Source organism: Limanda limanda, chromosome 19 (assembly GCF_963576545.1).
Source record: "Limanda limanda chromosome 19, fLimLim1.1, whole genome shotgun sequence".
Taxonomy (NCBI): domain Eukaryota; kingdom Metazoa; phylum Chordata; class Actinopteri; order Pleuronectiformes; family Pleuronectidae; genus Limanda; species Limanda limanda.
The window spans coordinates 19,274,183-19,339,124 of record NC_083654.1 but is presented as its reverse complement, the minus strand read 5'-3'; the positions used below and the strand labels follow the sequence as shown (position 1 = coordinate 19,339,124).

General features: G+C 42.3%; 2 protein-coding genes across 2 annotated transcripts; both read right to left on the bottom strand.

Moving 5' to 3' along the window:
* Positions 1-5,539: 5,539 nt before the first annotated feature.
* Positions 5,540-38,337, bottom strand: atp9b (ATPase phospholipid transporting 9B). The gene is made up of 29 exons (XM_061093154.1): positions 38,258-38,337; positions 36,488-36,661; positions 32,892-33,042; positions 31,320-31,433; positions 30,913-31,021; positions 30,235-30,293; positions 29,762-29,813; positions 27,944-28,038; positions 26,690-26,770; positions 25,006-25,081; positions 23,274-23,350; positions 19,892-20,052; positions 19,329-19,471; positions 18,075-18,187; positions 16,434-16,694; positions 12,960-13,121; positions 12,535-12,627; positions 11,230-11,313; positions 10,971-11,141; positions 10,785-10,883; positions 10,574-10,663; positions 10,087-10,231; positions 9,672-9,736; positions 9,230-9,385; positions 8,947-9,011; positions 8,749-8,857; positions 8,604-8,661; positions 7,049-7,252; positions 5,540-6,185 (listed from the first exon to the last, which is right to left on the bottom strand). Exons 1-29 carry the CDS (start codon positions 38,335-38,337, stop codon positions 6,049-6,051), a joined length of 3,384 nt encoding a protein of 1,127 aa, XP_060949137.1. The 3' UTR covers positions 5,540-6,048.
* Positions 38,338-40,443: 2,106 nt separating this feature from the next.
* Positions 40,444-49,700, bottom strand: sall3b (spalt-like transcription factor 3b). Its single transcript, XM_061093391.1, has 4 exons — positions 49,637-49,700; positions 42,277-45,198; positions 41,837-42,174; positions 40,444-40,824 (listed from the first exon to the last, which is right to left on the bottom strand). The coding sequence occupies exons 1-4, from the start codon at positions 49,698-49,700 to the stop codon at positions 40,444-40,446; spliced, it is 3,705 nt and encodes a 1,234-aa protein (XP_060949374.1).
* Between the last annotated feature and the right edge of the window lie 15,242 nt (positions 49,701-64,942).

The following is a 64,942-nucleotide window of genomic DNA, read 5'->3' as shown; positions in this document are numbered from 1 at the left end:
TGGTGCCATCTCTCCGGCCGACGGCAAATTGAATCAGACTGCAGCTCATCGGGAAATGATTAAAAACGATTTGACCTCCGAGGCCTCAACGAGATCCGAGGGGTCCACGCTGTCACCAACCCACACAGTTGTCATCTGCCATGTGGCCACAAGGGGGTCGGTGAAGTTCCCTCTCTGGTGTGACGTGGTTTGGCGTCAGCGAGGTGGAAAAGGTCTCGACTCGCTCTTCTTTCCACGGCTCGAACCCTCGGAATCCAGAGCCTGGTTTTATAAACGTGTCTGAACAAAAACAAGATGGAACATTGGACGCAAGTTATTCACACACCGAGAAACAACCGGCACCAACTCTCTGGCTCCCGGTGCTGAACCACCTGCTTGTTTTGGAAAAATGAATTGGACAAAGAAGTGGAAGAAGTGCTCCGTTGTGTTTGTGGAGCCTCGTCACACGTGTGCTCTCAGATCTGATGATTCATCGGTTGTGTCTCTTAGATACGGAGAAAAGGAAGAATTAAAAATAGCCTCAGTGAACCACAAACTGAGTCCGGACCAAACCTGAGCGATCTGCTACCGAGACATGAAGCTTCACCAGAGAACCAGTGAAATGTTCCGGCGGTGAAACATCATGTCCCACGAATGAAACGTCTTTTGTCCCGATGAGTCACAGCAGAAACAACCCAGTGGTTTTCATTTTGCTCACTTTGAGGTTTTGACTTAGTAAATAGGATTTTTGTGTTCTGTGTTTATTAGGTATGTTGGAGGATCCCCCCCCCCCCCCCCCCGTCTCCATAACAACACACTGCCACACCCCACCCCTCTTCCAGTCAGACTTCCTGTCTCCCATCAATGTTCTCCTTCTTGCCCCGGCGCTGTGACGGAATCCCCTGCTCTGTTTCCTGTTGTGAGGGCCCGTTGCTTGGCTGCGGCCGTGGGAGGAGTCTCCAGAGCCCGGGGGGGGGCGTTTTCACACGAGGCCAGGAGGTTCACTTTCACGAGGTTCACGGCTGCTCAGGCTCCACGTGCCCAAGGTCCTTTACATACATGACAGAAAGGAGCCAGTGTGAGAGAAGGGAACTGGGTTCACTGGGAACTGTGGTGCACAGACAGAGGCACAGCCGGGAAGTGGCCCGGTGACACCAGGAAGTTTCTATCCACGTCATTCTGGTCCTAAAAAAAACATCCTCAACACAAAGAGTAAAGAGTACTTCATTATTCAGGTTGAAAAAACGAGTTTATATTAGTGAGAAGAACAAAATAGATGACAAACACCTTGATGTATATTCCTCCATCACAGAGGTTGTCACTACTCAAAGAAGCTGTTTAATATTCCTGTGGATCCAGTAATTCTTTATTAATTTGCACAAATTGAACTATTATTGCTCTATTTTTCTTTTCATCTGTAAATATATATATTTAGATATATATATTTTATTTTCTATTTTAAATTTTTGATATTCTATTTAATTGTTATTCTATTTTGTTCTTTTTTATTCTATTTTATACTATTTCTATTTTTATTTTATTTTTTTGGGTTGAAATTACTGAGCATTGCTTAAAGAGAGCCTGTGACCCAAGTATTTCATTGACAGTGACTGCTTCATGTTATCTCTGTGCATTTGACAATAAAAATCTTGAATCTTGAATCCACGGGTAATCGTTCAAATCGATAAGAGAGTGTGGAACATGTGGCAGCTTGATTCTGTCTCTTACGCAGATATGAAATTGGAAAGTATTGTAAAGTAAAGCATCCTAAAATGTGAACTGTTTGCACGTGAGATAAATAAAAAAAAATCTCCCAAACCTCTAATATCCAGTGAAATCACTACAAGCTATTCTGCAAACTAACAGCAAATTGAATCATTACATCAGGTGATAGTTATAGAACAATAACAGGAATTCAAAAATCAGGTTCTCTCCTGTGATGCGTTTTGTGACGTTTGTTTAAATACAAATTAAAAGCAAGATGTGACGTCAACAGGAAATATCAGAGCCCTTCTCTTGTCTATCACCTGGAGAACAACGGGTGAAAACTACACCTCTGCCACCGTTACCCAGAAGCCACTGTGGCAAAACAAATCTGCAGCTTAAATAAACAATTAACTGATTATGATTTTTGTCTGAAGCTGATTTAAACCTCCTCATTCAGTCTCCACTCAAACCCTCAGAAACACGACTCTATGAGCTTAAATCCATAGATTGAGTTGTTGTGCATTTTGCGTTTGAATAAATAATTAAACGTTGGAAAGATTTTTCCTCGTCTTCTTTGAGATTCCTAACCTCTCCTCCCTCGTCCAGCCAGTCGGGGAATATCATTACCGGTAACCTAATCTCTGCGGGTCGATGTTTCTTAATTCAAACAGGGTGCTGTGGAATTTTAGAACAAGCCCAGTCAGATGGAATATGGCTGCAGAAGCCACTTAGCCGCTTAGTAACAAGATAGCATAATGGCATAATGGTAGGTCTCCCTCCAGAAGACACGTACATATATAAAAAAGCAGGAGAAAATGTGAAAAAATATACTAATTTGACAAAACGCTCCGTGCATCTGAACATTTCTGCTGCGTAAGTGTTTTGTTTCCCACTCACGGCTCCGATCAAATCCAGTTTGGTTCAGAGGTGTTTTGCTGTTATGCTTTAAATTAAGTTATGGACGACGGGATGATAAGTTGTTTATTAACCTCGAGTCAGACGATGCAGCGGCTCCACCGGCGTGTTTCTGCTCTCACACAGTTTCATCTGAAGCTTTCTGAGAAGCTTGTCCCACAGAGAATGTGAATGAGATATAAGATCTGTGCTTTTCACTGATCTTTTTGTCCGGAGGTCAGAGTTCATGGGGCTTTAGGGCATGAAATCAAAGGTCCTGGTTCGATCCCCAGCTCCTCAGAGTGCTGAAGTGTCCTCGAGCAAAGACACTGAACCTCTAACTGATCCTGATGAAGCGCCATCAGCATAAAGACAATATTGTAGATCTGAATAATGTGAAGAATGTGTAAATTGAAACAGAAGCTACATGAAATCATTTAGTTCATCTTATCTCTTATTTCTGTGGCTGTGTGGTATTAAACGCCTCTAGATGTCTCACTAGTACTGAACAAAACCTGTGTAACCTCTATACTCTTTCTTTAAGTGTCTCTTAAACACACAATCACACGTACAACTGAATAAAAACACAATCAGTCAAATACAACCAGCTGCTGTGCAGACTGAGCAAAATGATCCAGTCTCATCCATTTATTTTCTAATAGTTCTTTATAACACTGAAGCTCCTAGATGGACTGGATATTATTATATTATAATTATTATCATTTCTGTATTTACACACTCTAATAAATTTGTTCCGGTTAATATTTATTCATCTTTTAATGTAAGTTAATATTTTGGCAGTGTGGCAAACTGTCAAATTATAAAATCTGAAGATCTGAAATGTGCTGAACCTGAATTAGATTTTAAGTCTTTTATAAACCATCAAAACTTTCATTTCTCTAATTTTGTTGGATTGTTACTATTTAAAATGTTTCCTATTTTAAAACAATCTCTTTTGCGAGAGAGAGAGAGAGAGAGAGCGAGAGCGAGAGCGAGAGCGAGAGCGAGAGCGAGAGCGAGAGCGAGAGCGAGAGCGAGAGAGAGAGAGAGCACCTCTGAACATGGTGGAGCCATCAGACCATCACATTCATCACTGGGTCACAAACTACTTCCTGCTCCGAGGGGAGAAATTGATAACACATTGTGCGTTTGCTTGCGTTAGATTACATAGTAAAAGATGTTGTGTGTTTTTATTTTTTTTTACAGTATCCTCTGCACTGCTTACATTTGAACACACAACCTGTAATTACTATCACTATGTGCTTATTTAAAGAAATGATTCTCTTAACTGTGGTTCTCTCTACAAACAGTTGAGGCTTCGTTATAGAATGTGTAACTGAAATAATGAACATTTGGATTTAGAAACAGTTATAAATATGAACAAGTCGTTTTTGTGTGTGTTGTCGGTCTTGTGTAATTTGTCTGTAACCCATAGTTAAGGTTGTGAATCTTATTCTGGATCCACGTGCTTGAAAAAGAGATTTCTCATCTCCCAAGGCGTTTTTTTGTTCTTACAAAACCAAATGTTCTTTCTCAAATTAACTCTTTCTTGTATCTTTAAAATTTAAGTTCACAGGAATGAGAAGTTTCGGTTCGATTGGTAGTTTATTGTTTTGCAGGATTGTGCAGAAGCTACTGGAACGTGGTGGGAGGATGTGGTGGAGCCGGGGAACTGATGTGAAGTCTGGGCAGATCCAGGTTGTTTTCCTGTCTTTAACATTGCTACACAGGGCGTTTTTAAACATTTTCCTTGATTTCTAACAGAATAATTCAGGGATGTTGATGTGAAAAACCATTTAGAGGCATTTAGAGTGTACACGTGTGTGTTTGTTGAACTCTGTGCAGTAAACTTCATGTTTTCTCATCATCTAAACCTCGAGTATCTGGTCTCTACCTCCACCTAGTGGCCGTGTGAAGACTTTCAACATTGGCAGAAAAAGAAATAACCCTCTTGAATTTGTGACAGAAAACAGGAAGTGAAAACCATTTCAAATCTGTAGCTTCTTGTTTTGATTTACCCTTTAATCAATAACAATATTATAAATAACAGACACAGTTAGAAATCGCAGTGCGGGACATGAAAACAACAAACACACAACATGTCGACAAAAACACACAGAGCAGGAATGAACACGTGGAATTTATTCTTGTAAAAAGTAAAGTTGTATTAAAGTGAGCGACTCATTCTTTAATAACCGCATCCATATTTTGTCTTTTGTCTCGAGCTACAGCTTCATGTTCCAGTGATTGTGTTCAGGAACGATTCAACTCAAATAAAGACTGACTGAACTACAAGGAACACATCACATTTAAACTCTCTCCCAGCTGGTTTCTCTTACTGTGCTTCAGAGAACATGGAGTGAATGATAAAACTCATTCCCTCCTGAATGTCAACGGCCGAACAAAGTCACACAGACGCCCAGGAGGGGAGGGGGGGGCTCGTTTTATCAATAAAGGCCTAAAAATATCCAGCCATCAGTGTGTTTTTCAGGCTCCTTCTTGTGACTTTAACTCGACCCTCAGAAGAAACACGTCAGAGCAGAGCAGCGAGTTTGTTGCTGAATCAGCAGATAAAAACAAACATGGACCGAAAAGTCTGATTGTTTTACATCCGATCAGCATGTGGAGATATAACGAGGCACAGAGCGAGCGGCCGCAGCGTGGTGGGGGGGGCGACGGACGACATCAAGGCTGGAATACGCAGAGGACACAAGGCTTCATGTTGCTTTGGAGTGTGCTGGTTGTGTTCTGCAGAGGTGAGAGCCCGACGAGGTCGTTCGGCGTCTTAACGACAAAAGCAGCAAATGCACGGAGAACGCTGTTTGGCGCCCGGGGGGGGGGGGGGGGGTTTTAGACCCGGGACAAACACTCCTCGGTTTCTCTTAATGATCCTGTTTGGTCGGTGAAGCTTTACATCGACGGCAGTGGTCATCAAAAGCTATTTACAGAAACACAGGGAAACTCTTCGTCCCCTTTATACAGCAACTGGACATTGTTCAAAGATGCAGGCAAACAACTGCAATCATAGTAAAAAATAATACTTAAAAAAATCTGAACTCCACGTGTATAAAAAGTCAAACATCCGTGGTGATGCAGCCAAAGTGACACTTGAAGCAGATTTGATTTTAAATACTTTAAAACGGAGGAAGGCAGGTTGACCCTCTTTGTCCAGAAAGGCTCGAGTGATTCTGGCCTTTCAGTGATTCACTCTTCTGTGGAAAAACTCCTTCAGTCCGTCCTCTTTCATTATGTGCTCAAACTTTTCAAGTAGTCCCACATCTCAGGTAAGAAAAGAAAAATCCAAAGAGCAAGTTCCAGTGATTCCTCGACCGCCTCGGGTCACACGTCCCCCAGTGAGGATCCACAAGGGTTAAAAAGAAAAAGTGCTGGAGATACAAAGCTTGTGGAAGCACTGAACTACGACAGGAACACAGCTGGTCCCAGTTGGTCCCAGTTGATCCCAGTTGATCAGGAGGAGAGCTTGGAGTAGCTCGGCGGTGAGAACTTGCGCTTCAGGTACTTGATGATGTAGAGAGGAAGACAGCTGACCAGCGTGATGGCCGACACCTTCCACAGGAAAGGCCAAGTGGTGATGAAGGACAAGTCTGGAAGAAGAAAGCGAGAGAGAGAGAGAGAGACACATGATCACTAAGTCAGGATTGTAGTTTCATCCCTGAAGCTGCTTTCAGACGAGTTACCTCCCGAAAATATGAGCAGGTTTGAGAATACAGCTAGAAAATGTCTGAAAACAGCTTTGATTACAAGAGATAAGAAAAACAGATAAGAAGTCAGGATGTGTTGAAGTTTGTGTGTTTTTACCACGACACAAAAATGAGATGACACAACTAGCATGAGACAACAAAGACGAGCAGTGCGGGTGACTTGAACATGAACATGAAATCCAACCACAACAGACAGATGGATGGGGGGGGGGGTGAATTTAATTGACAGGCTTGCCAACCTACCAAGAAAAGATCCCAAGGAAACCCGGCCTATGCCTGTTAGCGACGTACAGAAGCAAGAGAAGTGAGCAGCAGAGACAGTGAGTGACACATCAGCAGTGAGCAGAGGAACACAAGGGGGGGGGGCGGTGACATCATCACGTCACAGGTGGCAGGAAGCTGAGGGAGACTGAGGCGCCAGGAAGTGCTCAGTGCGTTTTATTCTGAACTTAACAAATCAAAACTTTTTCCTTCCACTGAACAGGAAGATCAGTCGTTAGTAAAATACGAGAATACGTCTGAAACTATGAAATACGCGATGTATTCATGATTCATTCAAATTAAGATAAAACGTCTATTTCATAGTTTCAGCTTCTTATTCTTTATCACGATAGTAAAACAAATTTCTTCAGGTTTTCGGACGATTGTTGGGTCTAAATAAGAAACGAGAAGAAGAACAAACACTGGGAGAAACACCTGGAACTCACCGAAGTTCTTGTGAAGAAGTACAAATACTCAGTACTCACCGAAGTACTCGTTGAGGAAGGCGAGGGACGCCAGGTAGCAGCCGAGACTCGAGAACTCGGCCACGACCATGAGCCAGTGCCAGGTTCGGATGGTGAGCGCCACCATCAGCAGCTCGGTGAGGACGAGCGCCGTGAAGGAGATGGCGACCACGTGCACGAACTCCGACTCGAACAGCACCAGGGCGCCATACATGAGGATACCACCTGATGGCGCCAAAGGTAACAGTTAGTCTGATTTCGATCAATGTTCACAGGTCGTGTTCCAGTATTTTCACTTTTTCCCAGGATCTTTGTCCCGATGGCGTTGAACCAAACTGTTACCGACGCCAAGGTCGTGTTTTCATCCATGTCTGTTTGTTTGTTTGTTTATTTGTCGGCAGGATTAAACAGAATTACTGAACCGATTTGAGCCAAACTCGGTGGAGGAGTGGAGCCTGGGCCGGAGGAAGAACCCGGAACATTCTGGTTTGGATCCAAGAAATGTTTATTATCTTTTCTCAACATTTCAAAGTAAGGTACATTTTGTCCATTTCCAGATATTAGGACTTTGACATGTTTATGATATTGAGATTTATGGGATTATGCAACTTGATGCACTTATATTTATATTAATAAATCCCAGGAACTAGAATTGTAGAGATTGTGCTGCTCTAGTTGATCTGTTTTTATCTGTTAAACCTAATGATTCAATAAAACCACATTTATATTCACTACCACCAGATTCTTATTTCTAGTTTTTCTTTTATTTCTATAGTCCTTCACTCAAGTAGTTTCTGAGAAATCCAACAAACTTCCTTTATACACTTTGGTCCAAATCACTTCTACTCTGAACATTGAGTTGCTCTGTTTGACGGAGACACTGAGTGAAGGATTGTGTGTCTGGAGCTCAGCTCTGATATCATCTTCTATGAGAGTAGAAGCAGCTCAGTGTGTTTCAGTCTTTAATTGTCCAGTCGCTCACTCATCTCTCGGTTCCTTCTCTATCTTTGCGGCTTTTTCATTTTAACATTAAACTACATAAATTGGGCTTAATGGCCGATAAGTGATCTCATAATTACTCTCACACACAGTTTCTCTTCAGCGCATTCCAGCGAGTCAAACGCTGTAATAAATTAGGTTGAGATTGGGGCCCTAATATTGTCCTCCTGTGTCTGTTGTCCTCTCATATCGTCCACACAGTATCCCCCCCCGCCAGCAGACCTGGTATTGGCCTTTAATTAAAAACCCAGAGCTGTCAGGAAGTCACGCTCCAGCAGGAACATAGATCTTTCTCACACGCTGCATGGCTTAGCGATTACAGAAATATCGATTTACTGGACGGACAAAAGCCCGCATGTAAAAGTGGACGCTGGGTGGAAACCTAAGATACTGAGAAACGGACTATCTGAGAGTTCTGAGAGGCCCGGGGACCGCGGCATTAGACACAGGAGGAATGATGAAATGGTGGATGAGGAGTTTCTCTGACAGTTGGCCAAGACAGAGTGGCTGTGCCTTAAAGACATGAGAGTCATGATGTAACCGTATTACAGTGTGACTCAGAGTTTGTGCACCTTACCCTGATAAACACTGATCAGAACCCAGATGAGGAAAGTCTTGAAAGACAACGAACGCCCCTGAAAGAGAGAAACACCAACAACTGTAATTTCACATTATACTGAAGAAGGAAATGAGGATAAAAGAGTTTGAAGAGGTTATTTTACCTTGGTGAGGTCTTTGTAAAGCTCCGGGTAGAGCAGAGCCATCTCCGGCTTCACGTCCTGGTCCAGAACCAGAGAGAACACTGGGAACATGGTGTAAATAGTGGCATACCTGCAGAGAGGGATCCTCATTTATCAGTGGTTGTGTAACTGCGATAATACTGGACACAAGTTTAAGTGATATTTGGCGAAGGCACCTACCCGACCATGAGGAAACCCTGGTACAAGGGCACGGAGGCAAAGAAGAAGACTGAGGAGAAAACGGCCTGAGGACAGAAAACGTATGAATAATGTTGTAAAGTTTGTGGGTTTTCCAAATTATACTATGTGGAAAAAATGTGTTTGGCGTCACCACACAGCAAAAAGTACAAAAAGAAACTTAATTAAGAGCAGATATCAGGAACAAAACTTCAAACAAGTACGACTTTAGAAGTATTAGTGATAAAACATGGAAATAAACTCTGTGTGGTGAAGCTTCCTGTACCTGCATGGCGGAGATGATCATCCCTCTGTGCATCACAAACTGCCCCAGCGCCGCAGAACGCTTGTAGCTGTTCCTGCCGTGAACCATGAGCAGGCGCCCGATGTGCTTGAACTGAGTGATGGAGAAGTCCGCGGCCAGAGACGCTTGTTTTCCTTCCTGTTGGAGAAACAACAAGAGGAGAGACATGGTGATTCTGACAGGTTGTAACAGCGCCACCTTGTAAAAAGAACAGAATAAAGGTGTAAATTGAGTTTTAAAGGAAGCGTGGACAGTTTGTGGCTTTTAAATACTGCTTTGTTTGTATTAAGAGGTTTATTATGTTTATTTAAAACAGATCAGAGTTGCTGTGACGGGATCAGGTGACAGGTTCTAACCCAGGAAAACATCTGAGGTCATACTGAAAAGGCTCTCTGGTAACGTGTGTGTTTGGGGAAGCTTTTACCTTTCCTTCAATCCCGATCCCACAGTGGGCCGCCTGGATCATGCTCACATCATTTCCTCCGTCACCTGTTAGGAAACAGAGAAATTCAACATTATCAAGAAAGCTACACATGGTTTAATGCAACTTTCATGGCTTCTCATACTGAGCTTTGACTGCCATCTTGTGGATGAAGAAGGTAATACAAGTAATATAAGACATGCACTATATGTTGTTTTATTATGTGTGTCTGTGCCTGTGTGTTAAATACACAACTGGAGCTAGAATGTGTTTTTAAGCATCTTACTAAACATTCATTGATTCATTCATCTGTCCAGTTGACTCTTTAACACAGAGTCTAATGACGTCCTCCCTTGTAGACTGAGCTGAATCCACAAAGACATTATTTCCCAGGACACCAACCGTCCTCAGCTCTCACCTATGGCGCAGGTTCTGTTGTCCGTGTGCTGCGCCAGGAGCCGGACGATCTGGGCCTTCTGGGTCGGGGAGCAGCGGCAGCAGACCACGGCTGGACACTGACACGCCAGCTCCACAAACTCATGCTCGTAGTAACTCAAACACACCTGCAGTGACACAAAATACACTGTTTACATGAAAGAACAAGCTACTGATGCATCTGCGTGGTTTCTTACTACAAATATGAATCACTTGGACTTGTAAACCATATTATAGGCCAATAGAAATACAAAATCTGATCAGTTTCCCCTTAAACACAAACATAAAACTCCTTAAAACTCCTTATAAAAGGAAATTATGTCTCAACTTGCTCCTTAAGGCTTTCATTGAACTCTGAAGTTTTGGCTGAGAAATGTTTTCTATTCTCTCCTCGCCTATTTGGCTGCGTCCTCAGCATCATGTGTTGCACAGAGAAATGTGTCTGTGTGTGAAGTGTTGTGTTGTAGCACCTCTAAGGAGTCTCCAGAGATCACCAGAGCACAGTCATGTTTCCTTCTGAAGGCGTTGAGCTCCAGATGGGCCTCTCCTCTGCTGGAGATCTGCTCGAGGGCCACACAATACAATTAGCCACGAGAATATTTTACGGGCGTCCTCGTCTCCTGGATCTCCAGAAACCGGCCACGAGGAAAAAGAGGGAAAGAGAAAAGTAAAGCAGCGTACTGGTCTGAAGACGTGGATGTCTTGGCTCCTGGAGACCAGATGGGAGCTTTTGGCGATGCATGTGGCCGTCTCCAGCTTGTCCCCCGTCAACATCCAGATCTAACAAGGAAACAACATCAGTATACAGGACAGGAGAAGTGGCGTTCCCAGTCTTTCTCCATCATCATCATCATCTTCCTCGCTGACCTTGATGCCAGCGTTTCTGAGCAGCTCCAGCGTGGGCCTGACGTCGGCCTGCAGCTGGTCCTCCACACCCGTCAGACACAGAAGCTCCATCTCCCTCTCCAGACTCTCCACCACCGCTGCAACCTTCAGGCCTCGGTCGTGGATGCTGAGCTTCGCCTGGTTGTAGCGATTCTGCACAAAGTAGAGACACAACTAGTGCAAAAGAAATCGTTGGGACAGTACAGAGAGAACAGGAAGTACATCAGGGTTCCTTCCATACCTCGAAGTCCTGATACTGCTCCTCGGAAAGAGACTTCTTGGACACCACCAGCGTCCTCAGGCCTTCTCTGGCCATGTTCCCACACTGAGGGAAACCAGAGGAGCGAGTTAGACGTTCAACTTCAAGCACTTTTGGAAACACTTGACTGAATCAGAGGATTTGGGTTATTTAAAATAAATGTTTTTGTGTGTTTAATTATGTCCTTTCCCCCCCCCCCCAAGACAAACTTAAATCAAATATAGGGCAAATCATGTATTCTATCAGAGCAGCTGCTGTATAAGTACACCATGTACAGTAAAGTCAATAGCAGCATATTGTTACCAACACCAAAAAGAAATCAATATTGAATAACATAGCCCGTGGTGAGATTCAGAGGACACAGTAAAACAAAAGGATGGCGGTTTATTTTTGATATGAAACACCGATGGGGCGAATCCGTCCTGTTGATTGGTTATTGACAAGCGGCGCCGGCTGATTTGACAGTGGGATATTACAGCCAACACACATCGTTAGCGCCATTGTTCGGGAATATGACAAACTGTAATTACCTCAACTTTATCTAGGTCACTAATTAAATCAAAAGCCGCCCCCGGTGCTAAATGACTCAATAATGCCAATATAATTATGAACATATGCGCACAAGACCTTCGACCACTAAACTGGTGCAGACTCGGCCGGTTGATCAACTCGATGCATGTCCTCATTAAAAGAGGTTATTGAATCAAACATCAACGCGTCTGTTCACGGATTTATACGTTGTTATGATACGTTGAATATCTTGTTATTTTGTTGACAGCTTCCTCCGCAGTGGCTCGTTTTATGTGAGAAAAATATTGATTCAAATTTATGAAGTGTAAGATTTGAATGAAACCAAACCCCCGTTTAGCAAATACATATTCCCGCAATGGGCATTCTCTGTATTTACATTGTGTGATTATGTCGATGTCGTAGTTCTCAATGTTCCACGTGATTCCTCCCGTGGTGATCGATGTGCTCGAGGGATTCCTGTTTCCATTTCTAAATTAATTTTCATAATTTCCTGTTCTCTCTCTCTCTCTCGCTAACAGCTGTGAAAGTCACTGCTCGTGCAAACCAAACACTTCCTGCTGTTGCTCCACATTAAAAGCATTCATCTGGAAAACAAACACGGTGCGTTTTATTGTGAAGCTATTAAATGAGTTTGTGCTGCTGCTCTGCTTCTCCATCGTATTTCTGACTTATTAAATCACATAAACAACGACTTACAATGTACGTCCACAAATCAGTCTAAAAACAATCTGACTGGTTTCAAAGTGGAGCCTTTACCTCTTCTTCCAACCAGTCGTTATACTGGACGATGCTCGCCATGGCAACATCAGCTCCCTTCATGTAGAACGTGATGTCTCCGGTTGACTCCTCCTACATCAAATCAGAAATGACAACTTACAACATTTCCTGTCCCATTGATTTAATGATTTAAACAGTCGCACATATTCGTCTGTGGCCTTTTTGAAGGGAATTAATTCTGAGCCACTGGTAATGTGACTTAAAAAAGTATTTTGTAGTTTAAATTCTATTCTACGGCTTCAGGTTTGATTAAGTTGAAAATAAATCAACATTCAAACCAGTTAAAACCATTAAAACCTTATTAAAAGGACAAAAGGTTGGTAAATAAAGGGCCTGATCAAAATGGTCTCTATAAAGACCACACAGAAATCCACTCATAATAATATAAAACATTCGGTCCACACCCTGAGGATGATGCCCATCCTTTTACTCTCCGAGGTGAAGGGGAAGATCTGCAGGATGTAGTAGGAGAGGATCTGTCCGGACGGAGTCCTCAGCTGCAGCGAGGCCAGGTCTCTGTTGACCAGGGTCAGGCCGACGCTCTCCGTCCACCGGACCAGCGCCACCTGGGGGACACAGACAGATACAAGAGGCTCACATGACTGGAGACGAACAGGAACTAAGACATGTTGACCCCAGGTTGGACATTTTCAATCAGTTTTCTATGAATGTGAGACATAAGCTGCAGATTCAAGTGGAAATCTGGATCTGGTTGATTTCAATATGGTTTCATTCTGAGTTAGGTGTTTTTCTGCTGCTGTACATATAAAAAAGGGCAAATCTATAACTACCACCAATGTGTAGCTGAGACAAAGTGGATTCAGACTTTTCCATGACTTTTCAACAACTTTAAACCAAATTTCCATGTCCAAACATTTGTGAAATCTCGGTGTATACATGAGAACGTGACAAAATGTAGTATTTAAACTAGCAATGAGAATTCTAAGGCATACAGTATACCTTACGCATACGCTCTCACACTAACTCAGTTAGTTTAGAGCGTATGCCTGCTTATATTTTGAGCGTATTTCTTTAAAAGCATGTGAATTTTTTAAAACTCAGCGTAAATGAACGACACAAAATATGAATATAACAAATTTCTATGACTTTTCCAAAACTTTTGGGATTTTATTTTTTCCAGGACTTTTCCAGGCCTGGAAATACACATTTTACAATTCCATGACTATTCCAGGTTTTTCATGATCATAGGAATCCTGTTATACACATCTTTAATAGTTTTAGAATAATGTCTAAACGCCATTTTAGTCACTATAGCATTTTAACAAGAGAAATTACATTTTTTGTGGTTTGGTTTAAGAAAATACAAACAAAAATTAACTCTAAAAATGAAGTGTACTTCTTAATGAATGATGCAGAAATTAGTCTCCTCCATAACAAAAAGATTAATGAAACAGACAACATGTATTACGCAGAGATACAATAAACTGATTGAGTTTCGTTATGTCTCCAGAGCTGCTGCTCTCGGCTCATTCAGCTCCAGATAAAGTGTTTTTCTGTTTCTCTTTCCTCCTTCTCTCCTCAGCAGGAACTGCGGCCCCCAAGTGAGCGTTCAGCTGCACACGACTCAATCCTCAATGGGTTCATTTTCAATTTGCTCACTCAAAGGTTGTTATTATACTCTGACCTACAAATTGGAACTTCCTGGTAATACCCTATCATTTCTCCCGCTCCCCCTTTGAGCTCCATAAAGGGCTGCCTATATTTACTTAACACACATCTGCGTGTCATTATCCTGGTGGGTGTGCGTAGGTGCATAGGTACACACACACACACACACACACACACACACACACACACACACACACACACACACACACACACACACACACACACACACACACACACACACACACACACACACACACACACACACACACACACACACACACACACACACACACACACACACACACACACACACACACACACACACACACACACAGCATGTGCTGAGGATCCTAAAACGAGCTCTTTCATGTACTTTATCAGCTCCACTGAAACTATTTAAAGCCTTGTCAACTTTGATACAAGCTGCACATGAATCACGTGTCACGGCCGTAATAGAAAAGACTGCTGCGAACGACTTTACGACAACGTCCGAGTGGCTTAAACAACACAATCAATCATTTCAACTGTGGTCACAGCGTCCTAGTGATCATGTAAATCACATCGGCAGCACTGCCTCGAAAAACAGAAGCTAGAGCTCGTCAAAATGGAGCCTTAACAGTTATAATAAAAAGCAACACACTCAATAATTGAAGTTTAACATCATTCTACAGTAGATTTTGAAGCGGTAACATTATACCTGATACTTTAATCTTTGTATTGCATTTCTGCTTGAAGCTCAGGGATCGATGGTGACATATCTTTTTGGTAACTACTAAAAAAGAACTGGATTGGCTCTGAGCAGAGTTCATTCAACCACAGTCCCCTAATGAAACCACATTCAAATACACTAGATCCAGATTTAATTTGGATCTGCACCAAATTTCACACACTTTGAAAATATCAAATTAAATAATTAAATAGCCAAATCAAAAGGAATGAACGCAGCCGGTTCTGTCCAATTGGGTTTGATGAAGCACCCGCTCATTAAACGCCACAGTGAAGCGCTCTTGTCTGATATTACGAGGGTCAAAGGTCACAGTAGGACTCTGCTGTCGGATGACCCCTGTTCTGACCTCAGCGGCCGGCCCACTTCATCTCCTTAACGACGGCTCATTACATTAGAGAGGCTGAGGAGAGAGAGAGCCAGGGCCAAAGCAAACGATCAGAGGCGCTGTGTCCGAGATCTGAGGCAGCAGTCGATTAGACCGAGGAGAGCGAGTGATGAGGAGGGAAACGAGAGGAGAGAGAAAGAACAAAGAATATAGTGGAAGGGAAGAGGAGCGCTCCACCAACAATCGCAGACCTCCACCTCTCATTGTCTCGGGGAGAAAATTAAATATTGATCAATCCGAGCAGTGGGAGACAATGGAGAGGGGAGAGAGGAGAGATGGAGCCGGGCGAGCAGAGATATAAATAAATATATACATCAACCCCAGACAAGGCAAAATGAAAGAAAAACCACACAGATTTATCTTTCAACATCTTTTTATCTTTGGTTTTGACGGCTCCACTTGGCTGGAGTTTGACAAAAAGTCTGTAATTCTCCCCGGGGCTTAACGGTGCCTCACACGAAACGGGTGATAAACATGTCAACGCTCCATAGAACTGAGTGTGTGTGAGACGCTGGACTCTCCTTCAATATACATTTAACCAATCTTTAAAAAGAAAAACCTTTCCCTGATTAAAATCTATCCCCGTGTCCACAGCTCACAATTATAAGCATTCTCCTTGGATTTCTTTATTGATTCTTTAGATCCATTAGAAACAGAAAGTCTCGGGGACCCTCAGTCATAAAATACTTTCTGTGCTGAATTCTTCCCCTCAGCCGATGCAGTGAATTAACAAGAGGCAAACACGGACGATTAAATACGTCCACCTCCTCCAAGAGGAATTCATGACCTCTGACATTGGGCCCGTGAAATGAGCATAATGACAAACCAGGGTTATTTAGGACCAACGATAAAACAGCAAGACAGAGAGGAAGCGGCTGCTCCTGATGAACCTCCATGTTGCTTCTTAAGATTTGATTTGAGGCAAAAGCTGAATCGTTGGTCAACATTTTACAGCCCACGTGGAAAAATGTGAGCTCCACATAAATCATGGTTGTTTCTGGTTTGATAACAAATTCATAGCAAAAAAAACAATGGCAAAAAAAGAAGATCTTTGTCCATAAATTCTCAACAAAACTAATGTGAAATTTCTTGAAACTCGTCACATTTAATGTATAAAAATCGAGTCTGAATCTCTACCTCATCGGGGCTGGAGGCCTGGTAGGTGCGGTTATCATCACTGAAGTCCTGGTCGGCCTCGGCGGTCTCGGGCTCGCCGTTCACGCTGGCGTGCGTCTCGTAGACCGGCGTCACGTTGTGGCACAGGGCGATGGCCTTCACCGCCTCGTGGACCCGACTGCTGACGCTCTTGCGGACCTTCGGGCCGGACTGCTGGGTCTTTCTCAAAGGAGTCGTGCCACTGGTGCCACTGGTGCCACTGGTGGACGTCTGGGAAGTCACCTGAAATATCAAGAGAGTCAGCACTGGGTTCTCTAGATATTGACCTACACCTTGAGTACAGTACATCTTAACCCAGACTCACTCGGACGCAGCGAGGGGAAGTTTTGCATCACCAGCTCTATCGTGTCATATCTGGTTCGAGGGCTTTTTCTGTGTTCCGCCGTTTTGACATCAACCATCAATTTGACTGGGTGGTGATCAGCGAGCGGGCAGACTGCCCACTGTGCCGGCTGCGTTTGACCGGGGCGATGCGCTCTACTGGTGCATTTTATTTTGGCTTATGATTAACCTTCAGATCCTGCCAGGCAGAGAGAGAAGGAACGGCGATGTAGAACGCAGCGAGGACACAAGATGACAACCTTCACGCAGAGCGATTCATAGAGAGATCGTCGGGTTATTTTTGGGAGAGATATTTAGTTCATACCCATGAGGAGAGGAAGGTGGAATTATACAAAAAGAAGGTTTTACAGGGACAGGAGCTAAAAACACGTGTTTCAGACAGTGGCTGAAAAGAGGAGCTGCAGCAATACGAGGAAATTGAACATTTCATCATCTTTAAATCAAATATAAATATCTAAATAAATCCTCAAGGTTAGCTCCGATATCCAACTTCTAATTTTACATTTCACCGTGACAGTTCAATACAGAAAAACCTGCGCATGTCTGTGCAGTATTAAAAGGGACTAGTCATTTTTAATTTGCTGAGCTCACACATCAGGGTGTGAGGCAGATGGTTTTCGCTGTCGACCAGCTGTTCCGGAGCTGAGAGCGAACAATATCATTCTGTCAAGACTCCAACCAGATCTGAGCCACCCAGTCAGGAAAACACTTACAGCCGCTCGGGGGACGCCGCGTGATGAATGAACAATATGGTTCTTTTCCTGGAAAACTCATCCTTAGCTAAATATAAAAATTGATTTAACTGATCTACGGGGAGGGACGGGAACAAACAGGGGAAACAGGGGAGTGATGGATCATGCTTGTTTTCATTTCAACAGCTACGCTCCTGTATGGAATCCAGGTTTATGTCCTGGATGATCAACATCTTGCATTATTAATGCAGATTTATTTAAATTTGTATTATTAAAGGATTGAAAAAATGCATTTTCACGGTTTTAATCCTGTTTCCCTGCGTTCGTTATTTGTTTATTCTTTGCTATGTGTCAGATATATGTCAAAAAATGATATCATAGTATTTTCATTTCTCAATCCATGACCTTCCTTGACTATAAATCCTTTAGTTACCGACTGGTGCACAGGAAACTGATCAGTCATATTCATCAGTTAATTCCCCCCCCTGGAGGTGAAAGTGGTGGCAGGAGGGCTTCAACCACAGAAACCAGCCTGTCACTGGTTGTACTGGTTCATGAGACAACTCACCGGTGCATACGACTGGACGATCAGGCTCTGTATCTCATCCATGGTGTCCGTGCCGTAGGAAACTGTTCCCAGGTGCAGCCGCTTGAAGATCATCTCATTCTGTGTCAGAGTTCCTGCATTCACAAAAAACAAGTTATCCTTTACAAACCAAAATCATAAAGTGAAGAAAAGGCCTCACCTGTTTTCTACTATTAGAATATTTACAGTCTAATGTTTAAAACCCATTCAAAGTAAAGCCAAAATTTAGAAAATTACTATTTCAGTTCCTCTTAAAGACTTAATGACTAAAAATGTAAGTTTTGGATCACATGGAGTAATTCTATAAATAAATCCACTGTTTAATATTGTTCACATCCGATTTGTTTAAAAAAATTCTGCTACTACTTCATAGTAAAAGATAACACAAATACTAATTTATCACTGGCAGCACGTATGCACACACAGAAAGCCCAGCATTTGTCCCCAGAGGACTGGCCCCAATGCATCATGGGACCTGCAGGGGTGGTGGGACTGCCTTCTCACTGACCTAATCTCATTACCAGTATGGACTGCGTGTCCCCTGTAATTAACAGACAAGACACAACATCGCATCCATAAAGGCTGAGTGAATGTTTAGACACTATGAAAAAAGGAACACGTTGAAAATTAGGGCAATGGCTTTTGTTTAATGGATGCCAGTTGCCAGGATGTGTGCTGATAGAGCGTAAAGCTGATTAGAGGGCATCTAACATCCAAAACCATCAGAGCCACGGGGTTAAACCAATTCTAATGGATTGATTGTTTGCTCTTCTTTCCATGTGCTTTAACTATCAACCTGGATGAATTGGCTGCATGGCTAATCTATTCCTACCTCAGATCAGTGAAGTAAGACAAAGACGCATGTCAGGGCCACCACAGGAGTTTATCACACTGACACACCGGCCAGCATTAGTGAGGAGCAGCTATTTGTTATTGGGAGAATCAGGCCCTGATAGTGAAGTGATATTTAAAGAGGCCTAAATAGAACCTGGAGAATGAAGTCCTTTGTTTGTTTGTTTTTTTTCGGAATTATGCGTATTATCTATTTAAATGTTAGATAATAATGTGTCTTTATATTAAACTTTGTACAGAGTAAAATGTTGTGAATGAATGATAAACAAAAGGGCAACATCTGATGGAGGATTCAAGTGGTTTTGTCATTTGTATAAATTATACAGTTTATTTAAGAACCAACAATATTGCGTGAATGTTTCTTCACTGTGTTTGGACTCGTACCCGTCTTGTCTGTGAGAAGGTAAACCACTCGGCCCAGTTCTTCAGGGATGGTGCTGGTCCTCACAACGGTGCCGGGGATGTTTTCGTCTTTCATGATCATCCAGCCGTAGGCCGACTTCCCCATGTCCAGATTCACACGCAGGCTGCGAACGAGGGGAGAGAAACAAACTGTAACACTGAAGAGAAAACACATTTCTACTTTTTTAAATGCTATGCTGAGCATTTAAGTCTGAAATCATGGCGTCATTAACGCAAACCAACTTGAACCTTTGCATTTTTCTTCTCTTTTATGTGTTTTATAGGAGGTAGGCCCCCACAATAGCTCTTGAAATGGGCCCCCAGATGCTTAAGGCTGCCTCTGACAATATGTCCACATAAAAGAGCTCATTGTACAATTTAATAGACTGAAAACAAAGACAGCCGACTTTTTTTTCCAAAGCTGGAATAGTAGATTTTCAAATGAATTTGTTGCATTTCCAATAAAATGACTGCTTAACTTAACTTTTTGTTTGTTGTCACAGAAAAACAGAATACAATCCATCTCACAGAAAGAAGAGTTGTACCTGATGGGGATGATGTAGGAGAAAAGCACGATGAATCGGAAGAGGTTACGGAACCACGGACCCACAAACCCCTGCAGCGCTATCATGACAACGGACAGAACCACCTGGGCCAGGAACAGGGCCTTGGTGAGGCGGTTCAGCTCCAGGTCCAGCAGGCCGACCTTTGGGGGCGAGAGGTCAGAGGTCACAGCAAGAAGACATTACAGAGTAAAATGTCCTACAAACTGTTTAGAGATTTTAGTTTCATTCTTTAATTGTAAGTAATAAAATCTGTGGGAGGCGTTTATTATAAGTGAGACACTCTGTAGCTCACATACAACTGTGTTTGTTTAAAACCACTTCAACAATAAATAAACTTAAGAAATTAAGTCCAGACTGGAGATCAAGTGGAAACATTTAATTTCTTTTTTTGACAACCTTTTCTAGAGGCGTCTTTTTGTAACTTTCCCATCTGCTCCAAAAACCTTACCACATGCTACACAGGGAGAAAAAAAAACACAAAGCCAATGAAAGACATTCTTAGCTTCAGGCTTTTATCATGCAAACTGTGTGTGTTCAGCTATGAAGAAGTTTATTTGTTGCACTATTGTGTGGAAAACTACAAACATGTCAGGCTGAAGTATTATTCCTGAAAGCAACAGACAGTCAAAGGGCCTCAGAAACAGAGAAAGTTCCCATATTGAGCTGTTCTCTGGAAAAAAAAAAAGAAAAGGAGGGGGTCAGAGTTGTCTTATTTTTTCGAGTGTATCTTCCAGCCAATGGAGCATGTGGGAAAAAGATGTCAAATAAAGAAGCGCCCTTCCCCTTTCTGGCAGCGCTCACAGCAGAGCCCTGTACACAGAGGGCTTTCATCTGACGCACCACGCTTACAAAAACAGCAGAACATAACATCTCTCCTCCCTCAAATAAAAGGAACCTCGCTGAAAAGGAGGGGAGGGGAGAAGCACATATAAAAAAAAAGCAGCAAAATTCCTCCACTGCCTAAACCCCCACCAAGCCCATTCCCCTGAGGACTGGGAGAGCTGGGAGCCCAGTGTGACTGATTTATCAGTTGCTGTTAATGTCCCAGTAGCGGAGTGCGGAAAAAGGGAAAAGGGTGAGGAGAGAGGGAGAGGGTGGTATCTCCCCACCCCAGTGCCTCCCTACATGGTTCATGGTTGAGCAATTGAGAAAAATAGGGGGTCTGGGTGGATTAAAACCAAGAAAAATTAAGACAGTGCATGCCTGAAAAGCAAGAGATCCCCTTCTGCTTGAACAATGGCTGGTCTAAATTTTTCCAGGCTTTGCCCGGGATCAGATGAAGTCATTACTCATTCAGTCAAGGAGGGGGGGGTGGGGGGGGGAGGACTCAATTACCTCAACCTAAAGATGCTATCAATGAATAAAAAGTGCATATTTTACTCCATTCATCTCTTGAAAGGAATGATTCAATCTGCCTGTGTGGCTGGTATTTTATCAAGTGTGTGAAATCTGATGAAGAATTGCAGCGAACATGAATAACCATGAGTTAAAACCTAAAGAAGAATATCGGGCAACAGTCCGGCAGCAGTTTGTTGTTTGGAGCTTGTGACGCTGGCAAATGGAGGAAGTCAAGAAAATAAACTGAAATTGATTTTGGCCGTAAACAGCTTTAAGTTTCAACGTGTTTTTTCCCCGAGCAGGACAGTTTGAGAGAGAGAGAGAGGTGAAGTGGAGCGAAGCGCTGGGACTCGGAGACGCAACAAACAAAACAATCTTTATGAAGAGCAGCCGCTTGTCTCTTTACTCAGAGAGAGAGAGATCTGTCCAACGACTCTGACACACAGAGTGAGTCCGTCCCGTGTCCTGTCAGATTGATCAAGTGCAGGCATTGTCCTGGCCGGTGTCACAACAGATTATATGAGGCCAAAACGTTCCCGGGACTTCAGCCGCACTGTATCGACTTTCTCCCGCAATCTCCAGTCTCCATATTGGCACTTCTGACATCATCTCCTTGAAATATTGAATTCCTCTCAGCTGGCGGGCTTACACAAAACACCGGCCCCCTGCGGTTCGACCGGCCACATCAGCGTTCCTTATAGAAGAAGCTGGAGTCAAAACAGCGCTGCAGCAGGAAGGGCTGTGTGTTGTTGTGCCAGGAGGAGATGGAGGTGTTAACTTTGTGTGTTAAAGTCACACACTGCCTCCCAGATGCTTTAAAACACCGCTTCTTTTAACTGAGCTGTGTCTATTCCAGGTAAAATCTTATATTCAGAGTCAAATTATCATCAATCTCCTCAATCTGGAGGACAAAAACACTCGATGGGGATTCAGTGGGATTAACGTCCTGCTGCAAAATGTCATTTAAATCCTCGGTTAGTTAATTTGCCTTTTGGTTAATTAGCAACCGGCTCTGACCTTTAGCACGGACAGGTCCAACTTTATCTGGAAAGTCAAGGTTAGAAAAGCACCTTGCCACAGTGATTGATTAGTGATTAGAGGCGGGGGAACGAAGATGGCATGAGGGGAACTTGGAGCAGATGTTACTTTGTGTGTTTCAATGACTCGCTGCAGCTTTGACAAAACATTTGTGTTCACGCTGGCCTCACCTCACAGGGCTTTAGCACTTTTATCATCTGTTAGAACTTTAAAGTTTACACATGAACACTGACTCTGACTCTGCCCCCCCCTCGCACATAATTTATCTCAATTCTTACTGTATATATTATTGTTCTTACTATATATATTGTTGGGTTTTTTTACGTACAGTGGCAATTTCAAATATTTCCAATATATGCAACTGTTCAGTTTACTAAGAGGTTAACTTAATTTAACCTCAGTTGACAAGTCACCAGAGTTAGTTTTACACACAACACACACACACACAGCTGTTTTCCTTGTAAATGAATATCAACGGTCACCGCCTATTCCAGAAAATCTCTGCACCTTAGCACTGTACGTGCCCATAACTCTCTCACTGTATATATTGTTTTGTTTTATATTGTTTTAATATCTGATTGTTATTTATGTGCACCAACCACACCAAAGCAATTTCCTGTATGTGAATATATACTTGGCAATTAAAAGAATTCTGATTCTGATTCTGATTTTAATTTCCCAGGTTTGTCTAGGATGTGTAAGCAAGATATCCCATTAAAGTTGTTAAGGTCTGTTATCCTCAAAATCAAGTAAAATCTTTCAAAGTGCGGTCACCTCCTTTCTGCAATTTAATGATATTTTACAAACCAAACTATGGATTGGATGTGAAATAAAGCAGATAAACTCAAAATGAAAATAATCATAGTATATAATCATAACACCCTCGTAATGCCATTATTTCTTAAGGCATCGGCAATTTAAAAAACTCTCAAACTTAAATCTGAGAACTTGCTGGTTTTCCTGCCGAGATCTCAGTGGTGTTCACCTTGTTTTTGGCGAAGGACGTGTTCAGAACGCTTCTGGTCTCCTTGCCGGTGTAGATCACAACCCCTATCACCGTGCCTGCCAAGAGGAGAGAGACAAAGAAAGTAATGCTGCTCATTAACTGAACCTCACCCCCCACCATCTCGCTCTCACACACACACACACACACACACACACAAACATACATGCACACACACACACACAGACACACAAACATACATGCACACACACACTCATCTTGGTCAAGTAAGATGAACGGCAGGAGAGGAAACACAATAAGGCTGAGCTGAGGCGGTTTTGTCTCATTGCCAATCAAGCCAACAGACAGGAGTTTAATACGTTTAGACTCTCGAGGCCTTCAGCCGCCCGATACTGAAGCTCATAAAACCTGATCAATATGCTTCCATCTTTATTTGCCAATTCATTACAGTGGCTTTATTACAAAGGATTAATGGATCATTAATATTAAATGAGCTTAATGGGAGAGCAAAGGCGCTAATAAACCTAAATACTAGCCCGGAAATCCCTGAACTGTAATAAATGGGAAGAAAGTAAAAATGAGCAGAAAACAGAAGAAAGGAAAGTGTGAAGACAACAAGAGGAAGAGAGAAGCAACCAGTGGTTTGAGAGAAAGCTGATGAATCGCTCTGAGATATTAAGCGAGGTGACAAACGGTGAGTGGCTCAGCGTGCGGCCCGGGCTTCAATTTGAATATGCGAGCAACTAATTCCCTCATCACAGCTGGACTGGGGCCTGTGAGAGTGTGAACACAAGGAGATCTGGGTTGGTTCAAGTGCTCAGAACGGCAATGGAAGTGTCTGTCAAGGAGACGCTTGTGAGGAACAATGACATTCCCAAGCAGAGATGATGTAAGGCAGGCTTTTTGTGTGTCTCTCCGTGTGTGTGTGTTTCTGTGTGTGTCTGTGTGTGTCTTCTTCCGGTCAAGGTCAGGCCAGAGGAGAGAGCAGCACCGCAAATCAATGGTGTGGCCATCAGCGAGAGCGTCAGAAACACTCTCAACTGACACAACTGTTTCTGTGGGGGATCGCTTTGTTGAGGCCAGGCAGGATTACCTCCACTGTGGGTTTTCTCAGAGTTATTCAAACAAGGAGTAAAACGCCTCCTAAGTTTCATGCCGTGCATCCTTTGTGCAAACTGCGAGACCCGGCTACAGCCATACTCATACGTCTGCGTCTTAAAACAGCGCTGGGAGACAAAGATTAATAAGAGCTTTTGTCTGTCCTTAGTACAAAGCAGCCACAGAGTTATGGGTTATTTTAAATCTAAAAAGTATTGGTGCAGATGTAGCCCAAGTAGAATCACTTAAATTACAAAATACAATGATTTGCATAGAAGCGACTGGATTTGTTCCTATTTAAAAAATGTAAAGTCTGAAAATCACAACAAATTAAAATGTGTGTCAGTGTGTGACTGTGTGTTTCCATCAACAACCATGTTTATTGTGTGTGTGTCACTGGATGAGGCTGATATTCAACAAGGGCCCCAGTCTGGACTTGAATCAGGTTCATTGATACTTCTAGTAACTCCACTCCTCTTAATTAGCATTCACTCTTTTTTGGTGAAGTGGTGGCATTGAAGAATTGAACACCATCAGTGATTCTGCCGTGTGTTGGAAATGTTCTAAATGTGGCTTCAAGGCATCTTCTGAAAAAAAATTTAATATCTTATTTCTAGCTACAAATGGACTTTTGATTTGACTAATGTTCACTTACCAGATGCAACAACTGTACTCGCCCACAGAGTGTTTTCAATACTCAGACTTTCATGGACCTGAGGGTCGGCATCTTCCTACAACAACAAAAAACAAAAAACAAATAAAACTTGTGACCAGTTGATTTGACCTCCTCAGTAAACCACAGTTCTTAAGCTTTGTTTAAAACCTTATTTTTTACATGATAAACTCTCTAACGCTACGGAGTCACTGAACACGACCCAGCGGCAGAGGAGAGATAACCTCAACGAGGTGAATTTATTTCTGCAATTAGCCGACTGCTAATTGGTATTGCTCAGTGAAGCCCTGGAGCAGATAACGAAAACAAAACCGAGACCAGCAGGTCATGAATTTTGCTTTTAGACTTAATAGGACAAGTGATGCGCTAAAGCAATAAATTCTCTTAAAAAAGAAATTTGCAGCTGAAATCAACTTTGGTTTTTCACTTTTTGACTTTATTAAACTTGTTGTCTTCAGCTGAGATGATTGTTTTGGTGGTTTTAAAGATTTTTTTTTACTTTCATAATAAAATATAAAATCTAAGCAGTGGAATAAAATCTTTTGCCATTTTATTTAAAGTTTTTTGGCAAAAGTTTAAATACAAAATAAATACTGTAGCTGAGAACGACTGAGTCCAGCAGATTGGCCGGTATCCGCCGTGCCGTTAATCTTCACAAGCACCTGACACGGTTGTGCAGACTGTGGTGATACAGTAGTCCCTTTATCAATACGTTCACTAGATTTGGCATGGTGATAGAGGCTCCTTTTAAAAAACAGTATAGAGAGAGTGCATGTAGATGAGATTTCAGTGATGAATATGCCCCCGGAGAGCCTCCTGTTTCACCCTCCCCGTTTCGCCCCTCTCACTTAAATAAAGACAAATGCTGAAAACGCCATGAGTCAGGAGTGCAGAGTCAAGGCTCCAGTTTCGGCTCGAATGGCTCTCCTGATATGATAATTATGATACCCAAGCACCCACATCCTGTCAGTCCACTCACACACGGGGAAGAGACGCATGAAAAATAAATGGCAGTTGGCAGCACGCTTGACCGCTCTGACATTGACATCGCACGACGGTGTTCATAACTGCCGAGGGTCTCAACGGAGAGAGACCACAAGAAACAAAGCCACAATATCCGCCCTTAAGGAAAGAAAAAAAAAAAAAAGAAACCCTCATAAATAGGTAAGTTCATTTGCTGCGGATCTGTGGGAACCCATTTTTTTTCCCATCCTGCTCGGACTAAAAGCACACGCTATGCAAAGGAAGGCCGCGGAGGATGAATGAGCGGAGGAAGTGCTCGCTCACTAAGCCTGGTGTGTGGCCAAGAGTGAAGACGGGCCACAAAGCCTCCCTTTGTACCGGAGCTCTCCTCTCTGTGGGGGCTGCACTAATCTCCTATTAATAAAAAAAAGAAAGGAGAGTAAAAAAAAAAAAAAAAATCACTGAGCAACAAGCAAGACGGGATGGATGGAGCTGGAGCCGCGAGAACCTGCCTGTGATGTAAGAGGCATGCCTGCTGGAGATAACAACGGGCCCGCATGGACACACAGGCGCTCATTGTTGCCGCTTGTCAACATATTGCCGAGATACACATCTTCTACGTCAGCCCGGTTTCTATAGGAGAATCTGCATGTGTTTGAGATTTGTTTTACAGCTCATAAATACGTCAGCGAGGCTACTGTACCCGTGTGAAGTTCCCCTCGAAGCTGTGGATGTCCAGCTGTGGCTTCTGGGCGTAGACGTAGGCGCTGATGGAGAAGAGGTCCTGAGACAAGGAGACGCGACAGAAACACAGGAGATTTAAGGCCCGACTATTGTGAAGACTCAAGGCAAAGTCTTTAAGTTGTAAAACATGTTGCAGAGATTTAGGGTCTTTAAATGTAACTAAACTACACCAGTCAGCTACTAGTTCTGCTCGTCCTTCTTCTATTCATTCAGCTCAGGCCGTTATTTTAAACCACTTTACATAAAGCTCAGCGTGTGTACGATGATATAAATTGTAGTAGAAATAAATAACATTAAATACTGTCTCGACAGCTTCTCAAAAGATATCAAATCTATATTAAAAATCTATTTCTTTAAGTTTTCATAAAATCTGAGTTTAAGCAGTTCTATGTGCAGCCTTGTTTCAAAATGAATCCCTGGAATTATGATAAAAAAAGAGGAGAAATAACACAAAAATTTTGAAACCTCAAAAAACACGACACATTAACCCACAACAAGTCTTCAGTCATATGTTCCTCTCGGTCATCGAGTGAACAAGTGAGACTGCCGCCTCTGACCCGTCGAGAACTCAACACCAGCCTTCTCACCCATAGTGGAACAAAATTGATTGTAAACATTAAATTATTCAGACAGGCAGTTGTGCGTCTGCAGTGACCGCTCCGCCCTGGGTCGAGCTCAGATAGTGTTCTCCTGCTGAGAGCCGGGGCCGAGCGGTTAAAGCGGAGCGGTGGAGATTGTTTTACTGAAGCCCCAGTGGAGAGTCATGTTGATCGAGCATCTTTACAGGCAAAGGCTCAGAGAGACGCTGAGGAAAACACGGCTGGAGAACTTAAACAACCACGATCTGAAACACACTGGTCTCACAGTAAAGTTCTGCTGGGATTCAAACAAAGGGTTTCTTTAGTAGTTGAGAGTAGAGGCTCTTTCGCCGAGTGACTTGTTGAAACTTTAATTCTCTGATCACATTAAGTGGCGAGAAAAAAAAAGAGAAGCCCCATCAACTCAACCTAAATCTTGAGTATCGCCTCTGGTTTAAAAGGAAGCTGCTGCTGTCAGGTCCAGGCTGTTCCTGCTGTCTGTCATCGGTGATTAGGTTTCCATCACAGCTCAGACGTCTTCATTTAATGAGCAATGCTTTTAGCGATCACACAACACTCGTTCGCAGTCAGTTTGTCTGTTACCAGAGATTCACTGCATTGTAATGTATCCATACCCCCACTGCAGGCAGCCGCTGTGTGCAGCCCACAGCGACTTTCAGTTTCCAGTCCGTTTCTCCGTCCAGCTGATCGGTTCGGATGAAACACGAACCTGAAGAAAAACAGATTGGAGGTGTTGTTTAGATTGTTTTGTGTGTCATGGTTTGTGCTGCTCACTTGAATAGATGAATAAATTCTGATTCTTAACAGTGTATCCAAGAGAAGCATCTTCAAACACATGTCCCCTCTCTTTAATTAATGAATATAATCCTGTTTAAAACTGACTTCCAACACTTCAGGACAAAATAATCATGTCCTTGCATCGTTTATCTATTTGACCGAGACTTACTAAAAGGATTTTTTATCACAATTCAACTTCAAGCTCAATTCTGTGTGCAAATCAATTCAATATGTTGAATATTTGTAGGAGGAACATTGTTATTGATTCTGTCAAAGATGAATTGCTTTTATAACCATTTAAAACAAATAATTAATGATTGTGCATGATTTCATTTAAATTCAATGATAAATATGAGACATTTTTGAAAACCCTGTAACAACTGGTATTTGGAAGGAATTTGTGTGGCTGAATAGATTAGATATAATATTTTTAAAACCTCTTTGTGCCACACTATATACTGGTGTGTAAAAGTCACGTTAATAAACTGATGTTTATGTGCATCACCGACCGTGCAGCACATTAACACGGAGCCTGTTGCGGACTCCACGAGGTCCGATGAATGTTGAGCGGTGGTGACCTGCATTGATCTGAGGTAATATTACATATGAAACTGATGGATGAGAGCAGCTATTTGACAGAGAGGGTAAAGGGCAGCTATAAACCATCCATGGAGGGTTAACTACGATGGGAAACATTAACACAAGGAGGATGATTCATGCTCTCCTTCTGCTGCAGTGGCAGTTCAGCTACTCACATAACACTACTGCAGTGTCTGTGTGTGTGTGTGTGTGTGTGTGTGAAAGACAAAGTACATGAGACTGTGGCGGTGAGGGAGTGTTTATGTATGTCTGTGAGTGTGTTGGAGCCATAGAGACATCAACAACTCCCCGTCAGGCTTATTGACACATCGAAGATTGATGGAAATGATGTCCTCAGAACATTTCCTCCCGATGCCCCTCAGAAAAGAGCCAGCATCTCACACAGCTCATTGATTCATTGGAATTTACATCATCAGTCACTCGAACAATGCAAAATACATCATATGAATCACACGCGGCCTTGATCGGATGATGTCAAAGGACAGGACGTGTGGGGAAAAGTCACATTTCTCACGCAAACGATCTTGACACAGTGTTAAAGAGCCACAGGGCAAACAAAGTTCAGCAGAGCAGCGCTCGGTCCAACATGCAGCTTTACACGATCGCTCTACATGGAAGGGCGAGACCTTAACAATTATAAAGTGCTGTGAGATAATGTATATTATGATTTGGCGCTATACAAATAAAATTGAATTACCATTTCATCTGGCTTTCAATTGAGTCTGTATATTTGATATGCTCAAGAGAGAAAGAGAACGTTCAGGGTGAGGAGTGGGAGTGAGAGAGGAAACATTCAACTGTGCGTTATTTTGTTTAATGGAAATTTGTACCCCTTTGATTCTGTAATGTTTAATAAACTGAGACATTTCACCTCTTTATCCATGAGCCCTGTTTACAAATCTGAGGGCTGGGAGTCAAATAGCAGAACTTATAGGGTAAAGGGTAATTTTGCAACCTACTAGCAGGATCATTATGAAAGGATGCTACTGCAGATTTACTTTTTCTTCCATATTGTCTATCTCACTTTAAATAACAGAAACTCTTTGCCTGCTCACCATTTTTCTCAGATGTTCTCATGAATATCATGTCTGCAGGAATCCTTTGGTTCTACAAAAAGACAGGAAAAGAAAAAACAAAAGGGTGTAACTGGCAGCGTGTTATCGAGCACTGTGGCAAAAGCCCTAAGAATCTCACTGAATAATTAAACAAGGTCAATACCTTGACCAGAGAGCGAAGGAGAATCAGTTTTTTAAAAGTCTGGCTTAACGTACTAATGGAAATTTAACTTGTCCACTTTCCAGCAGCAGCTAGATTTCATGTCGGCTGAGCTGAAACCCAAGATCACACGCTGAACAGGTCGAGTGTTGTTGTCTCACAAGTGCATTATCAGTTTCACAGTCACAGCTCCGGCACAACTGTAATCAACACTGCGGACTGACATTTTAAATATAGTTATGTCATTCTGCCTTTAGCACCCAGTCATTTTACTCTAATTCCCTTTAAGATCCTCGAAAATAACATGTTTTACCTTCTCAACAATGATTAGGTCTCCCACTTGTATGTCTGAACTCTTCACTTGGATTTTACCTGAGGAAAAAACAAAGGTTGTATCAAGAAAACAGATTAAAATTAGACTTTTCCGATTTAAATAGAAATGAAGTATTATGATGGCATTGATTTCTGACCTAAGACAAATCAAACCCACTCTTAAAACCACAACCCAATTATTGCTCTGACTCTTCTTCTTCTCTCACCCTCTAACGGATTGATGACCCTCAGCGTGATAGAGTAATACCCTCCTGTTTCATCTCTGCTCTGAGATACAGACTAAAACCATGGAACACGGGGTCACTCTCAGTTATATCGCCTGAATATCTGCTGCGACCCTCCTGTTCTTCTTCTGCTGCTCATGCACACGAGCGCACACTTCAGCCCACGGTCACAAATACCACACATGGGGATTTCACCACACATTCAACAAAAGGGACAGATCTTAGATCATATGCTCTGGAGGAATCGAGAGAGAAAAATCAATGCAATTACAGCGAGACGGATGACTTCAGTTACAAGTGTAGATCCAGTGGGTCGCTGTCTCTAAATTGCAAAGGGGAGCAGCTTGACAATGCACTGGAAAATATCCATTATCATAATGTCAGCAAACAGTTGCTGGCACGAGGAGGCGAGTGGATTGATATCTGTCACTGACCTCTCACGGTGAGCTTGCTGTACAGTTGGGAGTTCATCTCTTTGTCGCGCTGGTAGCGTCGCACTTCGTCCACGGCCTCTCGTGCCATCGTAACGGCCATCACGAAACCCTGGGAGACAAAAGAGCAATTTTAAAAAACTCATGTATCACACCTGAGAGTTTAGAAAGGTTCATTTATACAAGACACACGTTAGAAGAAAAGGTTTATCAGAGTTTAATCTCAAGACACTCAAAGCCGAAATCTAAATACTTTGTTGTAGAAATAATTGTCTGACAATCAACTAATGTAACATTAAACATTATAATTAAAAAATTAGAACATCTATAAATACACATGAGTAACATATGTGGCATAATCCAGGGCCAACAGTCTTTCAGAAAATGAGTGAAAACTGGAGTGCATTTACCAGAGGTGCCCAGTACGTGTACAAGTATCCGATTTTCAGCGATGGCACGAATTGGGAGCAGGCCACCACCAGAAAGTAGAGGTTGAGAAAGAACTTGAACTGCTGGTAGAGAACCTGAGAGGAGAGCAAGGAGACGAGGATTTCAGCGAGTTGAGGGAACACGTCAGCGAGGTGAGTCGAACACGATGACAGCCGGGACAACCAAGCAGGCGGGATGGGTTACTGCACGTGTTCGGGCCTGGAACTGGATACATGTTAATGCTCTTAACTTTACATTAACCTAATGGAAAACTCGGTTTAACAAACTTTTGTTTCAAAATGTCATTCAGGGGACGGATTTCATGACACGGGTACAATGTCGGTTGGTGTCTAGTAAAATATCGTACAAGACAAACAGGACAGGTTACCACAAGGATTGAAAATGGCACTCAGACCAAAATCTCCACTCCAAATCTGTCGTGCTCATTTGGACATAGTTCTTAAATTATTAAAGATACATATAAACTGTTGGTTATCTTATTTATCACCATTATCTCAGCTACACATTGGTGCTAATTACAGGTTTCTGCATAGCAGCAGAAAAGTACTACACACAAATGAAGCTACATTTAAATCCACTAGATCTCGTTTTAAATTTGGATTATGCGACACATCAGTCCCTTAATTATGATTTATTTATATTATCAAGATGCATTATTTAGTGGGAAATAGGTGAAAGTGTAAAGAAATCCTCATAATGGTGCAGAACCAACAAATTCCTGGATGCAACCCAAAACATTATGGGTTATTTCTTGGCCAATGTCCCATCCTTCCACCAAGTGTCATGCAAATCCTTTTAGTAGTTTCTGTGTAATCCTGTTCACAAACAAACCAACGGGATGAGAAACACACAACCTCCTTGGTGGAGGTAATGATTGAAGAAGGAGAAGAAACCAGACAAACCCCCTTAATTCACTTACAGCAAAGTGCCACCTGTAACGTATGGAGGTCTCTTTGCTAATGGGCCATCCATCAGCAGGCAGCCCTCAGTGTTCTATCCATCTAAGGTCAAATTTTGAATAATGTTTGCAATAATGAGAGTGTAGCGCATCGCCCATTGATCACATTGTCTCTGATAATCTGTGACTAGACACTACAGTTAATGGACCCCCTGACCTTTAGGGGGGAAATGCTCACTGCTAAACTCAATTTGTGTGTATTTAATAATTCAAAGTGGAAGCAGAGAAACAGAGCTGTTTCGTTCACCATCGATGAGAATATCTATGTCTCTAATAGACAGTTGACATTTTATAGCCCAGGCCAGAGGTGGCCCTCTTAATCATGGAACCATTTGCGTTTTAATAAGTAACTGATAGATCCCTAATGTGCCCTACGGTGTGCAGCCTTCACTTAATGACAGAGGAGTTAACAAGTAGATCCAGTGTGGGCTACTGGGCTTTATATACTGTTAATATGTGAAACCATCAGCGGATTTCCACCGAAAAGGATGCTGTGAAAGTTAATAAGAGTGGGAACAAAAGCCCTAACTGGAGCAAAGATCAGACCCTAAATTGTGAGTGTTGTTGGACTCACCCCAGGCACGAAGGTGAAGATGTTGTACTTCTGGTTTTTGATGCCATTCTTTGGATACTTCTCCTCACATTTCTCCGGGCAGCCGAGCCAAACGGTCCTGGCCTTCAGCGTCTTCTTCCGCCGAAACACGTGAAGCAGGCAGTCGAAGCAGCTGAGAGAAGAAAGACATGGATATGGTTTTGTATTTATTTATTACATCAACTCAATGGTGTCTCAGCATGTAGCTTTGAATAGTTTGGTTGCCTTCAACAATGGAATAAAGGGTTAAGAGATGATTAACCAGACAGGAACCTGATAAATCAGAAATTTCCTCTCACCTTTGCCATTTGTGTGGTTAAATTATGCATAACTGTTCGATTTCCTGGACTCTCAACCCAATAAATAATTCAATAAACAGAGCTGGAACAGGTTGCTATGTTTTAAGTGAGTTTTTGCAACTATAGACTACACCTTGTTCTAGTGAATGATCCAATACACTTTAGTAGTCTCACAAAGAATAGATTACAAATAATGAAACAGGTTAAATTGATATGCTAGTAAAAACATAATAGATCAATATTATCTCAAGTTAATTTAATTGAAAAACACCTTGAAAAAAATAAAATAAAAAAGCAATTTGGTCGGGGTTGGTTTTCAACTGTTGTGTAATTGGGACGATGGCTCAGAACATTCCTCTGGTTCTAAACAGTTAAAAGAAAGAAACTTAGGGAACTAGAAGGGAACTCAGAGAGAGAACATCTCCAAACGTTGAATAAAGAGAAAAATAAATATCTAATCCACTCTGAAAGTTTGTCCTTGGGCCTTAGCCCACCTTTCCACCAAGTTACAATTAATTTAATTAATTTGTTTGTCAGTGAAAACACAACCTCCTTGTCAGAGGTATTAAGGACAACTGAGGGTTGAGAGGAATGAGAACAACTATATTTCATATTTGCATTAGACATATCTTCGAAGTGTTTGTCATTCCATTTGTAACATTTATGCCGATACATAAATATCGAGCTCTTACTACAGACCATGTTCTTAACAAATATCAGGACCTCACAATGCAACAGCCTCATTCCTCATTCATTTTCTCAGCCGTTGGATCAATTTCCGGCGACTGAGCACCACGGCTCCATCCTCCAGTACTGATGTTATTTATATCTCTACTCTTGTCAGGGCTAATTAGATCTTCAAGGCTTATTCAGGTACAATCCTTCAAGGATGGTATTTGCTTCTAGCACATTGAATGATCTGAAAACTTCAGAATCACAGTCAAACAACACGGTAACCCTGAAGAACCAGGTATTCACTGTGTATTCAGACAAACATACAATGCTCCTTTAGTAGTTTCACCTCATGTTTAGCAATGTGCGTATCGTTCAAACAATATTATTCATGCGATATTATCAAAACTCCAAGAAGAGATTAGTGAAGTGGCAGAGTGTACATTGACATTCACTTTTTGAAAAAAGTATTTGACTTTCCATCAACCTGCTAATGACTACATTGGAGCTTATCTAGCATATCTGATATCAAAAGCAAACAGCGGTGTAGCGGGGGGGTAAATGACAACGAGAGCCGCTGGATGTGAGCACGACCTGAACTGGCACCTGGGGGGGGAGAGAGGGACGCGTGGCAGTGTATACCGTCATGCTGAGCGACTTGGCTTTTCCACTTTTTAAGCAAGTTGGCAAAACATGGAACTAAATAAATCAACTTTGGTAAAAAAGGTCTTGTTTGTATTGGCGCCGACGTTTCCCCCGGTCTCTGTGCTCTCCCAGGCCAGATTCATAAGAGCGATTATTTGAGCAAATGAATGCTATCCAAATAATATGCCATTTGAACAGTCGGGGCTTATTCACTGTGAATTATTTGTGTTTTATAATCCCACACTAAGCACACATAAAATTACTGGAAAGCATCAAACTGGTCAGCTGTGAAAAATCCGATTTGTTCATTAGCGGGGGGGATGGGGAGGGGGGGGGGGATCAATATGGGGCTTCAGCCGGAGATGCATCACTAACAACAAAAAACCACACCGGGAACAAAAATAAAAAAAAAAGAATATTCTATGAATATGTGACTTTCAGGGCAGTGAAGTGCTGCGCAAACATTTGTTTATGACTGTGACACTTTATTGTTCTGGCAAAAACAAACACTTGTCCCTTGGCCAGAAAGCAGCTTCTTCTTTAGAGGACAAAAGCTGTCAAATGAATCATTAGCCGGATAAACCGCCCGGTTCTGCTCTGTGACCTGAAAATCTTTTTGGACTGATGGTGCGCATCAAGGAACTCGACCAAAAATATGCTCTTATCCTCTTGTTGTCACTTCACGCTCAGCCGCCGGTGCGTTCGAAATCCACACTGATCGTCACAGGCAACATTATACACTACACACTACACATACATTTACTGGGAGATAACACAGACACACTACTTGTGGTGTGGTTAAAGAACAATGACTCTGACGTTAAAGTACAGCAGAGTCTTTTACTTCGGGTTGAAAGCAGCACACGTCTGTGAACTTTGCTCATTCAATACCTGACCTCTAAACCAATCTGGTGCTCTCATCCCCTTTTGGGTGTAGAAATCTTGTATATGTTATAGAAGCAGCTTAATGACAGTAAGAACATTATGCTTAATTTCAAATTCAAAACAATCAAGGGCCTTTCTCTCTTTTACGCAGGACAGCAGGAGATGATCCGGTTCTGACGAGTTTATAACAACAAGAAAATGTCAGGAACTTAAATTCTGCTGCATGTTTGACACCAGCGTTGACATGAAGGATACCTGTGCCTCATTTCTTGTGTCATCATGCACAGAGCGCTGTACCAACATATTGTCATCATTAAATCATTAATAATAACAGATATACCTCTGAACTTTTCTCATACAATACCTGACCTCTAAACCAGGGGTCTTCAACGTTTTTCAGGCCAAGGACCCCAAACTGATGGAACAATGGAGCAGGGACCCCTTACTATATATATTGGTTTAGTTTAAAAAATTGTGTTTTATATTAAACTGGACCTAGTGCCATGTTTACACATAGCTACTCTGTTATTGTGCATTCAATACTAAGCTATTCAAATAATACACAGGTTCATATATTCATGTTTTTATTATTGTGTGTCGCTGAATGAAAGATAACGTCTTCTGCCTCCATTTATCCGTTCGCTACAATATGTTGGATTCATTTTAATGTGTATTTGAAAACATTTAAATTTGTTGAAACAAATTTAAATTTTAAAATTATAAAAAATTTGCTAATCAAACCAAAATTTTGCGACCCCCCCGGCAGTACTTCCTGTTGAAGACCTCTGCTCTAAGCCAATCTTGTCCCCTCATCCCCTTTGGGTGAAGAAATATTGTATATGTTATACAAGTACCTTTATGAGACTAAGATCGTTATGCTAAATTTAAAATTCAAAACACTCAAGGACCTTTCTCTCTTTTACGTACGACAGCAGGAGATGATCCGGTTCTGACGAGTTTATAACAACAAGAAAATGTCAGGAAATACCATGCATCATTTCTTTGTGTCATCGTGCACAGAGCTCTGTACCAACATATTATAAGTTATTAAATCGTTAATAAAAACATCAGAACTACCTTCCGCAGAGAACCCTCCAGCCTCCGCAGAGGAACCAGCCGAGGCCCCTCTGCCTCCGGTTGACTCGGGCCCGGGGCAGCGTCTGGTAGTCGCTCTCATCGTTCTCAAAGCCCTCCTCCGACATCATCAGAGGCATCTCATCCAGGTTGGAGGGCTCATCCTCGAGGGAGTATCTGAGAGAGTCACACAATAACAACCTCAGATTGATAATGTCATGTCTGATGATAAGAAGAACACACTACTTTGGAAATAGAACACTACTTAGGGTGAGATACAGAAACACTTCCTGTCTTGTAACAGATGTGACATTATTTCCGTTGTGGTATAAGCAGCATTGTAATACAAATATAGAAACACAATAGAACTGTCTTCTTTCACTTTTCATCCGTAATGTTGATCACGACATTTCGATTTGGGGTCATTATTTTCATATAATTAGAAAACCTAGAAAACCTTAGCACCGCACGTGCCCATAACTTATTGTTTTTTATATTGTTGTTTTATGTCTAATTGTTGTTTTATGTTTTATGGACAGTGCACCAACCACACCAAGGCTATTTCCTGTATCTGCAAATATACTTGGCGAATAAAGTAATTCTGATTCTGATTCTGAACTTAAAGATACCTCCCAGTTAACTTAATAAATTCTCAACAGGTTTCAGTCAGACTGTATTTTAAAAGGAAACATATGCTGCTCATATTCCAGTTCAGAATTACTTGAAAAGGTTTATTTGCTCTTAAGGTTTGAAGACATCACTTTCCTCATTCTGTCCATTACTGTTTACAACATGTCTCGTGTAAACTCCACTTTCATTCTTCTAAAAGCCAAATAGAAAACCTGTATTCTCTCACTCAGACCCTCATGAAGACCAGTTAACTGAAACATATTTCAAAATTGGTGCCAAAGCAGAAATGGAATAGAGACTAAAGAAAGCCACAGAAACAAAACCAAGTTGATTATCAGAGCAATATAGTTTTAAAATATCGATAAGTTTATCCAATCAAATGGCTGAATATGCATCTATTTTAATAATATTTCCAAGAAGAAGGACGAGAAGGACAAATGACGAATGCAAGAACGTGGACTATGATTTCATCTCATCACTATTTTAATGAAACTACTTTAACACTAATCAAATCAACTTTATTTGTATTACGTCAAATCATAACAGACATTATCTCAACACACTTCGAGGTCAAGACTTTAAACATTACACAGAAACACAACAGTTCCCACAACAGAGAAAAACTAATCAACATCGAGTAGAACCTGAAATGTTTCAATTCACCATTTTTTAATTCTGTTAGTTTCAGTCCCACAGAGACGTGTGTCTGAATCTGAAGTCTCACCTTTGTGTGACTCACCTGAGCGATGACCACAACAACACTGACATGTGACAGGGGGGGGAGTCATGTGACTTTAAATTAAATGTCACCACAGACGAGTTGCTAACCGAAGCTAAAAAACACACACAACCACACACACACAGACACACACAGAGATTGTGTAGATCTGTTTACATGACACTAGTGAATCTGGATTAACTCCAACACGTGATAGTCTCTTGGTTCGCTGACCGGAAGAAGCTGTCACACGACACAAAATGCGCTTCCAGCTGTTAGCTTTAGCAACACAAAGCTAACAGCTAGCCGGACCGAGTTACCGCAGCGGGGGGACAAACGAGGCCGCCGGAGGGGAACCCTTCCCCCGGGAGGCTGCTCCGCACAGCCCGGGCCCGCACACGGAGCCCCGCGGGGCCGCCACGTACCTGGAGTGTCTGGCCGAGTTGTAATACGCGATTAACTTCGAGTTCTTCCGCACCGGATTTAACGGGATGCTGTCGGCCATCTTGGCTGGGCAGAGCGCGTCATGACGTCACGTTGAGAAAAAAAATCACGTACGCTCTAGGTTCTGCGGTGCGTTCAGAAGCTGAGTGTAAATATCGTAAATGTGAGACTCAAGATAGAAGAACCTGCAGAGTGGTTTAATAAAGAGGGTTTTATTATATTGCTTTTTACCAGGAGCTTGTTAGTTTTATTGGGTTTAATTTATCTTTCATCATAGTGTCTAAATTTGTAATTGCATCGCATGAATCTAGTGTTTTTACTTCTGCAGCCGTTTAACATGTTTTTTGGAAAATAGCTGTATAAGCAAAGTTTGTTATCATTATAATCATTATTTAGAAATCACATCCAGAAATTGTGTAACAACACATTGATAGACAGAAATTAATAAATAATAATCTTAGCTCTGCAATTGTCCCACTTTTACCCTCAACACCAAACTGCATCCATTCCATCGGTTTGTCTGATTTTGTATTTTACTGGTGAGCTGAAGGAAATTTTCCACATGTGGTGGACAATGAAATTCCTTTCATTAATTTAAGTCATTCAATCATTCTTTCTTTTAAAGCAAAAGAAGGGCCTTATTTAGTTTGACATTTAAAATGTGTGCTTTCCCGGAGTCTTTGAAGGCAGCAAATAACACTGGTCACCCACTATGTGGTTAAATTAAATTTACATTTCTGATCAAACCGGACGATGAAGCTTTGTACAGAGTCAATAGACGAATGTTGTGCAGAATATAAACCGATGTGCAAGTAAATCAAATGAGAAACTAGACTGTCTTTTAATAGAGTTCATACCTTCACAGTTCTCTTTTAAAACCACATTTAAATTCACCAGATCCTGATTGAGATTTAGATCTGCACCCAACACTCATAAATATCAGTTTACTAACTACGCCTGACGACCGCCTCGGTGTACGTGACAAGCAACTGTCCTCACATGGTTGAAAATAAGCTTTAAGTGGATAGAGTCTATGAGATCTGGTCCAAAGCTTCTAAGTAATGCAACCTTTGACCTTTGAGACAGTTTCCCCTTGTTTTTTTACAGTCGTCTTCCTCAAACACACACGTTCTCTCATCAGCAAGTCGTAAGCCGGACACTGTGACTTTACTTCTTTTCCATTTAGTGGCAGATAATACTCCAGATATGTGGACAGTGTTTATTTTGAACATTTTCCACTTTCTGATATGCTCACTCCTGATGAGAAATCATTTTCCTGTTTGAATATGACTCATCCTCCCAGTAGAGATGGAGAGTGGGTCATAAAGTCATTAAGTTTGGAAAAAGATAATCACCAAACTGAACTATGTAAACTTCCAGATAGTGAAAGACAAAATGCTTCAGCTTGAGAGGAGCTGTTTCACTGCAGCCTACAACACAGACCAAGCATTTTAGTGAAGTGATCAGGCTTGTTTGAAATTATATAGGAAATAAATGCAAGTTTGCAAAAGTATTTCTGCAGAAGAAGACAAAAAGACAAGTTGTTCTCAAGTGTGATAGGTTTAAAGCAACATATGAAATGACATCATCTATTGTGAGGAACTGAACACACACCCTGTTTCTTCTATTTCTTTATTCGGTCCAACTGTTTGTTTAAAGAATCTCTCACCAGAACATTGACGACAGACCATCGCAGTGTGGGATTGTGGGAACTCATGAGCATACTTTGTGCTTTGCACCAGCTAGCAGCATTGGGCAGCTGTCCGGACGGGGGAGAGAGAGAGAGAGAGAGAGAGAGAGAGAGAGAGAGAGAGAGAGAGAGAGAGAGAGAGAGAGAGACAGAGAGAGAGAGAGAGAGAGAGAGAGAGAGCAGACTCTTTGCATCATTGATCTGAACACACATTCCCTTCTCTTGAGCAAACACTCGTCCAAGCACCGGAGGAATTCTCAGGTACAAGTCAAACAGCGTCTTAATGTATAGAAAAAAACATTCACAGATGACTGCAAAGGAAATTTGCAAAATGTGAATATCCTACTATTTCTCTGTCAATTGATAAAAGTTCTTTTTTTTAAGTCTATATATAATACATAGGAACAAGGAAGATGTTTTACAAATATCTCAACGTCCTTGACAGTTTGCATATTTCATCACCAATTTCAGCTTTAATCAATTTATTCCAATTTCTTTGCTGTCGTCGATCAGCATAGAGAAGTGTCTGTCCATGCTGGTCTTGGTGAGACCGGTCCTGGGGCTTCCTGCGGCGCTCACTCTGTCCAGGCCTGCGCTCAGAGGGTGGAGCTGAGAGAGGCCTCTGTTCTGAATCACCGAGATCTCGTTGTTCTTCATGGCCAGGCTGTTGGTGATCGCTGTGGCGTAGCGGTTCCAAAACCCGGAGTCTACGTTCATGGCCCGAGCGGCCAGGTCCTTCTGGAACATCTCGCCGAACTTCACCGCCTCGCCGCCCAGCAGGGCCATGGGGTTCTCCACCGACAGGCGCCGGCCTCTCCGGGCCGGGGCGTTGTTCCACATGTGAGTTCCCATGTGAACCTGGAAATGACAGCAAATTAATTAGGGAGATGTTCTCGTTCTAAAAGTCCAACACATTTGGCACAGATGGTCAGAGTGAGGATCACACCTGAATATATTCAAACAGTTGGTAAAGTTTTTTTATACCTGTCAATTTAGTGGAAGGACGTGGTGTTATAAAATAAATAATAAATAAATCCAAATTATTTTCTTAAGCAGTAATTTCTTAAGCAATGATTTTGTAATGTAGAATTTGTACCACTTCTTTATTATGAGGGAATTCCTGGGTTTTAAACAGATTTTATTGTATAATTAATAGGGCTGGGCAAGTTAACTCGTTTTAATCGAGTTAACTCAAGTGATGAGTTAACTCGATTGTTTATCCGCCAATTATTGTCTTTTTTCCTGTTCTGCAGCAGTCAGCAACAGACTTTCACAAAATAAAAGCCTGACTTTCACAATAAAACAATAAATAATCAAACCTGAGTTAATGCGAGATAAAATAATTAATCGAGTTAACTCATCACTTGAGTTAACTCGATTGAAACGAGTTAACTTGCCCAGCCCTAATAATTAATTATACTTGTATACATGTATGTGTACACACTGCACTTAAAGTCAAAAGTTCCTATTAAAACACGAAAAAGCAGTTTGACCCCTCACGACAGAAGAGAAACGAATCTGTCCTGATGTTCGCGTTCTAAAAGACAAACATATTTAGAACAGATGGTCAGAGGAAGGATCACACCTTTTAATTCAAGTGTTTGTTTTTTTTCAATTCTTTGTGATGAGGGAATTTCCTGTGTTTTAACTGTTTTTATTTTATGATAACTTGCATTTGTGATCTCTTTTGTTCTTCTACAACGGCTGCAAAGTTATGCTGTTACTGTATATGTGGCATGATATTAAAACACTATCACACAACACAAACTTCAACCCCTTAATTAATCTTTTGTGTATTGTTATTCACTATTAAAACATGATAAAGCAGTTTGAACCCTCACAACAGAAGAGAAAGGAATCTGTCCTCTACCTTCAGATTGCCTTTAGTGGTGAACGCTCTGCCGCAGATGGAGCAGACGAAGGGTTTCTCTCCGGTGTGCGTGCGCTCGTGGATCTGCAGAGCGCTGGCTGACGAGAAGTTCTTCCCACAGGCGTTGCAGTTGTGCTGCTTCGGTGGCCGGCGAGGGGGGGCGGGGCCGAGCAGGGACGTCATCGCCGGGCTGCCGACGGACGGATACGCCGGGGGGATGTGGACGCTGAACGGCGGCTGCTGGCCTTCGGGGGGGTGGTGTGGTTGACTGTGACCGTTCACCTCGGTCTTTATGGCGCCTGATGATGTGCTGGTGACCAGGCTGGGGAGCGTCTGACCTGCAGCAGGAAGCAAAGTGCACAAGTGTGAAGGTTTCTTGAAAATGCAACAATGAGAATTCAGGAAAGAGATAAGCATGAGAACGGCTACGTCAACTGTACCTCTGTCTCTGCTCAGCTGGAAAGACAAACTGTAGGGAGTCTCTTCTTTCACACACAGTTTCCCAGCTTGTGTTCCTCTCCGCCCCGGAGCCGCTGCAGACGTGGGAGACTCGGACTCTTCTCTCTTCACCGACGCTGCCAAAGGCTCCTGGGATTCCAGCCTGTGGTTTTTCACTGCAGGAGATTTGACGGTCCTTCCCTCTGAGTTGCTTAGAATGGGAGACTCGGGTGCATGAGGCGAGCAGGAGGATTCCGACACGTTCGGGCTGGAGTCCCCCAACCTCTTCTCCGATAAAGTACATTTAATGTTCAGTTGGCTGCCGTCGTTAAAACCATTGGTCAGGGGTTTCATGCCGAAGCAGTGGTTCAGGTTTACAGTCGAGTCAATCATCCTCATTTGGTTCTCCAGAGCTGCTAGACTTGAAACGATGGCAAACGACCTGGGAGGAGAGTTGCAATCGGAGATCAACGGTCGAGAGGGACTCGCGTCTTCCCTCATATCTTCCACCTCTTCCTCCCCAATATCATCCTCCATTGAAATGTCATCAATATAGTCGTTGCTGTTGCTGCTGAGGCTGTCAAAGTTCTTCCCGTTGATGGAGGTGTCGCTGTCCATCTCCTGCAGCCCGTCCACGAGGGTCGAGTCCGGGATCTGCCCGACCATGTGCATGCGGATATGCTGCTGAAGAACCACAGCGTTGGTGAACTTCTTCTGGCAGATGGGACACGAGTGTTGCACGTGGACCGGAGGATTCTCTCGGTGAACGGCGATGTGCGTCTTCAGGTTCCCTTTGGTGGTGAACGCCCTGCCGCACACTTTGCATTTGAAGGGCCTCTCCCCGGTGTGGATGCGGTAGTGCATCTTCAGCGCACTCTGACAGCTGAGGACACGGTGACAGAGCACGCACTGGTTGGGGTCCGTGATCTTTCTGTCGATACTCTCCACCAGCTGCTGAAGCTTTGAGGTTTCAGAGGTTTGCATAGAATCGAAGAGGCCCAGTGACGGGAATTTAGTTTCCTCCGAGTGGAGCGACAGTGGCGGGGAATTGGGGTCGGGCGACGCTGGGGTGACGGGTTCGGGAGTGGTGGCCACAGATGGGATTGTGGAGTTGGTGGTTTCTGTCACTGGGGTGGCTCTCAGCCTCAGGGTGCAGCTCTGAGGCAGGTGTACTCCCTCTGCTTTCGGTATATTGGATGCTTCCTTCTCCAGGTTAGACAGTGGAGACTCTGAAACAGGAGAGAAATGAGCCTCGCTGCCTCTGTGGTTCGGTGACAAAGACACACATTCAGCAGGAGATGGCTGGTAGGGAGACCTAGCGGATGGTGTTACACTTACAGGGTCATTTGAGCCTCCGATACTGGTAATAGTGGAGGACAGCGCAAGACCCATGGTGGCCGGCAGAGCTGCTACAACAGGTTTGTTATCGAGCCATGAGGTGACGGGCTTTTCTGGAGGGAGGGACATTCCGTAGGGAATCCCAGAACTAGTTGGCACGTTGTCTAGATACTCTGGCACCGGGTAAGGGTTCATCTGCACGTGAGGATACTTCTCTTTATGCCTCTGGAAGTGCACCTTTAAGTTCCCTTTAGTGGAAAAGCGGTTGCCGCAGATGTTGCACTTGAAGGGCCGCTCTCCGGTGTGCGAGCGCAGGTGGATCTGCAGAGCGCTGTCGCTGCCAAACACTTTGGCACAGAACCTGCATTTATGCTTGAAGAAGGGTTCCTCCGGGCTGGGCTTGGTTTCGAACAAGGAGACGCTAGACAGTTTCCCTTTCCTGTGCTTCATCAGGGCTGCAAGGGGGTCAAGTGCATTAGCTGTGGCAGCGATGCTCGCCAGCGGATTGGGGAAGATCACGCTGCTGGGGGGGCTCTGAGGTAGAAATGGCAGGTTGGAGGATGAGCTGAGGAGGCTGCTCTGCCCCAGGGACAGCGGACTGGAGGAGCTCAGTGTCTGGGTGCAGCTGAGGCCGCTGCCGTGGGAGCCGGAGTACGGAGGCAGTAACGTGGGGATGCTGCTGCTGCTGCTGGACAGAGATGGAGTTTCTGAGGAGGCTGAGGTACAAGTAACGTCTCTGAAGGTGGACTTCCCACATACAGTGAGTGGGGGGAGATTTTGTGACTTTTCAAGCATGGATGACAAGGAAACCGCCACCTGTCCAATGACGGAGGAGGGAGTTGATCCTGACAGAGGCAGGATGGGAGCAGGGTTGGTGCCTTGAGAGGAGAACGGTTTCTGTTTCAGGGACAGGGACCTGGAGCCGGGGTTCAACGCAGCTTGAGTTGGTTGTCTGTTCATGACGGCGACCTGGCTGCAGATCTGCTCAATGAGCTGCAGCTGATGGACCTGTTGTTGCTGCAGAGCCAGCAGGTGCTCCAGGATCACCGGGATGGCCGCCGAGGCCGCCTTCCCTCCCGCTCCGCTGCCGGTGATCCCCTGGGAGAACTGGGCCACGGCTACTCGGGTGCTGTGAAGGATCTCCAGCGTCACATTCGTGCCGGGCATGTTGTAGCTGTCGGCGGCCGACACCTGGGGAGGCGAGGGCTCGACTGAGTCCAGAGGCTGAGAGCTGCAGGTGAATTTGTCCTGTGGGCAAAGCTCGAGCTCCATGGCTTCATCCTGCTCTCTGCGTTCGTCTAAAAGATCCAGACTGTCGTCGTTCACCAGCTCAAAGTCGGCTGGGGACGAGTCACTGGACGAAAGGCTCGGGACCGGAGAGGGTCCCGCAGGAGACTCCTCAGCAGCAGGCGTCCCTTCACTGTCTTGAACTATCAGCACCAGCGGCTCCTCAGTGCAGACTTTCTGATGGTCGCTCAGTTCCGTCCACGAGAAGAACTCAGCGCAGCATTTGTCACAGATGTGCGTGTCCTCTCTGCTGGGACAGCCTCCATTCGTCTCCTGGCTCTCCACGCCTCCCGTGATGCCTGGAAGGAAACACAACAAGATTAAGAATACTAACTTGATTATTTATTGCCCTGATATTTCAACAATGGGACGTTTGTTTTCCTTTATCACATTGAAATGAATCCCCACACACACTCTCACACATACACACACACACACACACACACACACACACACACACACACACACACACACCTTCTTGTGAGTCCCATCTCTCCAAACAACAAATGTCGTGTGGACCGGCTCAAACTCACTGAACCTCAAATTCCATGAGAACTCCCAAAGTGTCCAAAGATAACAAACATGTCGAGTTGAATTATAAGATGGTTTGTATAAATTGATGCAAAACACATCTGGAAACATTTCATTCAAAGTAAAATAAAGTTTCTTAAATTTCTGCATTTCACAGAATAAACCAAACACCGTCATAGAATGCGGAAACTATTTATTGATATATAGCTGAATGGTAATCTCAGTTTAAAAGTAACTACCCACTTTATCTCCCTCTGCTTATATCTGAGGTTTCACTATAGTAAAGTATTCTCCAATATTTAACTGTTAACAGATGTTAAGATTGTAAGTGCAGATTAAAACATGAACTTCAACAGGTCCGGTAAAACATGGAGAAAGTTGTTTTTTTAAACTTACACCCCCTCTATTCAGATATTAACAATCTTTCAGAGGAATCAATAAAGTTCCGTGAAGTTATCTGACCTCTGTAATCGTGCACTCACACAGATAATGAAATTCCATACAGCGTATTGATTTTCTGTGCATTCGAACATTTCAGTAACGCGTCTCCTCTTTCAAAAACAATTGTGGGTTTATTGGTTGAAAAACTACGATATTTTGTTTCCACTTGAATTAGAGGTTCACTGCATCGGGGTATATTAAAACAAAATGTGAATTACAGCTGAAAGATCCTTGATTTCATTCTGTAACATTTTTCTGTGATTCAAGTTTTATTTGGAGCAGTAAATCGCAGCCATCTGAAGTCAGTTATAAATGATTGTACTCAGACTCTGATGGATTTAATTGTCAACAACATCAGGCCATCAACAGTGTATAAGTCTTAATGTTTAGACTCACAATTCTAATGTCATAGCTTCAATATGCAGCACAGAACTACAGAGTGATAAGAGCAAAGTTTTACATGTAACCGAGCTCTAAATTCACAGGAAAATAAAAGTAAAAAAAATAAATAAATGACTCAGATCATCCAGATGTGATTTAATGGTTTTTGTAAAGTCAGTCCACTTTTACTTTTTTTTTTTAATCTAATATTTTATAAATAAAACACCATAACATAAAATAAAACCATGGACTCTCATGATATATCCATGAATTAACACGTACACATTATATTGTTTAGCTTGACATGAAGCTAGAGGTGTTCCCAGGTCTCATGTTCATTTCCCCCAGTATTTAATTCTACCCAATATGTGTCTATATGATGAAATCTTTTATGAATTATCTGCAAACTTCTTCATACGACACACGTCAGTAAATGTATTTGGTTCAAATCTCGACTCTGATCTTTAGACTCATAGAGAATCATAAAGAGTTTTATTCTCTTGGAGTCAGAGCTCATCTGCTCCGGCTTTGGCCCATTAGGAAACAGACAGTAAGAGCAGATGGAAAGATCAGGGGAAACCAGGGGTACATTATTATTGTTACTCAGCCACCAATTTAAGAATAACATTTTTTATAAACAGTTAGAAAGACGGATATTATAAGGGTTTATAATATGTAAGAATATTGAATTTAAATTTTCTTTTTTTATTAAATAATTTTGGGAAATATCTTTGTTTTTAATATGATAATTATCCATGAAAAAATACCTTTCTGACACATAATCATGAATATAGGAAACCAAAGTGTGTGTGTGTGTGTGTGTTCCACATACATGCTGCACTTTCTTCTTAAACACACTAAATGTGGACATTTAGCGATTTAAACATGTGTGTGTTTGTGCCCGACTATAATATGAATGTGTGTGTGGTTTAAGAGAGAGAGAGTGTGTGTGTGTGTGTGTCTTTGTGTTTGCATTTCCCAGTGTTTACAATTATCCGTGTGTTTCACCTCCTAAATGAATTAGTCCCACCTTGTCGAGCTACACAAAGAGCGAGACATCTGCTATATTTACATGAATAAACTCAACAAATCCTAACACAAACACACAGTGTCTGTGTTACTGATGATAGGAGTCAATCAACGCGTTAGACGCTTTATTCCTAAACTACACAGCATCTGACATGATTTTAACGTTTTTCAGCTCAGGAAAGCAAAGCAAAGTAAGAAGAGTCGGGATCTGAAAGTCAAACTCATCACGAGTAAATAATCAGAGTCCCTGGCTGAGCGAGTGGGTGGTCCGAGGATCACCAGGGCGATTCGGCAAACACAGGAGCGAAAACACGTTCAGCCGCTGTAGCTCAGGATTGTGACGATTCACGTCCAATGAAAACAAAGATCAGGAGAGATCACAGTTGATTCAAAGAGTCAAAACTCCGACTGTGTTTCCAACTACAATAACACGGCTAGAAATTTGTTTTAAAATGTCACCCTCGCTCACTCTGTGCTGCCAGGAGCAGAAAACAGATTTATGTCCGTTTCTTGTTGTGTGGTTTTGGCGAAGAGACGAGAAGAGTGAGAGAGAGAGAGAAGAGAGAGAGAGAGAAAAGACCCACGAGGCTGCAGCTGAAGAGCAAACAGACACGTCAGCCCGGCGTTAGTGACTCCTCGCCTGTCGTGCGTGACCCCCGGGCGGCAGAGGTCACCGGTTCACATGTACTAATTGTATTATGATCCAGACACGGAGCACTTGCCCCTCGCAGGGTGAGGCTGCACAAAGGTTAAGTCAGCAGGCTCAATCAAAGCCCAGCTCAGGGTGGCGGAGCCCCCCCGCCTGCCGGCTGCAGGAGCCCGGCCGTGGGGGGGCCCCGGGTGAGGAGGGCCTCTCCTGCTCTCATCACCTTTTCACAGCCCCTAATAATCGTATATTAACACGACACTGGATTTAAAAAAGATGAAACAAGGGCCTTGATGGGGAAGTGACTTCAACTGACTTTGGCTTTTAAACCATTTTTGCATTGAATAACAATAGCACCAGGAATTTAATAAAGTTCATATTAATATAAATACAACATTTTTTAAATTTACAGGAATAATTTAGATTTATTGGGATTTATAGACAATCAAGTAGCATCTAGGTTGTTGTTGTTTTTAAGATTTTGCACAAAATCTAGAGAATTCAGACTGAATTCAATTCAAAACTCTATTTCCTCTAACATTTTATTTAATATGATCCATTAAGTCACTGGTTAATTTGAGTTTAAAATATAATTGCTTATACTGAGTTAGTGCTGAGCTGATTAAAAGGTTCAAAAAGCTTCCAGGCTGCATAAGGAGAACATTGTTTAATTAAATATTAAAATATTGATAAGTAGTGAGGCTTCTAGTTCTGGAAATTAATTATAATTATCAATAATTCTCATATATATTTATATTTACTCCTTGAAAAATTGTATAGAAAATAATGGACGTGTACAGAGGCAGGTTAAATCCTCACTGTGTATTTCTCGTTTTTCTTTTATTATTTATGAAATTATTTTCTTATAAAGTCATTCAAGTGAAATACAGAAGTCCCCCTTCATGCATGTAAATACACAAATTATTACAAACATCCCACTTTCGTTCAGGCCACATTTCATTTCACATTATTGACTCCTGGCTTATGATCAGAGTTTCTCATTAGAATTAAAGCTGAAATAATTATGAAAAGGCCTCAAACCAAAACACAGAGTAACTTCCCACATAATTTAAAGAAATAAATCCTTCATATTGAAGATGAGTTTATTCTGTGTTGTGGTGAAGTGAACAGTTCTCAACAGGCCCCGGTTCTACCCATCGCCCCTGAAGCTGTTTAAAGATATGAAAGTAAATTATAATGATTGTTTTAATTGAGTTAATTCATACAAAATAAAAATAAAAATGATTTAGCTGTTTTGTTTTCCATTGGTGTTCCACAGCTTGTTTCTTAAATTGTTTAATCTAAGTTTTTATAATAAAGTGAAAACTTATTTTGGACTAATCTTGTCTCATGATGAGAAACTTTTAAACCGGATTTTAATGTGTTTTTTAGACTGAAAGGTTTAATTTATCAGATTTTAGGCTCGTTGGCTTTTTTAAAAACAAGGATGTTAAAAATGAAAAAGTTGCATAAATAATTAGCAAACAAGCAGGAAGAGGAAGAAAGAATAAAAAACTCAATGTTTGTTGTCTCTTAAATTTGGGGAAATAGAATTAAAACAGCCATTATTTTATATTCTCCCTCTAAATCCAGCATCATCATTAGATTTTAGTCTTAATCTCTCTGCAGCAACTTGTAAACAAATCTGCTTTTACATTATCTGTCCCCACTGATCCACTGGAGGAGAAACTGGTTTTAAATCCACTTACCGGAGCCAGTGGCCTCCTCTTCGGACCCGAGCTGCCGGGGCTGGAGCTGCTTGCGCCGGGACATGTTGCTCTCTCTCTGGGACTCTCCGCTGCCTCCCACCCGGGCATCTACGACCTGGGACCCTCCTCCGGGGGGAGCGGGGTCGGGGAGACGGGCGAGCGGCGGCTGGTGCTGATGCCCGAGTGCAGATTGCGCATGTCAGTGTGATTATGATGGAGGAAGAAGAGGAGGATGATGATGATGATGCTTTTCACGACCCTCGCTGCCCTGCGCCGGGTGATTGGCTGAGCTCCAGAACTCCGAGCACCAGATATGGAAATGAGGGATGAGGCTTTTTGATAACCGTTACTTCACTTCCTGTCCGAGCGGCTGCGTCTTTTACGCACGACTCCAAAAGCAGCTGGATCAGTCCGACCTAAACTCCTGCAGGGTTTGGGTTCAACTTCGTCTCCAGTCCATGCATCCTGCAGGAGGAGAATCGACCTGCTTCTGCCCTGAGACCCCTGGATGAGTTTGTGCCCCCCTGGATGAGTTTGTGCCAAAATAGACGCCCCTGGTTCCACCTGGCTGTCCCGGCTGTGTAGAGGGTCGTCTTGGCTCAGTCTCCCCCCCACACACACTGGAAACCAGCACCAAATCTCATCCACTCTCCCTGTTGTCCCGTGGAGAGGTGGAAAAACTGCGTAAAGTCCCGAATCAACCTTTTCCCCAAATCCTAGTTCGTGCGTAAAAACCCTGGAGATCAAACCCTCCCACGGATCAGATCTCTTCGGGGTTTAGAAACGTGCGTAAAGTGAAAGTTGATGCGTAAAAAAGAGAGAAACCTCCGTTCAGGTCCCGGTTAGGTCCGATCTCGGGGAGGGAGACTCCTTGGTCTGCGGGAGGAACCGGTTCTCTCTCTCTCTCCTTGCAGCCTCCGCCTCCCGAGCATCATTAGCTGCCCTTCAGCCGCCTGCGATAGGCTGCTGCCAGGAGACCACAGGAGGTGTTGGAGCCTTCGCTTCATTGGTTAACGACCTCCCACTATTTGGCGCCAGAATACACTGAGAAGTGGCTCATATGTTGAAGAAGAAGAAGAGGAATTCCTCAGAGGGAGGAAGAGGAAGAGGAGAATCAATCCAAATAAACTGCTAATGCATAGATTTAAGATGTAAATAACTCTGCTTGGATATTCTCTGTAATTTGTGGTGTTTGGCTCTTGGAGGAATCCCCCAGTACAGGTCATGGCTCCCCTAACCCTAACCCTAACCCTAATTCTAACCCTAACCCTAACCCTTTAAAGTCTTATTCCCACAGCTGCATCATACTGGTGAGAGAGTATCACAGGAATCGAGTTGTCTCTGCCTCCACGGTAACAGTTTCAAAAGCCGAGGGAAGAATGAAGAATACTTCACCAGAGCTGTAATCCCTCTTCAGGCTTTGTTCCAGAACTTGTGATTATGTGGTATTAAAAGATGCAGCTGGGAGGGGGGGGGCGGGACGGAGAGAATCAGCTGTTGATAATTGCAAGTACTACACAACAGCCTGGTATTGATCGGCATGTCTCTGATTCTCCTGCTATAGAGAGATAAGGAGACCCCACTCCTGCTGGAATATAATTTCTTCTGACCTATCAGGTTTCTACAGACTTATGATGAATAGCCAGAGTGGCCCAGCAGAGTGCTTATCTGGAAACTCAAACCCCCCCAGCCCCTTGATTCGATATTGATTCTTTGTTACCAGCAAAGAATCAAACGAGCAACTACTTGACCATGATCTCTTCCAGATTCTAACTTGGCCGACAGCGGCACAGACTCCGCTCACATTCTGGATTCATCTGAACCAGTTTGTGTTTGTTGATAATCAATGGAGCTGTATCCAAACCAGGCAAATTTAAGTTTAACAAATCACGTTCAATGATGAATTAATAAAAATGTAATTTTTGTCAGATACATGGAAATTACACCAAAGTCAACACAGCCCTCTCTGAATGAAGTCAAGTTTATTTCTATAGCAGATTTAAAGTTGATCACAGAAGAACTTATAATAAATATGACAAATGTATTGTTGATTTCGAGGGAACACTTAATTTGTTGCACAACCAGAATTATCATAATGCCGATAATAAATAGATGCTGAAAGTGGCTTTGATAACTTAAAAAAAGCTTTTAAGTACCTAAATATCAAATTTTTATACGAATGTAAACATTAAAGTGAAGACACCATGGCAAGAACATTTACTTATATATCAAATAATGTTGATTTTATTACATTTATTAATTGAATGAACTTTTTATTTGAAACCCAAACACCAAAGATTATTAAAATAGGCAACACATTGTAAATATGAGGCCAAATACATAACAGGATAAAAAATGAAAATAGGGCAGGAATTTATATATTCAGTGAACAATATAATATCCTGCAAATTATATTCAAATTATCTCCATACCTGGACTCAATTTAAAACCGAAATTGGCTGCAAGATTGAACATACGGCACAATATGTGTCTTTTCAATCAATTTGTTTTCTGTTATTTTGCATTGAACAGCATTTGGACAAATCTAAGCATCTGAACTTAAAGCTGCATAGAATTACAGTAGAAAACCAGTTTGAAGTGAAGGCTCCAACTAACTTAGAATTCATCTGAAATATGAACCAGTTCAATATCAGATGTAACGTTTAGGTTCCACTTTCTCAGCGAGTTACTTCCGCAGCCGAGAAGCCGCGTCCGTAAAACAGCAAAATTAATTCTGCAGAACGAAGACGACTCCCACTTCCTGTCCACATGAAGATTACAGGTCTCCCTGTGATTTCCTGGCAGCTGAGTGGAGGAGCAGCTCCAGCAGCGTCCTGTCAGCCGCTGCCAGCTGAGGAATGTGAGCGTGAGGCCTCGGACGGAGATGTGACAAGCTAATGGCCCCCCCGACCTGCTGGGATCAGCCAGGAGGGGAAAAGCAAAGCAAAAATACTGTATGTGTCAGGGTTTCATTGAATATTGATATAGCACATGATTTTTCACTTATAAAAGAAGCGTAAGAACAAATAAAAGTGGAAAACTGGATTGAAAAAACTGACTTTTGGATCCTTCTGTGCAGATTTTTATCCCAAACTGGTCACAACAAGTTACTAAACCAATAAAGATGTAAAAAAGAAACATCCATCATTGTTTGTCTTCGGACATGACATCATGCAACAAACATTATTGGACAGTGCGGTCATTGTATTTGTCGGAAATCATCCCACACGTTTGATTTAATGATTTTTAAAGATTTCTCTTGCTCTTTTTTCGGAATATGGGAAAACGTCTTGATGTATTCAATTGCAGATGAGAGGTGGTGTTGCCCTGATGAGTGTAGCTGTGTTGGTTGAACTGGTGCATCTGTCTCTGGTTTACTGGGCGACCAGAGCTTTTCCCTCCATCAAACAAACTTTTAAAAAATCACAATCACAACCATCTTGTCTGAATCTTCTCATGGATTTAGAGCTTTTCGAGTCTCCACCACGCAAAGTGCTTTGTCGAGCCACATTCAGCCATTTGCAAACAAAGCTCTTTATGCTCTCCTCACACATCCCGTCTCATTCACACACAGCCGTCAACAGAGCTGGGGATCAAACCTTCTGACCTTCCATTTAGGAGACAACCCACTCTTCCACCTGAGCCACAACACCCCCACTGAAAGAGTTGATGAACATCGTGGGAAGAAAATGGGTTTTTGGAATTCGGGTGAGGTGACAGATAAAGTTTAAAGTCTCAGATCCAACTCAAATTGACGAATTAAGTGAAATAAGGACTTTGTTTGGGGATACAATTATTAAAATCTGACCGGGCCTAGATCGAGAGGGTCGTCCACTAACTAGAAGGTCAGCGGTTCAATTCCCTGCTTGTCCAGGCTGCAGTTTGATGTGCCCTTGGGCAAGATACTGAACCCAAATTGTCCCTTGATGGATAGATAGCAAAAGTTCTGCATATATGTGCTTGTCTACTGTAAAGCACTTTGAGTAGTCAATAGAATTTGAAAAGAAAACAGTATATTTTCCATTAAGTTCAATTTTTATTACAGTTTTTAGTCAAAACATAGGAGAGACTATTTTCTACATAGATTTGTAATGAATGTAGGAGTAAGAAGACAAAGAGCCACAAGCTGCTGCCTTTTCTGTTTGTTAGATTTACTTTTCAATTAAACCGTCTGGATCATAACTATTTCCTCAGTCGGACATATCTTTCCTCTGAGGGGTTTCTGGGTGGCAGTCCGTTCAGGCCTCCTCCACCACGACGCTGTGGAATAGATCTAAAAGAATTACACTCACTCAGCCTGTGTTTCCTCATATAATCACACAAAAGGATTTTTCTGGAAAATAACAATAAATCACAGAGCGGATCAATACAGCCGGCCGAGGCTGCACCGGCCTGATAACACAATCAATACTGGGTATTTGGATTTTAATTAATACATGACAGCGCCTCAGCCCTGAAACAGTGAAATATGACCTCAGCCCCTTTGGAAATACGCCCTGCAGAGCGTCACAGGCCTGATATCTGCGACAGATCATCAGACGTCAACGTGATCTGGAACCTGAGGAGCCGAGGGGACGGAGAGCTGAGAGACCGAGGGTGGGGGGAACACATGGACACGTATTTGTACCAGGAGCAGGTAGAACAAGACAAAGATCCATGGGGTTATGATTTTATACAGACTCATAACTTTTGATTCTCTAGTGTCAATATTGAGCAACAAATGTCACACACTCATAGATATCAGTTGCTTTTCATCAAGAACCATGTGGATTATTCACTGGGAAATGAATGTAACTCTAAAATTTCTCTAAAATTCTAATTCTAAATTCTACAATAGTAAAGAAAGTGAAAAACGAGAAAGTCTGGATCAGCTGGAAACTCAAATTAGTGGCCTCTTGGCTCAGGTCCTTCCACCGAATTTCACTGAAATCAAGTTTTTGCGTAATCCTGCAAATCAAAAAACAAACAAATGTAATGGGGCGAAAACAAACTTCTTAGCGGAGATGTCAAAAAAAACAAAAAAAGGAATAGAATAAGATGGAAGCCCCTGTTGAAAATGCATTATTATTGTGTTTGCTTGCTTTTTTTAAGAATGGGGACGAACCGCTCTGGAAAACTGGTCTCGTCTTCTCCTCTCTCCACTTTCAGACCTGCACTGATTTCTGTATATTCTCCTGAAATCCTCCAGAGGGTCTGCAGAGTTCCTCATGCCGGCCCCCTGGTGAATGTCCGGGGTTAGTCCACGTGAGAATATGGTAGAATAAACGGTGATCACGGCTGACATGGTGCAACGTGTCTGAGCCGAGCTATCTCCTGCTGTGTTCTTCATACGAGAAAGAAAAACTCAGAATCAAATTTACGGACCTTTTCCGGAGTTCATGTTTAAGATAAAAACTTGGTCTCCAAAGTCAGAGCGGCTCATCCTCTGGGGACCATGAACATCTGCACAATATATCACCTGATTCATTTTTATTTCAGACCTGGGTCAATCAGCCCAAAGACCAACATTTCTATCACTGGAGCCTGGTGAGCGTAGTGTGGCTAAAGACAAGAGACAGATCGCTCCGGTCCGTCCTCACGTCCGTCCAGAGGGGGACCAGGACTCGTCAGGACTGATCTGGAGACTCGGACTCCGACAGCCTCCCTGGCAATATCCAAAACCTTCACTCAGCAGTTATTGCAGCTGATTGGGAGCAGCTCCTTCATCCCAAAACACAAAGCGCACAGAGGATAGAGCGAGAAGAAATCAAAAGCCAACAAAGGAACAGAGGGGGGGGGGGGGAGTGATGGACAGCAGCGAGACAGGGCTGCCGTGGGTTATGTAGACCGAGGGCTGAGTGGTCGGGAAATTTCTGATCGCTTTAATTCACTGCAGAACCAACTTGGCTCGGCCCGCTCCCCCTCCACTGCTTTTATCTAACACTGTGTTTCTGTATTGATTTTTTCTTGTGCTTTATCTTCCAGGCTGGATAAGAGGACAGAGAACCGCGGGAGCGAGAGTGAATGGAGAACTTTTCCTGAAGATTGCTGCTATTCTCTGGCTTATTGCCTCCTGTCCTTCACGGTTTCACATGACGTCCCGGGTGTCAGGTTCGCCTTCACGCTGGAAATGAGGAAGCTGATGGGCCGGGATCAAAAAAAAAGGAGGGAATTGGTTGCAGGAGGAAAGAATTGGACACAAAAATGTTATACTTTTATTTATTTTTTTTTAAGTAAAAGAAGATGGGTGTCAATATTTGCTGCATGGGGCACGGGAGTGAAAATGTTTCCTTGAGGGAAGTTTTTGAAATCTGGGGAAGGTGTGATCATCTCTGCATTTAGAGCAGCATGAGATTCTCACACCTCCTCAGATGTTGTTTTTCCGACACGTAAAAAGATTCATTATGATGTGTTTGGGACTTTGTTGACGTGCAAGCTCCAACGAAAACCACAGAACGCTTTAAAAAATGCATGTTTCAGGACCTGAAGCGAATCCTTCCTTCTGATAAAGCCTCATGCCGATGACAGATGCAGTAAATGAGTTAAGTTAATTACAACCTTTGAACACGTAGCATCCCAGGCTGGTGGAGGAAACCTCACAGTGCTTTATAAACCAGTTCCCCTCTGTAGTAACTTACTGGAGAGTTTCCATTCATAAAGAGAAAGAGTCAACTTTTCAGGATTTCTTAAAACAAAGCAGAGATAGAGTCTTGAATGTGGCAGCTGGAGATCTTTTCTTATCCCAGAAACAATTAGACAGGACAACAGATTCGAATAAGAATGGATTCATCCGGATCAAAGTGAAAGTAAGAAGTCTTTTCAGAAGCGACTAACAAAGCAGGCGACCCGCAGGTAGCCTTTTGTTTCAGCTGCAGCTTCGACAGAAACAGCATTTTCATGGCAGCTCTGACAAATGAACTGCCTGGGAAACTCTTAATCTGGAAACATGTCTTTATGTTTCAGGGGTTAAAACACAAGCAGGAAGAAAATCCTGGATTCAAACCTGTGGAGTTTTTTTAGAGATTTTAACTCCAGTGACGTGACAAACAGAAACAGTCATGTTGTGTTTTGGGAACGGAAAGAAACTCCTTCCTGTTCCGATCTTAATAAGAATAATAATATTAAATAATAAATAAATATAAATAAAGTTTCCAAACTGTGAAACGATCGTGATTCAGTGTAAATAAGAAAAATAAATCATCAGGTCAATTGCACTAAATCTTCATTATTTACGTTATCAAACTGTAAACAAGTTAGAGGAAGAAATTGAAATATTGGACATGAATAAATTACATTTATTTACAAAGAAGTATCCACATTTCTATTCTACAGTATGTATTAATCTTGTATCTATTGGTTTCACTTTTCTCGGATTTTAAACCTGTTTTTTTTAGTATAAATTTGCAGTGATTTTTTAGAAGTAGCACCTCTAATCTCGTTGTTCTTCTTTCTCTTGTAAAATTTAAATAAAGTAGCGCTGTCGTATCGTTTTTATCTTGAGAAAAAGCTCCAAGAATCATTAACTAACACCAAAAGACACTATAATTATGTTATACTTAATTTTCCGCTTCTTTTTGCTCCTGTTCTTTATTTCAGGGGGAACAATTTGACTTTATCAACTTTTGCAAAGAAAGTCTTAAAATTAAAATCGTGGTTAATTCAAGATAATGATGCATCTGCCATACAGAGTAAATTAATGTATCAGTGACACTAAACAACACTTACTACTTTCATATACAAACTATCAAAATATCTCAATCTTTCATTTTGCTGCTCTTCATTCTGAAAGCAGGACTTTAACAGATCTGCGTAGAACCATCACAGGCACAAGTAAACCACAGCGAAGCAGCGAGAGGAGCCTGAAGGCATCTTCGACACTTGAAAGCAACATATGTGGAGATTTGTGAGCCTCCTCTTCTCAGTAGGAGACGCACAGACAGAGGATAATGATTAGAAAACTCGTCCTAAAGTCCACCAGGAAAAACGCAAACAGCATCACTACCCCATGTCTTCCTCCGAGTCGTGTGAGAACATGAACGATGAGCTCAGGCTTACTCACGTCTGTGTGAAGTTGCAGATCCTTGTGAAGTCCGAAGTTAACGCTCACAAAGATCCCACGAACAAATAAAGGTGTCGTCCTCGGCCCAGTAAAAGCCGCTCCGCCACCTTCTGCACACAATGAGAAGGAGACGAGAGAAAAGAAACAGAGAAAAAGGCCCAGACTGATTTTTTATGTGAACGTTGGGTAAGAATGGTCTCCATCTGTGTAAACCCACTCAAACAGGGACTTCCTGTGAGTCACAGTCTGCAGCCTGGAGCAAATCACTGATATTTATCATGCAGGATGGCACACATTCCCAGGGTTACAGTCCGACTGCTGCTGCTGCTGCTCTCTGACTCAGGCCTGGCAAGAGAGAGAGGCCACGTTTTGAATTGTTCAAACACAGAAACACCAGGAGCAGGTTTTTAAAGTTTTAGATAAGATGGATTTTCGGTTTTTGTTAAAGCAGCAGCAGACGACCGGGCACTTTACGGAGGTAACAGAGTTTACTCACTATAAAAACTCTGTGTGGTTTGATCTGCAATGTTTTAGCTTCTGTTTGTCCTGTTCAGATGTAAAAATGAAGGTAATTATTCACCTGCAATTCAGATTTAAGCTTACATTTGCAAGAATAACTTAATTTTTATCGGTTTAAGAGTCAAAATTAACATTAATTGATCATTTCTGGAGCCTCCGGATCCTCAACGTTCTGCTGAATGTGTCAGGAACACGGATAAAGAGAATCAAAATTGATTATCTAACATAACATTGTCGTTTATCAGGTTTCATTTCCTTGGAATGAAAAATATAATGATAATAAAGTCCTAAATGAATGCATTTGATAAAAATCGAAATGTTGATATAAAATAATTTATCTTGTCGATAAAATATATATAAAGTGATCATATAAAACATATCAATTCTATGTTAATCAATCACAAACAGGCTCTCGTAAGAAATCCAAACCCAAACCATCAGATTTACACACTCGTCTTTCACTGAATTTCTTATTTCTTCTGATAAAACACACAAAATTCTGCATTTGAGTTGCACATCACATCTTTTTCTGCTGCAGCTGTTTGAATCCAAACGCACTCAGGACGAGAACCTGACTGTGATGGACACACTTCACTTTCTCTCATCCTCTGACATCAACATCTCTTTGTGATCCTAAATGTTACAGTATTCTCGTCCTCATCCCAAGTTAAAGAAACTCAAACTTTCTGTCTTCTCCTCCAGGATCAGAGTCTTAATTGCAGCGGAGTCGGTTTGTAAACTCGTCACTTGTCGGCACCGTGTGGGTTTGAGATGTGTTTTCTTTTAAAGGATCAGGCCGTTTGTTGCATTTTTAGGATGTTTCCACTGAACGTTAAAGGAAGTAAACACACCAAACTCTTTAAAGTCACAGTCCGCCCGACTTCCCACGTATTAATGATGCAATAAAAGTCTGTACAGGAGGAGCAAGTTACGGATAATTGCAAAGTCATGCTCCATGAGGCCTGGCGGGTTTATTTGATTAACCCCTAGTGACAGGTCAGATGTTGGGAATATGTTTTTGCTCCAGATGATCACGGGTCATTTATGACCGCCCGCTGATGGATAATCAATAGCTGGATGACAACTCCTGTCGTCGGGGGGGATGTTTGTATTATGTCTGGTCCTGAGGCGAAGGAGCTGGCAGATATCATGATACTGACACTTTCTACTGGGCTGGTGTTTACAGAGAAGTGAAAAAAGGAGGAAAAGAAAGAAGAGGACCTCGTTTAAAACCCTGTGAACGATTCTTTCTCTACCTGCCACACACCTTTGTTCTCTGGCAGTCGCAGTCCAGCGAACCAGGCCACAAAATGGCAGCATGTGCGTCAAACAGCCCATTGAGAGAGGGAGGGGAGGGGAGGGGACGAGAGGGGGAGAGGGTGGGGGGGAGAAAAACAAGTGTCATGCGATGCAAACAGTAAAAAAAAAAAGGCCCAATCTGCTTTACAACAGTTTTACAGCACATCCTGGGCAGAGCCTCGGCAGCTCTCACATCCGCTCCAGCTCGCCGCCGTCCTCACTGGCTGCCGCACTTTTAAAACCACCGCCCGCTTCCAGCTCCTCGTGGCTGTAAACAAATGCACTTTTGCATTTCCTGTAGTCTAGACACAACTGAGGGAAGGCGTCTCAGCTGTGCTCGCTGGGCGTCTGCAGAGGAGAAGACAAGTTGAGAAGAAAAAGTGAGAAGATTTAATGTTTACTGTACGAATGATATCTGTGTTTGTAAAATACATTAAATCTCATTGATTTCTATTATTAAACTGATATTTGTCTCAAAGGAGAAGGAAAAAGGTTAAGAAAAGGACGTTAAAGGTTTATGAAAAAAGTACAAATCCATCAAAAAAGGATCTCTTACAATTAGAAATCCCTCAAAACCTGGAAAAAATCCCTTAATCATAGAAAAGTTAAAGTACAACCACACAACAAATCCTGAAAATTACTCAAAACCTTTCAAGTTTTTTTGTTAAATATATAAATAATTATACAATCAAACAAACAAAAAATTTGAGGAAACTTTATAATCCCTAAACTCCTAAAGATCTTAAGAAAACACATAGATATGATTTAAAATTGGAAAAGAAAAACCATGAAAACATATTCATGATGGTGAAATGCAGTCAAATGCTCAGAAACATCTTTTAAATGAATTAAATATTTTCTCACCAATATACAAACTACACTCCCAGGCTAAAAAACCCTTAATGTTCATTTTATTTGTCAAACACCATCTTTCTTCCACGACCCCCTGAACCCACTTGTCCCTTGAAGACACGCTGCGTCTGTCCTCTGTGCATCGGGACAGTGACTGCATCGGGACTTTGAAGTACAACCTGTGTAACGTTGTGTAACGTGTGAGTCTGTTCAGCTGCGCAGCCAAACGAGAGCGAATCAAAGAGCCCGGAGAGACGCCATCATTGATTTAATCACATCATCAACCGCCGCCACTTCAGGGCCCAAAGCAGCCGATCCATACGCAGCCGAGCAGATTCACGCCAGCGCCTGCGATCATAGCTAAACGGGGGAACGGGGGGGGGGATCAGCTTCTATCACACAGCACGCGGGTTATGAAGTGTCTCGGTATCGATCAGAGGAAAGAACAGCCGCGTGTGCATCGACCACGTGAGACATAACTGCATCGACAGGAGAGTTAGAGGGATAATGGTTCCTCTGTCACTTAACATCTAACTCTGTCTGTGTGTGTCTGTGTGTGTGTGTGTGTGTGTGTGTGTCTGTGTGTGTGTGTGTGTGGGTCCAGAGAATTGATAGATATTATTAGACAAGTCAAGAAACAACCTTAACCGAACAGTCACCACTGTGTATTCACATATTCCCAGATTAAATGACATTGAACATTAACACCATATATTAATGTGTATTATGTTGATAGATTGTAAATAAAGATAAATCAAGAAAGATTTTAATACTTTTGCTTCTTCACGTGGGTTGTTTTGCGGATTGGCTCCTGGCCGACGGGTCAGACAGCGCCCTCTAATGGTCACGAGATATACCTTTGGGATTATTGAGGAGACAGGAAGAAACAACACAATACAAATGTACATAATTGTGCTTTTCTTGGATAATTTAATCTCTATAGGGCAAAAGGGAAAATGTGAAGTTAAGACGAGGAAATTACAACGACTGATTTGAAACTTGAGCCCATTAGACTGTTTGGACGTCGACTCCTGAGGATGGCACTTTCAATTTATTTATTGTTCTCATTTTTTAATCTACATCAGGTTGTGTTGACTCCAGCTCTCCCTGCGTAGTGGTGGTGGATGGATTAGGTTTTTTTCTTGTGAACTTGTATTTAACGTTTATGCACCAACCAGGAGGAGCAGTTCAAATTGAGTTAATTACAATGACAATAAATCTTTTCTATTTAATTCACAAGGTAACAAACGATGGAGATCACTGGTGTAAAAGTCTTTTATTGTGTTTTTGAAGGATTTCTGCTTCTGAAAGTGTAGTTTTGTAATCCTCAGATAAAGTACAAGTACCTCAAAATAGTGCCGAGTGTACTTTTCACCTCTGCGAGAGTCTTAAGATTATTTCTTAAGCTAAATGGAGATAATATAAAATCGACACATTTTCCCGCGTTGCCTCCCAGGATCTGAAGTGCTAAATATTATTTCTCCCAAAGTCTCGTTAGTTTCTCAGCGTGTTTTTATCGTTTGTTTTGTCCTTAAATCACGAGCAAGGAATGAAAAGAAGAACTTTTGGCAGGTTCCTTCCCTCGTTTTATTAAATCTATGGATCCTCTCCCGGGTGAGAGACACAGCCCTGGGAAAAGCGTCGGGGGTTATTACTGGATGTGTGCTCTGTGAAAGTATTTCAAAAACAATCCGATGTTGTGCTCCGGCAGAAGTGCATGAATGCTTCTCAGGGGCAGAGGACAAAGCTCCAGCGAGGCCGTACATCTGTGAGTTTAGAAACAAAGCTTTGTTTGTGAGCCTCAATCACTTGTGCTCATGAAAGCAGACACTTACTTGAAAAACTTTCTTTTTGCTTTCAGGAGGGGGTGGTGGGGTAGGGGGGTGTAGGGGGGGGGCGACACTCTAAACCTACATCCTGGTATAAATTTGCAAAACGCAATACAGGCCTGATTGTGTGTGGAGCAGACGCAGGATGCATACAAATAGAATCCGTCCCCTGGCTGCTCGGCTCAGTGGCTAATGTACAATAAATCAACAGAAGGAGCTTTAATAGCAGCGGTTATTTTATCTTTTTACAGTATTTAATTGGAAGTTTTCCCCCTGAAACGTTACACCCGCACTTTCAAATGACTTTCCCCCCAAATCTAAGAGGAGATTGATAAGAATTCCCACCCTCCCCTCTCCTCCTTCTCTTCTCTTAAAGTTCCTCTTTCCTCCTCTTTCCTCCTCCTCCTCCTTCTTCTGCCCCCTTCGCCTTTTCAGGAGAGAGCAAGTTTCTGCCGAGCGGAGACTAAAGTTACAAGTGTGCTGCGTTTGGTGGAGGGGAATGAAATCGGAGGCTGGGAGGGATGGAGGGATGGAGGGATGGAGGGATGGATAAGGACAGGCTGGGAAAAAGGGAAGTTGGCAGTGGGAGCGGGTCAACAGCGGAGCCGCGGAGCCGTAGCCACTGCACCAGGTGTCCACTTAATTCAAATGATACTATTATTCATAGAGAGAGGAAGAGTATTGAAACGACCACCCCCCCTCCTCCTCCTCCTCCCTCTCCTCCTCCTCCTCCTCCTCCTCCCAAATCATTTGCAACTGAATACAGATATAATCCTGGAAATATAAGTCTCCATTAAGGCTATCCCATTTAGCAAACAAGGCCCCCATTGTGCAACATGTTGTGTGTATAAATCACAGTCTGAGAGAGAGAGGGAGAGAGGAAAGGAAAAAAAAAAAAAAGACGAAGAAGAAGAAGGAGAAAGTAAAACATTGAGCCCAAAGAGGAGATTTGAGAATGTCACCTATTCACACATGACAGTTAGGAGCGGGTTCGACTTCTTTGGGTTTAAGGAGCCATTTGTCGACTCTTTGCTTTTATTCATCAGTCGTCGTAATCATTTTCAGAGAATGAGATAAAAAATACCACATGGACAAGTTGTTTTTGTTTTTATTAAAGGTGTTTAGGAATAATTTCAGTAAAAAAGAGCCAAAATAATGTGTAATTGGAAAGTGATTCAAGATTCAGTTCAAGATTAATAAGTTGTTTGGGATTTGTCTTGACAAGCTCGTATAGAAATAGACGAGAAGTAAATACACAAAAGTGTAAAGTGCTAAAATTCAAATGAATAAAACCTATATTACACAAACCTATGTTAAAATAATTAAAAACAAGATTGATATAAAAACATCTCAATGTGTAAAATATATGAATTGGACACTAGAACCTATTCGGCGACAAATCTGCGGATAAACTCATAGATATCAGTCGACTCAATGTTTCTCATCAAGATCCATTAATTATTCTCTCTCAAATCTGTGAAAATGTCAAAAAAATTCCAGAATGTTAAACAAGGTGATAAAAGATTCCTTCATCCGTCAGAGTGACAGATTAACAACTTCAAAAAAAGATCCAGAATCGATTCCCAGTTTCCCAAAACACCAGAAACCAGTTTCATTTCAGTGTAAATAAAAAAAGGAGAAGCACAGCTAAAATTAATGTTCAAATAAATAAAAGCAACGTTGAAATAAATACAATCTCAATGTGTAAAATATATGAATTGGACACTAGAACCTAAAGGGCGACAAATCTGCGGAACAACTCATAGATATCAGTCGACTAAATGTTTTTCATCGAGTTCCATTAATTATTCTCTGACAAATCTGTAAAATTGTCAATAAAATAAAAATCACAGAATGTTAAAGAAGGAGATGAAAGATTCCTTCATCCGTCAGAGTTACAGATTAACAACTTAAAAAAAAGATCCAGAATCGATTCCCAGTTTCCCAAAACACCAGAAACCAGTTTCATTTCAGCGTAAATAAAAAAAGGAGAAGCACAGCTCAAATTAATGTTCAAGTTAATAAAAGCAACGTTGAAATAAATACAATCTCAATGTGTAAAATATATGAATTGGACACTAGAACCTAAAGGGCGACAAATCTGCGGTACAACTCATAGATATCAGTCGACTAAATGTATCTCATCAAGATCCATTAATTATTCTCTGACAAATCTGTAAAATTGTCAATAAAATAAAAATCACAGAATGTTAAAGAAGGAGATAAAAGATTCTTTCATCCGTCAGAGTGACAGATTAACAACTTAAAAACAAATCCTCCCCACGTACAGAATCGATTCCCAGTTTCCCCAAAACACCAGAAACCAGTTTCATTTCAGCGTAAATAGAAAAAGGAGAAGAAGAGCTTTGAGACCCCCCCCCCCCTGGTGTTGTGGCTCAGTACTGTACAGACGCCTGCAGAACTCCATCTCACTCAGCGGATCAATCTAATCCTGCAGACAGACGTGTGATGCACCGGTTCAATCACGCCGAACAAAGGCCGCTCGGACATCTACTCCCTTCACCTGGGAGCCGGGGGGGGGAAGGACCAGTTACTTTTATGAAAGCAGACAATGTCCAGGGCCCCTGATAACCTTCATCTCCGACTTCAGTCCCCACAGAGTGAAGAGTTTCACCGGGGGGGCGATTATACCTTTCAATCCCCGACTCGCTCGTCTAAATATCCCTGTCAACGCGTCTTATTGTGAAAGAGACGCTGGAGGAAAGAAGCAGTTTTTCAGTGTAAAGCGCGTGAAATACACGATTGGGC

Bases quoted from the DNA above. Each gene is read 5' to 3' on its own strand.
- atp9b (XM_061093154.1), bottom strand. From the start codon at position 38,337: ATGGCCGACAGCATCCCGTTAAATCCGGTGCGGAAGAACTCGAAGTTA. The intron at 13,122-16,433 runs GTAGAGATTCAG...TGTGTCCCCCAG, and splicing joins AGGCCTCCAGCCCCGATGAG to GTGGCGCTGGTCCGGTGGAC. The intron at 9,012-9,229 runs GTACAGGAAGCT...TTCTGTCCTCAG, and splicing joins TGATCATCTCCGCCATGCAG to GCCGTTTTCTCCTCAGTCTT.
- sall3b (XM_061093391.1), bottom strand. From the start codon at position 49,700: ATGTCCCGGCGCAAGCAGCTCCAGCCCCGGCAGCTCGGGTCCGAAGAG. The intron at 45,199-49,636 runs GTAAGTGGATTT...GTTTCCTTCCAG, and splicing joins AGAGGAGGCCACTGGCTCCG to GCATCACGGGAGGCGTGGAG. The intron at 42,175-42,276 runs GTACAGTTGACG...TTCCTGCTGCAG, and splicing joins CCAGCTGAGCAGAGACAGAG to GTCAGACGCTCCCCAGCCTG.